This window comes from Cheilinus undulatus, linkage group 21 (genome assembly GCF_018320785.1).
Source record: "Cheilinus undulatus linkage group 21, ASM1832078v1, whole genome shotgun sequence".
In the NCBI taxonomy this organism is placed as follows: domain Eukaryota; kingdom Metazoa; phylum Chordata; class Actinopteri; order Labriformes; family Labridae; genus Cheilinus; species Cheilinus undulatus.
The window spans coordinates 30,751,930-30,812,877 of record NC_054885.1 but is presented as its reverse complement, the minus strand read 5'-3'; the positions used below and the strand labels follow the sequence as shown (position 1 = coordinate 30,812,877).

Below are 60,948 nucleotides of genomic sequence, written 5' to 3'. Positions count from 1 at the left end.
AACTTTGATATCCTCAAGGTGAGGTATATGAAAGTGGCCCCAACATCCTTTTATATCTCTGTACATGGCCCCGAATGAAGAAAATCTGGACACCCCTGCCCTAGACCAAAATGCATGAAAGCCTGCTTGGCTTTTATTTGGAGTAGAGGCTTTCATGTAGCCTTCCCTAGATCTGTGCCTTAGACCAATACTGTCTGAGCACTGGAGGCGGTTCTTCTGACCTCATGCTGAAGCCTTCAGTCTAGCACGACTCCAAGCCAGAACAGTCTGTCTGAAAGCACGAGGCTTGGTCTTTACTCTGATATGCACTGACAGCTTTGAGGCCTACTATAGAGACGCGTGTCTCTTTCCAAATTATGTCCAATCAATTTATCATAGGTGGACTCTAATCAAGATGTCGATATATCTTGGCAAAGGTTTCCTGTTTGTCATGATGCCTGATTTCATAATCTTCCAGGACTTTAGGTCCTGGTGGAAATGCAGACAGCAGTGGGGAGACGGAACCACTTAATTCCTTGAAGAGAAGCTCCAGGAACTAAAAGCTCCTGGTACTTTCAGTCAAAAAGCACCTTTTGACTCTTTTCTACAATTTGGACATTTTTACATCCACTCATCTTCCACCTCTGGATGGTGATTTCCCACTGATGCTTGGTCAAAACTAGGGCTGAATGATTTACAAAAATAATGCAAATTGGATTGTTTTTTTTTTTTGCCAAATATTGCAATCACGATTTAATATGCGATTATTCTTGGGTTAATCTTGTGTATTTTTCGACAAAGAGCAATTTATTTGAGCAATAAATAATTCCATAAATAAGACCATGTGTATTGAAAACAATGAAATTATTTCTGATGCAATTAATCCATAGTTGCATGAATCTGAATATGGGGATGCAACAAGCTTTAAGCTACAAAGGAGGCGGCTGGGGTGGAGGAGGTGAGGCTGGTTACCAGCTGATCGCAGCTGGGGTTTGACTTTCGTGAAGTAAGTTTTAGATAGAATGAGAGGACTATTTTTGCTCTTATTGCAAATGTGATGTCATCTGCTTTGTTAAAGGGCATTACCTTTTTTAAGTCTCTCATTTTGATTAAGAACAATATACATAAAACACAAAAAGAAGGATTTTTGTAAACCATAATCAAAAAATTGACATTTGAATGTTTGCATATTGTGCATAATATCTCTGCCGTTGCAAAAAATTGATTTATCAAACTGGTTTTTTGGCACATTTAAAGTTAAATATTGCAACTTCTGCAATTTGAAAATTGCAGTAGGTCATATTGCAATTTAATCTAATTTGCGATTAATTGCCCAGCCCTAGTCAAAACTTTGAAAAGGAAGATTCCCTTTATGACACAGCAGGATATACAGGTTATAAGTGCTCCATCTTCGTGAATACCGCTGAATATTCACAATGACTACAACATCACACTGATATGAAATTACATTCCCTACCTCACACATTCAAAGAAGAACAAAAAAACAACAATTTCACAAAAGTCACAACTTTATTGCACCTTGATAGTTACCTATAGTGTGGTAAGAGCCGCTTTCATTATGAAAGCTCTCTTCCCTGGTCAGAAAAGGTGGCGCCATATATAGAACCATCAATGCAAACATGTGAACCGTCCATTCACACACTGGGAAATGCTCCTGTGTCTGTTTCAGAGTCACAAACTACTTCAACTCCACAGCCGACAAGAACATCCTATGGAAATCAGACTGTGGTATCTTCTCATGTACTGTACACACTACAGTGACACTGGGAAGGTCTTGCGCAGAAACAGACAACTCTCTTGTACACAAATGAACTAACACATTTGCAGATTAATTCTCTGGTTAATATCCACCAACTGATCTGAGTATTAGTAGCACATTAAAGATCTGTCTTTTCTTCTTTAAATTATATATTTATAACATTAAATCCTACACTTTTTATAGCCAATTCAAGGCAACATCTCTAGAATGAAAAGAAATGCATGGGCAAGTCTTTACAGCATTGGAGGGAAACGGGTAGCACAAGATGGACTGTACAGTCTTCTACAGTGGCGAAGCATTTTGTTACATTAGTTTCTTTATGCATCTGTGCCTGGGTTGGTGCAACATGATCCCATGGTTTCCACACCTGAAAGAGTTTGTATAAAATCGTTTCTACAGGATGTACAGGATGCAAAATGTTCATCAAGGAGAGGCTGATGTGGCCCAGGGGGAGTTTGATCAGAGATGAAGATGGGATGTAGGACGTCAGGTTCCTGAGTCTTAGCCCAGTTTCAATGAGACCAGCATGACTGTCAGAAAATTGCATAGAGAGATAACGTACGAGGGAAAAATAAAGTGTCAGCATGTGGCGGTCCCATTCCAACACAGTGCCTAAAGTAGAAAATGTTACCGTTTTATTTCAGCAGAGTTTTTGAAAATGAAACAGTTAGGTCTGTAGATGGAGGGCGTCTGAACGCTGGACTGATGAGGAGTTACAGAGCTGATTAACTGCCCAGTAGGAAACAACTGCTAACATAAGAATTCATCCAACAACCCCAGGTTGGCCTCTGAAAAAAGCACCATGCACTTTGCACGTGAGTACTAGGGGTAGAGATCACAAGCTGGTTCCACATTTTGCAAACCCAAAAACTGATAATGGTTTAGCTTATCAGTACTGCTATTGAGCCTTCTGAGTCCATTAAATAAAAAAAGCCAATTCTTCACCTCCATCCAAAGCAGCCACTTAAGATCACCTAGACTTTGTAACATGTCCTGTTGGTTAAAATTGACATTCAAATGTTGAAATTTGTGTCGAATCCAGCAGGAGGAAAGCCAGTTAGCTAACTAACTGAGGCGACTTGTGTTACATTACAGTGTGGTAAAATGTCTGTTAGGAGAATGTTTTATTAAAAACATAATAAAAATATCATGATGTGCTCAAACGTAAAGACAAAATAAAATCTCAGCTGTAAATTTGGCTTCCCTGTCATTTTAAAATGGATTTACCAGTTCTGGTAAAAACACAACTGGCGTATCTGCGACCAATTAAACAACTTTTCTCCTATAAAAGAGGGATAGCAGTATTGATAAGGGTCATTATCACAAATTTCCAATTCCCTTTCCTAGTGGGTACATCTAACCCTCGTTTCAGACTGGGTGCATGTTTGCTGTGTGACAGCTGCAGCATGCTTCTGCTTTGGCTTGTGCCATCACTTCTGTCATACCAGGCACATGTGTGTTGCGTGTTGGCTGCCGCCCTTTGTGAACCCACCCCCCCCACCCCCCTTATGCTTCTGTTAGGTTTTGATCCCTGCCTTTGTTCGGGCTGAATGCATCTTACTGTGTAACAGTGGTGGTCTACTCTCAGCATTCACTGTGCAACTGAAATGTTTATGACACACGACCAGAACGATAGTCGCACATGGCCTGAGTTCTCACACTGATGCAGGAAATCAAGACAGACCAGGGAGAGGAAGGAAGTCGATGGGAAAAGAGCGGCGTGTGGCGTTGTTGGTCTGACCCTTGAAATAATTTGATTTTTGCTTTAAGACCATGGAAAAAAAAAAATCAGATCAGACAGTCACACTCTCAGCTCATCTGACGCAGTGCTCATGCAGGTGGTCTTAAATCCCTGACCTAACATGTCTGTGGAAATTAAAATCATACCACGATGCAGCGGAGACGCAGCCACCACGCACCCATTCTGAAATGGTTGTAAGATTAAGTGATACAAATGAGCTAACACTTTTTTGTGGACTCAAATGTTTCATCTTTAAACCAAAAAAATAAAAAACACAGAAATTTTTCCTTGAACCAGTTTGGACATGCATAAAAAAGGTGGCAATTTTAAACCCTCATTTCACCAACAATAAGCAGGCAAAATTTGGTCCTCAAAAACCAGCCACATGGCACAGACACAGCAGAAAAATTAAATAATGGTGGATAAATATATAACAAAGGGTAATTATAAAGAAATCTAAAAAACAGATTTTAAAGAATATATTTGGAACTCCATAATTTGGTGTAGACTAATTGCAGGGGAGCTGTAAAGACAAAAGGTCACTTCTTTGATATCCATCCTACTTAACCCATTCACTCCCATACAGGACAACTCTGAAGCCTTGAATACATTAATTTCATAGCAGCTCAAGATTTTTGAGGGCAATTACACAAATTAAAAGAAAGCCATCATGGAGCTGTGAGCATTTCTGTTAAATCCTAATTGCAAGGAAGGCTTGAGCCACTGGTTTATTAAAAGAGCTGTCAAATCATACTGGCCATTGTTACTAAAACCTGCAGACAACATCTCGTGTTTTTTAGAGCTGAGATTGAGGAAAGCTGCTTTGGGCTCATTTATAACTCAGAGATTTGTGTTAACACAAGAGAGATGTAGAAAAATAACAAGAGTTTGGTATACAGTATTGTCGTCTGGTTTCCAGTCAACATGACCGCAAAATCCAGCAAGACTTTCAGCGCCGGACTCCAAAAACCCTCTTCCCTCCGGGTGTTACGGACCACTTGTTCCGTCTGTCCTGGATCTTTTGAAAGATGCTGATGCCACCTCTCCACTTCTCTCTTTTATAGTTTTTGATTTTCTTCACCTAAAATTCATAACAATAGATTAAAAAGGGCACAATAAATGTGAGATAAAATGCAATTTATTGAAGTCACGTTACTTCTTGTTGACTTTTTACTTACCTTCCCCCTGTCGAAGTCTTCATCCCACTCATCGATCACAGTGTCACTCTGGGCATGGCGGACATCTTCAGCAGCATCGAGACTTATAGCAGAGACCTCTCCATCCCAACTGAGGACTAGATAAAAAAAGATTTCATCAATTTCATGTGTTTCTACTAGAAGTGATCGGAACTAAAGCTCTTCACATTGCTAATTTTAAAGGGATAGTTCAGAGTTTTTGAAGAGAGGTTATATGGCAGTAAGTGCTGTGAATTAGTCACAGAAGATGTTAGTCAGCCCAGCCTCTTTCCTGATTGAAGGCATGAAAGCTAAGCAATTTGCAGGGTGCATCAAAAGCCCTTTAAATAGCATCGATGTGTCTCTCACTTAAGTTGTTTCCTTTCATCTTAGTCCCTCCCATTAGAGACAACGAAACGAAGTGGAGGAGAGGGGAAAGAGGAAATGTCCCGTAAGACAGGAGATGTCTTTTCCTCCTCACTTGAAGAACCGTCCATTTGCGATGACAGTATTAACCTTCTTTAACAGCTGAGGGTGGGCAATGTGGAAGAAAATATATCACAGTTTATCATGGCCAGATCACAATCTGGAATTTATCCAGATTATGCTTCTTTAACAAATGAAACTGAAGTATTTGCCATTTCTTGTTTCAATCATCAGGTACGGGGGGTCTGGAGGTGTTCTCCAAGAATATTTTTAACACCAAACATTAACCTGCAGGCTGATCTATCTTTATAGAGTAAATTTGTGCATTTTCTGCACCTCTTTACCATTAGAGTTTGTGTCTTTTGGGTTTCAAAATATATTTCAGAGTTTATATCAAGCACATGTTTACATATGTGAATTTTAAAACATGTGGACTAAAAAAAGAATTCCTACAGCTGCAGCTTTACTAAAGTATCCAGTTAATATGTAATTTTAACATTTCGTTAGCTCTTTTAGTGGCAAAAGACTTTAGTGGCAATGGACTCGTAGAAAGACACAATGAGCAAATTCAAACAATTTTTAACTCATCTCAGTTACTGTACAGATTTTATTTTTTTACATTTAAAAATGCAAGCTTAAAAAAAAAAAGACGTGCAAAATAAGTCTGCATGCATTGCCAGTGTCAGAGAGGGAGGTGGAGAGAGATCTAACATGAATAAATATCACCAAATCTGATGATCTAAAAAAATCAAACAGTGTGTGCAAACAGCCTTTGTGATTTATGACTGAAGACAGTTTGAAAGGGGCAATGCAAAGTTACACTCAGTCCTGTTTCTCAGTCAGCAAGTTAACCCTTTACCTCCTGAGGCGAAAAATGGCGATTTGGACATATTTTGTTATTATGGCTGTAAAATAATCAGGAAATGCCCCAAGTCTGAGAGCTTTGGTCCATTTTCCCAGGAGAATTTGAACTTGACTTTTCAACATCTGGTTAATGATTATTGCACATTATATGGAATTGTCAGCAGTTTAAAAGAAGAAAAACAAGAAAAAATATTTTTTTCATGGCTTTTATGAGAAGAAATTTTGTTATTGCTCATGAAGTTTTGATTTGACATTTGAAATGTGAACCTATACATGTTTAGAACAATCAGCAGTCATTTTATGAGTCTAGGACTCTGGGTGTGCAAAAGAGAACTACATTTGCTCTTCACATACCTCAGTTTAGAAGATGCACCCTCCAAATCCATGTCCTCCTCTATGAACCGTAGTGGCTGTTTTACCATTCTTGATGGTCTTCCCGACATTATAAATGTGTGTAATAAAACACAGACACACACAAATGCCACTATCTAACGCTATTTTTTGAAAACAAAACACCACTCTCACTCGCTCTCCTTTTACTTTCTTCCTTCACTCTCCTTTCTCACTTGTCTTCTGCCAAAGCTGCCGTTTTCGTGGTGCTGTTCGACATTACTGTATTTATACCACACATCATGTATTGCCGGAAAGCACAGATTCTCAGCTCTCTGTCAGCATTGGAATGTTTTAAATTGAGCAAACTTTCGAGGACTTATGGTGTTGAGAATCCGTGTAGCTGTCTCTCCAAACTTCTGGTGTATTGTTATGAATGCCCACGTTATATGGTTGCGAGTACCGTAATGAACCATATATGTGCGCATGCCCACAATTCTCAGCTTTCCAACACCATTGGAATTTTTCAAATCGGACAAACTTTGACAGAGTTATGGTAATAATACTCCGGACATATAAAACACATCACCGGCACTGGCTCCATAGGTAAAGGGTTAAGAGCCCCAACAAGGACATCTACAGTACCCACAAGGATCACAGCATCATCAGCAAAGTCCAGATCAGTGATGTGGACATCACCAAATGACACTCCACAGTGCTCTGCCCCTGATACCCCTCCGCTTTTATGAAAGAGGGAAGCTAAAATTGTCATTTTAATTCAATCAACCAGAACTATGTTAAAGTATCAAGTAAAGCATTAGTAAAATCTTTAATCATCATTCTTAAAGCATTATTAACCAATTTATGGCATCTAAAAACCCAGACTTGAATGTTTTATTAATGCATTAGTGAAGGACCACAGTTAGGGTTGCTAATGCAGTAAAAAAACATTTACAGATGTGTTTATTAATGACACGTGATTAGTTATGCATTGTAGATGCCTCAAGCTTTACTGAGGTTTTCCTACTGCTTCACTTATGTACTAAAAAAAGCATTTATTGCTCAGTTCATTAAATTAAAATGTTTTGTAGATAATAAATTAGGTATTAAACTATGCTAAAAAGTTATTATAAAGTGTTACAATTTACTGAGAACTAGGGATCTCACCATTGGCTCCATAAGCTTTATCTGTAGCGTTCTTCAGCAGCTCCTCCACCACCCCGCTCGTCTTCTTTCCATCCCAGGCAGCAGGAGCAGCAGGGGCAGGTTTGTCCCCATCAGCCGCTGGTGCCTGGCTGCGTTTGTATCCATCCTTCACTTGGCTGTCCCACATTACTACAGCTGCTGGATAGAAAACAGACAGACAGACAGACAGAAGTTACATGTATATGTAAAAATAGCATTTATAGGTCTCTGCTGTTGTATGATTTCTTTTTATCCGTACAGATTAGTGTTTGTTTCTTTGGTTAGGAAGCACAGCATGATGTGCTCATTTCTCGGTGTATAGTATGAATGCAAATGCAACATACCTGCACTTTGTTGACTCTGTTTGCTGTTCTCCATGCTGATCTTCTTTGAAGGGGTCTCTGCTGCTGCTTCAGGCTCCTCGTTTTTTACATCTGAGCATCGCCTACTCTCCTCCCACAGCCCCACCTCTTCTTTTAGCCTCTTCTTCTTCTTTGTCTTTAATTTCTTTTTTGACACCGTCAAATTTCCTGTATTATTCAGTACAGCTGTGGCCTTTGTCTCTGAAGTGCTGTTGAGAAAGGTGAGTTCAAAGGGACTTTCATAGAAAGTTGTGATGTGTAGGAGTTTCTAGATGTGAGTGGCAGTTACACAAAAGTGTAGTTCAAAGAAAAACCATGCTGGTTGTTATGGAAACATAGTTACGTGACTCCATGCCGAACCATAAGTTAATTATCATAAATTTCAGCAGAGAAGAAGATTAATGGAAAACACCCACCTATCTGAAGCAGAGCATGCGGAAGCTGTGTCCTGCAGAGACTCCTCGAGCTGCATCTTCTTTTTCTTCTTCTTCTTCTTTTTTAACTTTACTGAGTTGCTTCCCTTTTCTGTCTGGTTTGACTCACGCTGCCTTTGGGGACTTGCTGCATCTATATGAGGCTTTTGCTGAGTCTGATCTGCATCCTGATTGGATGTCAGACTCCACATGCCACCCTGACACCAATCCTCGTCCTGGTTTGACGAGTCCAGGTGAGATGGCACACACTCCCTCTCCTTCACTTTCTCTCCATCCTCGTTCTCCCTCTTCCGCTTTTTCTTTTTCTTCTTCCTCTTCTTCTCGCTCGCTGATTCCAATAGGTTGATTTGTGTTTCTTTAACAGGTGGGGTTGTTATTGGCTCAGTTTCAGGCTCCACCTCAGAGTGGCGCCGCTTCTTTTTCTTCTTCCTCTTCTTCTGGCTGGCTGTTTGAGCTCCAGGGCTATCGAGGTCTGGGTCTTTCACCGGGGAGCTGGGGTTGTTCGAAGACTTGGGGCTCTTCAGGCTGAAACTGTGAAGCCCATTTGTTTTGAAAGAAAGGCTGGCAGTTTGTTTTTGCTGTGTGGACAAAGAAGACGGTTTCTTAGGGCTCTGCTGGGCAAACAGCTGTGATGAGGACTGGACTTTAGGGAAATGGAATGGACCAGCTCTGTGAAGAACAATGAGGAAACATCAGGATGGATCAGACAACTGAACAAATATGAAATAGATTTTCTCTCAGAAAACGGTGTCATACCTGTGATTGTGAGTAGGTGAGGCTAAGGTGAGAGGGTTAAGTTGATTTTGATGCGTAGGGTCACTGGATCGCTGGCGTGGCAAAGGGGGCGGAGCATCAATGCTGCTCGGATTCTGGCTGCGAGCCTGCAGTTATCGACATAAATAAAAACTTGGTGGTCTAAAAAAAATAGCCATGATGTGACAAAAATAAGGAAGAGATTCAAATAAGGAAGAGGAGGATTAAAAAGGGGTGGTTGGAAAAAATGGAGGGTGGAAAAAAAAGAGGAAGGGTATGGCAGAGAAGAATTAGAAATGGTTAGAAAAAAAGGACAAACTAAAGGAAAAGAAGACAAAGTCTAAACAAGTGCTTACATGTGGTTGATTAGACAAAAACGCTGGAGAAATAACATCATAAACAGCAGAAAATAAACTAAAAAGACAAGACTGCCTGCCTAATTATAAGTACTCAATGAACTCTAGAGTTAAATAGCTGTTTGGAGTGAGCGTCAGGAAACAAATGGTGATATTTCACTGAAACAGGAGGTTGTGCTCCTGCTGTGGACAGCTAACATGATTACCTTTTTGGCTGACAGTGCCAGCTTCTTGGCAGGTGGAGGTGACATGGTGCTGGTGGCTTCTGATGTGATGTTGTTGAGGACGGGGGCTTTAATTTTTGCCGTCTTCTGCTCCTCTGTGCTCTGAGAGCGCTCCACGCTCTTGGCTGGAGACGACACACCGTTAGGGCCTTTCCTTGGGGTGGAGGGAGTCTCTCCTACTGGAGCACTTTTTGGGCCCACAGAGTCCTGGGTGACAGAGGAAATCACAGACTGGGGTCATGCTTTTGTGCAGCCTCACTAACGTTGTTCTTTTGCAATAGTGTCTACATTAGGATTAGGGCTACAGTGATAAGAGACTTGTTTAAATTTAGATTATACTGCAATATGCCCCACTGCAATTTACAAATCGCAAAATATGCAATATTTCTTTAACCTGAAATGTTTAAAAGACACCACTTTATGAGTATGAATAACCACAGTTATATATTTCTCAAAATTTGCCAGCCATCAATTAATCCATCTATTAAAGCGTTGGTTATAATAAAGAAAGGATTAATTAATCAGATTAATATGTTTTATTCTAAATTTCAATGTTGCATGAATTTAAGGGTTTTTAAACAAACAAAAAGAAATATATAATTCAAGCCATTTTAAGCTTTGATTGACTTGCATGCCTTGTTTTCTTAAAAGTCCTTATGTTATTACGAAAATAATAACTTCTTATCTTCTCCCACTCTCTCTGACAGAATATGAACTTATTTCCCCCTAGCTGAAAGAAGTCAAGTTCTAGTATCGCAATACTTTAGGATCAGTTTGAATGAGTACCCAAGAAATGTAATCACATCAAATTTGGACTTGTATATCATCCCAGCTGTAAAATACAGTAGCTTATGTTTAGTACCACTGGATAAGGCTCTGTGTCCACAGCTGCCATTTTTCCCACTGTTAGCCCCCACAACCCCTATTTCAGAGCCCTGTCTACGAGGGTGCACCATATTATTGGTATATGCAGATGTAAAAATGTTTGCCAATATTCTGGCTGTACATATCAGCAGTAAAAATCATATACCTGCCTTAAAAATCAGCAAAATGTACAACTGTACCATCAGGTAGAGGTAGTTGCCCAGGGTGCCACACACTCAAAGAGGCCCACTGTGTGCCCTTAAATTTTTATATGAAGCCCAAAACATAAAACAACTACCCCACTGCCTACTCCTCTGCCTAGCTTGACTCAATAATTTATATTTAAGGCCCATTTTAATCTGTTTACAAGCACAAAACGCATAATTTGACATTCCTAAATCCTACCCAATATTAGTGGTGGATTATTATTTTCATATTTCCTCTTAACGAGGGAGGAGAGAGTGCATAGGAAGTATTACACAGAGAGAGAAAAAGAGAGAGAGCAAAAAAAAGGAGACAATGGAACTCAGTTTACCTGTGAAGTGTGAAAAAAATGCTTCAACTATAAATCACTTCCAGCACTCCTGTTATATATATACACTGTATACTTATTTAGACTCAAAGAATTTTTTGAAGGATTAAATTAAACGCCCATAAATGCTTAACTCTGCTTTTTGTGCTTGTGCGTACACCCTGATAAGTGCTTGTAAAATTTGAAATTTGGGGAAGGTTGTTGGTATTAAAAATGACTATCACCCAATCCTACTTCCTGATTTGAGGATACATGTATTTCCAAACTGGTAAGTTTGAAACATCTTTAAATTGCTTGGACAAAACAAGCTTTCCCAGACTGATCTTTTCAAAATAAATATTTTCTCACATTCTAGCTTCCCGAGAAAACACAATCATATAAATTATAAATACTCCCCATGCCGAAGAACAGCTGGTATGCATTCTGCTATGAAACCACATTGAGAAGCCATAGAGAGAACTTTGTGGTGACTCCTGTAATCACTTTTGTATGTTTGCTTCTACTTCAGAAAAAAATTGTGACCTAATGTGTGGGAGACCCACCACTTATGGGCTGTTGAAGCAATAATTAATATGGTTCTTAGTGCCAGTCTTGTCAATAAGGAGGAAGAGAATATTCAGTTATATCCATATGATAGATCGTGTCTTTAAGTTTTTAACCCTACCAGGTTTCAAAGTATAAGAAGGGCAGGACTCAGAAATATCTGCTACAGGAGAGAAACTGATTTGTGGTGTGACGAGTACTGATGAAGAATAGGGCAGGTGAGGTGAGGTGAGTGGCTGATGATAGCTAGTGATAGGTAATGCGGTGCTGTGTAAAGTGTTGTTATAAAGTGTCAAAGGCTTTAAAAATTGATAATTACACATAAGGAAGCTTTGATATTTATCCTTTACAAAAACTAATAAGCCAGTCTGAGCTCTTATTGTATTTCCTCACTCCATCTAAAATGTTTCTTCTTCTTAAACCCCCTTATTTGCACATTTCAGGCTCTATCTACATGACTGTAGCCATGCTGACTAAATATGCATTCATCCCACCACTTTCAAGTCAAAGTTGTGCTTTTCTTCTTCGTTGGTTATTACCTTTGAGTCGACGGTGTCAGCAGAGGAAGAGTCAGACAAAGACTTAAATGAGGTAGACGCTGCCATGCCTCTTCCCTCTCCGCCCTGCTTTTTATCTCCCTCCGTCCTGCTCACCCCGTTGTTGGAGGGGGTTGGAGTGCTGCTGCGGGACTGCGCTTGGCTCTGGGGAGCTGGCTTCTTTAGCTTCTTGAAAGGTTCCTCGATGACCGTGGGCCCACCTGGCAGCTTGGGCGGGCCGTTGGAGGATGACGTCCAGTTGGAAATTCTGGGCTGCGGTTGAGAGTTCACGCCGTTCCTGGAAACGGGTAAACCTAAACCGCCGTCCATGGACTGGATCTTGCGCAGCTGTGCAGGTTCAAGTTTCTGAAAAGAAAGGGACTGATTGTACAAATAAATCTCAACAAACATTGGGCGTGCTAATATTTTGTCTGTATGTCTAACAGTAAACCTGGCCAACAGATGTCTCCTACCTTTGTGACCTGGGGGGATGATAACGGGCCATTCAAGTTTGCCCTCTTTATCTGCTCGGACGACGCACTGTTCTTCCCAGGATGCAACACGCCCTGCTTGGTCGTCTGCCCATCAGCATTCTTCTTTGTTTCAGGGATCCTTTAATGTACAAATAAAATCTTCAGTTCTTTTCGTTCTGCGTCCAGGAAAAGCATCTTTGTGGATGTCTTGCATGGTTTCTTACCTCAGGTAGAAAAGCACATAGGCCTGCTGGTTCAACACCACTTTGATGTTGCTGGAGTGCACCATTGAATCATTCATTTGGTACCATTGACCATTGCTTGCCTGAGAGGAGAAAAAGGAGCAGATAGAAATTTTAAATTAGACAGATTAGATTAGAAAAAAATCAGAGTGCATATTTTATTGAAAATCTGTTAATCAATAGCATATTACAGTCTTTATCCATAACATACATCCCAACAATCTTCTTCAGAACTAAAACTAAAACTATAAATAAAACTAACTACAAAAATACCTAAAAAGTTCAGGCAAGAACAACCTGTAGCAGGTTTAATTGTTTCTATTTCAGCTTTGCATCATCAGTGTCACGTAGAGTATTCAGTTGTAATTCTGATAAAGAACAGTGGGTGGAGCCTTGATCTAAGAAATGATTAGAGAAAAGCACTATAGTTGATTGCAAACATTTATAAATTGTCAGAATACACAGAGCAATAATGGCATCTATTCCACTTTCAGTTTAATTTGGTTTTGATATATGAAATCTGTCTGTTAGGATTAACAGGAAAAATTAAAAATAAATGTGACAAAGAGCTTCATATAAGAAGATCCCATAACCCAGAGTAGAAGACTGCATAGAGCTCTAGTTCAACGCTCTGCTCACAATATCCACGCAAAGCTCCCTGCTCAGCTCCTCAGTGGCACAGTGAGAAGTATAAAGTATTCTTTAAGCTTCTAAATTTTGCAAATAACTCAGAACAGCTTGAAATCATGTAATTTTAGAAGGGATGCACAGTGTTATCCGCATGATATTGGTAGATATTAGCTTAAGAAGTGAATTATCAGTATCAGCAGAAACAGAAAAATCTATAAATATCTGCTCTAACAAATAAGGTAGTGGAGATTTACGCAGGACCAACAGAACTATGTCAGCATCAGTATTTTTCCTTATTTATCATCGCTCCTTGCACTTTTAAGTGCATTTCAAGAACTGAACGTTGTTGATTTCATCTTAAAACTTTAAATAGTGTGTTCAAGGACTGGAGTTTTAGGCCTGAGGTACATTTGAACATCAGTATATCGGTGTAGGCTATAATTAAATTTTGAAATATTGTCATTTTGGATATCAGCAAAAATCCAAAATCATGTATCAGTAAATTTAAGCCATACAGTAGAATATAATATAAATAAAATATTCAAACTATGGCTCAGTCCCACACTGGAATAAGGCAACCCTTTCAACACAGCATCAGTAGCTGGTGACTGCATTTCATTAAACACATATGACAACAATACCAGATATTTTTATAAGCAGCTTTTTAAAATTCTTGTTTAAAATCAGAAGGGCCATAATGCACTGAAATAACATAACAATTTGATGGTAAATAATCGTAATTTTCAAACACACTTAACAATCAAATGTAAGACTTTAAGACCTTTGAAAGACCTAAGCCGACTTAAATTTTACTTAAATTTGTGGAAAAGACATTTTCATGTTATCTAACTAAGATGGCCATTACCAATCTCATCCTACCTTGACATAGCAGTAGTAGTGGCCAGCGTGACAGCTGTAGCCAGAGTGCACAAGGACGGCATAGAGGCCATACATAACAGGATCTCCTGAGCTCTGAGACATGTACGGGCGGATGTTCAGGAATTCTGGATAGCCAACATCCTGATTAAAAAAAAACAAAAAACAAAAAAAAACAAAGAAAAATTAGATCACTGAAAACCAGAAACAGCTCTTTTACAAAGTCAGCAGAGCTAGACGTCTTTGTTTACCTTTGTTATCTTTCCTCCACTGAAGTTGGCAAACCTCTTCAGTGAAAGCGTCAGTACATTAGATGTTCGATGGACTGTGAAGCGCTTGGTGGCCGGCACTTTCTTTTTGCACCTGGAGCAGAAAAAAAACAAAGAGTCATGATAGGTCAGTGAGAAGATGCAGATAACGTGTCATGTAACTGGAGTGAAAGGAAAATTTAAAAAAGATCTATTGCAGTGCCCTGCCGAATCACTGAAAATTGCAGGATGTTGTCAGATTAAATGAATGGCACTCACTTGGCACACATGTAGGCATTCTCTCCACTCAGTACATCTGGTTTTACAAACAGTTCCAAGGCTCGGACGATGTTTGCTGCTTGCTGAAAGAAAAAGAGCAGAAGTACTTAGCAACACTGGAGCAGATTTAAAATATACAAATATATACATATTAAGATTTACGTTATCATTATTTCCATGGCAACAAAGGATAAATTGCAGCTATGCTTTACGTACCCTAATTTCCACAGCGATGTCCAGGTAAGGGTCATATGTATCTGACACACTTTTACAAATAGAGCATTTCACTGAAAGACAGAAGACATCAAATTTTACTTGAAGACAGTTCTGATAAAATACAATCTGTTCATGTCCTGTTTAATATTAAATTTGATAACTAATCAAAATTTATGTTTTTTGAATGTTTTTTTTAATTGAGTTTTTTTTGTTAATTTCTATAGAAGAAATATAACAGATTTGAAGTTATGCAAAGACATTTACCCCAGATAGTTGAACTATTAAAAAAGGTAGTTTTTAAGAGGTACAGGCACAAATAACTTCTAAAAGTAATTTAAAAAGCATAAGGTTTATAATTTGTAAATCATTATTGGATGAAAAGACATATACATGCACAGAATGCACATAGAGTGCTGTGAGAACATATTTGTCCCCTTCACATTTTTTTGTTTTTTTTCCCACAGATTTTCCACACTTAAATGTTACAGATCATCAAACACATTTTAATATTAGACAAAGATAACCCTAAATACAAAATGCAGTTTTCAAATTATGATTTCATTTATTAAAGGAAAGCCAAACGTACCTGATCCTATGTGGAAAAAGTAATTGCCCCCCCTTGTTAAATCATCAATCAACTGTGCTTAAACACACTTTTTGAGAAGCTGGGTTTAACTTCACTAGTCACACGCAGGCGGGATTACTGCCAGAGCCATTGAATCAAGAAATCCCTAAAATAGAACCTGTCTAACAAAGTGAAGTAGGCTAAAAGATCTCAAAAGCAACACATCGATCTAAAGGAATTCAAATACAGATGAGTAACAAAGTCATTGACATCTATCTGTCTGGAAGGGGTTACAAAACCATTTTTAAGGCTTTTGGACTCCAGGGACCCCAGTTGAGAGCCATTAACCACAAATGAAGAAAACTTGGAACACCCCTGAATCTTCCCAGGATTAGTCGGCCTACCAGAACTACTCCAAGAGCGCACAGACAACTCATCCAAGAGGTCACAAAAGAACACAGAACAACATCTAAAGACCTGCAGACCTCACTTGACTCAAGTTAGAATCAGTGCTCATGATTCAACAATGAGAAGGAGACTGGGCAAAAATGGCAGCCATGGGAGAAGATGTTTGGGAAAATATTCTCTGGACTGATGAGACAAAAGTTGAACTTTTTGGTAGGTATGCGTCCCCTTACATCCGACGTAAAACTACCATTCAAAAAGAAGAACCAACAGTGGTGTGATGGTCTAGGGCTGCTTTGCTGCTTCAGAACCAAGACGACTTGATGGAACGAAAAATTGATGGAACCATGAATTCTGCTCTTTACCAGAAAATCCTAAAGGAGAATGTTTGGCCATCAGTTTATGACCTCAAGCTAAAGCACACTTGGGTTATTGCATAACAGTGATCCAAAACGCACCAGCAAGTCTACCTCTGAATGACTTAAAACAAAGTTAAGGTTTTGGAGTGGCCTAGTCCAAGTCCAGACTTATTTAAGTTTGAGTTGCTGTGGCATGGCCTTACACAGGCTATTCATGCTCAAAAACCCTAAAATGTGGATGAATTAAAACTATTTTGCAAATAAGAGTGGGCCAAAATTCATCCACAGTGATATGAAAAACAGTGCAAGTTATCACAAAACTTGCAGTTGTTGCCACCAAGGGCAGCACAACCAGTCATTAGGTTATGAGGATGATTACTTATTAACATAGAGCCTTAATAGAGAAGATGATTATTTAAAAACTGCATTTTGTATTTACTAATGTCATCTTTCTCCAAATTTAAAGTTGTTTGATGATGACAAATGTGCACAAAATAAGAAATCAGGAAGGGTGCAAATATTTTTCACAACACTAGCACAGTGTATAGGGTTTTATTCTATGGCAAGCTTTTCAAACTTTTAATACTAGTATGTTTTGCTGACACTGACATCAATCTCCTCTGCTACATAATGGATTGATAAAGCAATAACAAGAGCCACAGATGAGGCAATAATTCCTAAGTGCACAGCCCTCAAAGACATCTTCTCCACATTTTTGCCTCTGAAAAAGTCAATACCTCTTGACCTGAGGTAACCTCCAAAGATCTGATGAACCAGCGTTGTCGCCTGGGTCTGTCTGTCCAGCCTTCAAACAAGAGAGGGAAAAAGATAATCAAATATAAACCATAAACAAGTATGATGCAAAGATATCACACCCAAAACAATAATAAACAACAATAGTGAAGCCTTACTTAGGGTAGCCATTTAGACAGGCTTTCTGCATGGCATCGATGGTGTACCGCAAGAATTCATGGGCGTCCTCCTGGCTTCCAAAGCGAAAGTGCCGGGCAATTTCTGCAAGAGACAAAAGATTATGTAAGCTGTGCGCTTATTAATACTGCCAACCCTCTGTTCTTTATTAAAATGTGCTCACTGACAAATTAAAATGGTTTATTTTAGCCATAAATTTACACACACAACCAGATATTTTCTGAAAATCCACAATTATGATGCTGAAGAAAAGACAAATATTTCAACTTCATGGCCTGCAAACTTATTATTAAAATCATCAGCCCAAAAAAATTCAAACAGTAATCCTTATTAGGAAATTACAACCAGCCCCACATCATATCAGAACATAGAAACATCTGGACATAAAACATATACATTAAATAAGGATTTATGCATAAAATCTGACATCAAATTTAATACTTTAAGGCCTGTTTTTTTTGTTTTGTTTTGTTTTTTTTTTACAAGGTCCTCTTCGAGTTTTTTAAGGCCCTATCGCATCTTCAATCTTAAATCCTTTTCATTAGCAACATGGTTAAATTATGCTTTCTTAGAAAATTTTGAGATTAGAATGTGAGGGGAAAAAAAAATGAGTTTGATACTGTAAGGTGGCTGTTTATTTTTATTTTTTTAATGAATGCCTCACCGCAGCCTTAAAGTAAATTTTTTAACAAATTGTGTACTTCAGCTAAAACTACAAAGTAAAACATATACATTTAGGTTTTGAGAAAAAATGTTCAGCTATTTTTGCCCCAGTCAAAATACTTAGAATATTCCTTAATTCAGATTTTGATGTACTAATTTGTCAATTATCACTTTACTGTTGCAGCTGATAAGAAATAGCTCACTGTAGTTGAGTTGCATTAATTTCCATCATTTATTTCCATTAGTCTGGGTGGGCTGTAACTTTGCAAAGCAGATGGATATGCCCGTTTCCGTGTTTCTCACTGGTGAATCCATCTTGAAACAAATCCAACTGGCGTGCCAGGTTAGGTGGGCTGTGAATTCTCCCAGCATTCAGGTTATATAGATAATATTAATTATAAGGAAGTTGTTTTTAAACTTTACAATAAAAACATATTTTTTTCAAGCTCTGTAGTTGCTGTATTCTATTGCGTCTATTGTGTCTGGTTTTAATACACTGATTTTTTTTCTCTAGCTGCAGAGATTAAACCTCTCTTGACAAACTCAGACACGTCACTGGTTATAACTCTACTGTATGTTTCTTAGCAGGCGTGATTCAAGTGGCTTTAACATACAAACATGATGACCTGACAGGAAAACATGCGCTAATGTTTGCTGCCAAAATGAAGCATTTTAAGGAAACATCATACACCGCTTTCCACATTACTAAGCAAATGACATTTTTCTCTTATTTTCCTACATATTAATGCAAATGACAGTCGGAATATTTTTCAAGTCATTAGGCGTTAGAGCATAATTCAAATGTTTTTGAACAAACTTCATAATGATAACCATTATTTTTGAAAAAATAAAAACCTCAAAATGCACTGTTCTACATTATTAAGCAGGTCACAGGTTTCAAGAAATAGGGGAGAGAAAAAAGATCTCTCTGCTGCCAAAAAAGCGTCAAATAATGCCTTGGAGAAGGAATGAAAACATTAGATATTTCATGAAAAATTAATCATGATCATCGTACTGTGAAGAAATTTGTGACTGATTCAGAGCACAGACGGGTTCATGCAGATAAAGGCATAATGAAGGTTTCTGACAGACAAATTCATCGGATTAAGAGAGCAGCTGCTAAAATGTCATGACAAAGCAGTGTATTACAGAGGACATAAAATTGTAGCAAACACATTGGAATGCCACAAAAGGCAATCCTATGAGATAAAAATAGCCTAATGTCACCCCTTCACCTATGTTTTTATCAGAGTGATGCAGGCCACAGTTAAAATACAAATAAAACTGATGGGACTCCATCATAGCCACAGAGAACTCTACTCCCTGCGCTGATGATCTTGAGCACTGTCTTCAGATTGTTTAATTAGACAGTATCTGAAGGCTGACGTCTTTAGGAGAGGCTGAAGTAGCACATACCTAGGGGAATTGTGAGAAGAATATCCAAGTCCTTTAGGCTTGAAAAAGGTCACTAATTGAGAGTTCTGATTTTTGAAATTGCTCCCAGACTTCCTCATCAATTAGCTTGATGCTGCCTTTTACTATACCATGCTAGAGGTGCTTTCATTCCTGCCTATCAAAAAGTCTGATTACAGGTTAGAGAAAGTATTTAAAAAACATAACATTGTAGAACAGCAGGGTGTAATGTTAGTGAAGACCTTTAATGAATGTTTATTACCCAGTTATAATCTATAAAGCTGGTTTATTGAAAGTTTTAATCATAACATACTGCAGATATACAATTGGACAATGACTTAATATAAAGCTTACAGTCACTCAGTGACTTCAGCATACTCATCCATCATGAAGCTCTTTGCCTCTACTGTTATTTTCCAAATGGAGAAAGTAAGAGCTGGTTAATTGCATTGTGGTAATCACCACCACATTCCCGGCACAGCATCCCTGTACAGCAATGAGTCACCACTGAGTGGGAAAATGGAATAAGACACCATGCTTTTACGACCTGTGCAGGGCATTTCTTCTCAGAGACGAGCAAGAAAACATATTGAAGATATGAAATCTGTGGGCACATGACGGGGCGGTTGTGTTTTTATTGGGATTGTGGGACCCGAGTGAGATCCTGGGGTCATTTCAGGATCAGTCTTAGCAAGCTTCTTAGATTTTAGCAGGATGATTTGTGCTGAGCAAAAAGCACAGATGGCTCATTTTTGCAGTTTGCATTTGCATTGTTCTAGCTGTGGTGGCTGATTTTTACCTGCTACCAGCTCAATAAACATAAGAAAAAAGTACATCTAAGTCCTGGGTTGGAAGAAAGTGGGGGAATGGACTGTACATTTTTGTACTAAAGCTTTTCCTCTCAGCCCGCAGTCACAAGGAGACAGAGAGGGCATCAGGGAAGGAGGGGGGAGGGAGAGGCAGAAAAAGAGGTGCAGGAGGTGGAGACATGATTGCAGCAGCACATAAGGAAGCAGCACTCAGGTAGGGGAGGGGACTAGAAAAAAAAAAGGGGGGGGGGGGGGGGTACTGTGAGCTTACAGCACAGTACCTCAGCTTGTCAAGGTGTAGCTCACACTTGGTATCTACTCCCTACATGGTTTTCATTCACACCCTGCAGTCTGTCCGCTCCACTTTCAGACTGCAGTTACTGCCTGTCCTCACGTGGGACTCATGTGGCCGGTGTTACGTCACCATGCCTGGGGCAGTATTCATCCAAACATCAGGTGTCTGTGGTTTCTGACACAGCCCACATTGAAGCCAGCCAGCACACACTACTTAGAGACAATAACACAGGACTAAAGGAAGCTGATGGTCTTACTTTTCAGGTCTCTGATGAAGGAGACGGGCTTGATGGCGTTGCCCGTGTTGGCAAAGGCTTGGATGATGTGATTCTGCATTACACAGATCATACAGAAGCCTGACTGGTGACCTGAAACAGACACAACAATAACACTTGATTGAATGGAACACAAGAAAATACACGTTTTTAAAATGACCATAAAATGTTAAATATCCAGATTGAACACAATGCAAAAACACAAGGGGCAGTCAGAACAAATATTCAGAAAGCTTTGCATCTTTGTGGTTTGACTGACAGAACAAATATTTTACTTCTTTTATTTTGAAGGGTTCTTGTTACTGAACCTTTTCTCATGAAACACTTCATACTCAAATATCTAAAGTATTTTGTGAGCTGTCCCTGTTTCAAGGACACTACATTGCCTTTAAACGTGCTTTTGGCAGAAGAAAAATCAAAAACACTGACAGCTGATTTAAAAATCCAGGTAATATATAGTGGAGTAGATTGCTACGTAGGTAGGTTGGTAGTTTTGTAGCATGTATGAAACTATCAAGGTGAGTTTCCACAAAGCAGTTCAGTTTGGTTTGTTACAGTATGATACGGTCTGGGATGGTAAACCCTGATCTTGTTCGTATTTCCATATTCTCCTTCCAAACACTTGATGTTTAACATTTTTAAATTTTTAATTATAGCCAATAATTGAAGTGTGCTTGTCATTGACTCTCACTGAAGGTGGCATACATCCTGTTCAGTGCTCAGAGAGAAAGAGACCCAATAAAATTTAAGTTGAGTTGACAGTAAAAACCTATATAGTCTACTTTTTCAAAAAAGAAAATTTACAGAAAGGAATCAATAAGAGAATCAATAAAGAATTGAATCGATAAGCAGAATTGATAATGATAGCAGAAAAATCTTTTTAATTTCCATCCCTATGTAGCTTTCATATGCAGACTGTGAATAAGGCTGGGTATCCTTTGGGCTTTTTCTGATGCCGGTAGTAAATAAATATTTTTTATACAGTGCTAAAAAGATGCCTTAATTCATTCTTCAAAGTCAGCAGAAGAATAAAAGCTGTCTTAGTATCGTAACTGATTTGCAGAAATATTTTTACAAGATGCCAGTCGAACATGGCATAAGAAAAGGAAACCAGTTTAACTTTAACACATAAATCGCACAAATTCCATGACATATTTCTTGCCCTTTGTTTGGGTGGCAGGGTATTGAAATGAGGTATCGATACCTGTGTTGTAATTTGGTCAAGTCAGTATCGGATGTGTTGGTACCAGTACCATGTAGGTACTGGATCTCGATACTCACCCCTGATTGTGGATATTTCAGCCAGCTTCTCTGATATGTTTGAACAATTCATTTTTTCTGGAAATTTGATATTATTTCCTTTGGGATACTCCAGATCACTTGGTAGAAACATACCATTAGGCTGTGTCAGATCACAGGATCTAAAGTTTCCCATACAAACAGTAGCTGGACAGGTTGCCCTGGCATATTTATGTCCATTTTTTAATAACAGTTATTCAAGAGAGAAAAAAACAGAGGGAGAGAGAGAAGTCCAAAGGTACATCCTGCTCATAAATGCACAAAATGAAGGAAAACATTTCATGACTCAACTGAAACTTCTAATGCCAGGAGCAAAAATATTTAACTTGAGGTAAATTACTGTCATTGCATCACTATAAGCCATCAGGAGTAGGACACTGTCAGTTACAGGTAGGGCTGGATTAGATTAAATCACAATATGGCCTGCTGCGATTTTAAAATCGCAGACAGTGAAAATTTTTTTTTTTAACCTTAAATGTGTCAAAACCGCAATTTGATACACTTTTTTGCAGAGATTTCATGCTCTACACATTATGCATACAAGTGTCTTTTTTTCAGAATAGTTAACTAAAATCCTTCTTTTCCTGTTTGTGCATATGATTTTCTTAATCAAAATGAGAATAACATAAAAAAAATCTATTATCTCTTCAGTATAGAAATCAATTTCAAATTTTCTATATGAGCCACATCCCAATTAGGTATTATTAAGTTACAATATAGAATGATTTATACGTATGTTTGTTGAAAAATACATAAGATGAGGAACCTAAAAATAATTGCATATTAAATTGCAATCTCAATATTGGGGGGGGGGGGATCGCACTTTGATTATTTTCCCAAATCGTTCAGCCCTAGTTACAGGTATTGGTTCAAAAAGCACATTAATCGTACATCCCTAACCACGTCCTGAATGAATGACAACCTACAGACACTGTTCACTGCTCACAAAACATACACCTACGAATGAGGCGGGAACGGAGGAGCGATTGTGTCTAAGAGAAGTGGGATACAAGCTTATGTGGGTGTGAATAAAGCACAATTCAAAACAGACACAGGGTACAACCCCCTCTTTCCCACTTCATATCCACTGCCCACATACAGCATCACTCTGAGGGAAACACCACATCTCAAAACCTTCATTATACCAGCATGACAAAAATTCTTAACACCAGCAGCTTTGCTTACAAAGCTTGGATTAAAGTACAGAGAAGCAGCAGTCTTTCAGTCAATTCTGTCTTTCTGAATTCGTAAGTGAAAGCTAAGTGGTCTACTGAAGGAGCGGTTTTCTTCGTCAGCTACTTCGATTTGCATTCTCCATGACAGTCAGCCTCATGTGTGTGAGTACAAAGGTCTTACAGTAGCAGGGTCTGAGCAATTTCCACTAACTTCAAACCATGTGGGTGTGCACTGTGTTAGGTAAAGTGAATGAGAGCGTAAATGCTGCAGGTCTGGCAGCATTTAAGAGCACTATTCAAATACTCACAGGCACGGCTGTGCTCCTTGGAGAGTAAGTAGTTGGCAAGTGGCGGTGTGTAGGTGAGACACTGGACTGTGGAGTTAAGGAAGCAGGTGTTCCCAAGGTTGTGGAGACCGGCTCCCACCCTGTACACGCGCTCCCATTTAAGGGTGAGCTTGTTCCCTGGAAACAGCATCTTCTGGGGGGCCGGGATCCCATCACTTTGGCTCCCGATCACATTCTCTGAGACTGGATGAAGAGTGCAGTCGGTTTGTGTCAGTAATTCACGTAGCACTTAAGAGTTTTAGGCAAGTGCTACTGATATCAAATATCGAACATTTGTTTGCGTTTGTTCTCAGTTCAGTTTCAGAGCTTACCTTGCCGCTTTATCTGGGCAGGCTCTGCTGCCTTCTGGCCTGTAGCGCCCTCATTTCTGGGGTTGAGGATCACATACTTGTTCTTCAGGCTGTCCAATTGATAGGAGAAACCTTTACTGGCAGGCTCAAACTCTATCTTCTGCAAAAGGACCTTCTTGGCAGAAGAAGCCAAGAGTTTGTTGAGGTCGCCTTCATCACCCGTGTCCTTTCGGCCAGGTTTTAGCGCCTCCTTGAGTTTATCGACTATCGGCATCGTTGGAACATCACTGTAGAGACAGTTGAACAGAGAGTTATTAAAATAATCATCCAGCCATTGTACCTTAATGTTGATACCAGTAATCATCAAAGCTTACCATTCAGATGATCAAATTCAGAAAAAATGTTAGGAGGAAAAAAAATGTGGACACATGGACGCTCACGCTGTCGTTGACGAGTAAAATGAGTATAATTCACTGTTCTCCAAAAATATTTAGCCATTGAGCACAACACAGCAGGTGCTTGCCATGCTTTTAAAGAGATGATGTATACGCTCTGTTTACCGCACATGACAAGATGGCTGCATTATGGCATGTGGCACAGTTATCGTTTGAACTCCATAATCCTGTTTAAAGATCATGAGATATTAAATCATAATTTGAACTGAAACTCACTCAACTTCCCAGCACTTAGTAATTCTGCAGGATATGGTAATAATGTGCAGTTGTGATTGTGATTATACAATATTGCAATTGTGATAGAATACATAAATGGTTTCATGAGTGTACTTGCTATGTTATTAAGAAAAAATGCAGAGAATATAAATAGTTCTGAAGTGTATATTTCTCAACTTAAAACACAAATATTAAGTAGCATTAAAAAGAGCAGTGCTTTCAAAATAACTTGATATTGTCCAAAAATGAAAGTTCATCCTCTTTTGAAAATAGGAATACTTCAACAAATTGCAATAGTGGCACTACAGCTGAATTAAAGGGCTCTCTACAGGCATTCTGCTAAACATTTCAAGTACTGCTAAACACAAAAATAACTCCAGCCTTTTATGTGTTTTTGTGATTGCACAGCCTGACATCAAGATTACTATTAGGATTAGATTATCGTGCAGCACTTGTTTCAAGTCATGTGACAAACATCGCACACCAAGGATGTGCAAGTGTGTATGTGCACATTGCAATCTGGACAAAGAAACTATGTAGGCTAAATTTCAGCCTATTGTGGAGCTTGCAGAATGCAATGGGAATCCTAATGCAGGATGACTGTTTAAGCCTTCTTCCATCTAAGACAGTGGTTCTTAACTGGGGGGTCAGAGCACAATCGTGGGCAGTGAGGCTCTTTCCAGCAGGTTGCGAAATGTGTGCCAAGAAAAGAAAATGTTGCAAAAGGTATTTGTATGGAAGCCCTCAGTGAGCATACAGCAAATTTTAACATATTTTTAGGTTTCCCATGATGACGAGTATGTAAGTATTAGTCTATATTCATATGGTCTTATCTTCATTTCCTTGGATAAAAAGCTGGTTTTAACAAAATATCAATGAAATTACTTGTGAAACTACCAAATTGCCATGCTATCTTGGATAAATGGGGTAAAAATTGAATGTATGCATGCATTTCCTTCTATAACGATGTGCTTTTAAAACTTCTTTTTTTTTTTTTTGAGAATCTTAATGTTTTGCTCTTTTTGGGGCCACAAAATTATTTCCGTAACTATTAGTGTTTGGACATTTTTGAAATATTGGTTGCAATTACTTTAAAGAAGGTGAGTGTGGGACCTGATACCCGACTAGTTAAGAACTACAATTGATATCACAATGTTAAGTCTGTTTCCATAAGCTTTGAGAAAGGATAAAAAACGGGCAAAATGAATGCACAGTATGCACAGAATGCTCCAACCGTATCTGTACGCATTTCAGATGTAGAGAATAAATGAGCCTTTAGTCTTCAGATTTAAATGCCTTTGAGATTTAGTCACATTATAGCCATTTTAAACCTGTATAGTTTTTTTTTATTTTCTCTGAACTAATTTGATTAGCTAAATTGTAAAATTAAATATCAGTGTTAAACACTCATTTTTAATGACATATCAGTGCCATAGTTGATCTAAAGTATACCGATGAAAATACTTCACTTGCACAGTGGAGAAATATCTCAGATTTTGAACATCCAACAGTCTAACAGTAACATTTTAGTTTCAAATAGTCTTAGTCCCATCTTCCTTAGGGAAAAAGACACCACTATATTGCATCAAAAAAAGGTTGTGATGGTAATAATAAGGTGTAAATATTTTTAAACATTACGGTAATGGAGGCATACTTAATATCTACCAATATTCAAGCACTGGCATTAGAACCAGTGCGATACGCAAAACACAATGTTGAACATCTATAGTGCATTTACATTTTCTTTAAAACTCGGTCACTGTGGCTTGGTTCTGAACCCAACCATGGCAGGCATTGTCCCCTGAGCTGCATGGGGCTAAACATTAATTTCCATTTGACCATATAAACGTCTAACTTCTCACAGAAATAATTACTTTAGTGCTCAATAAAAGCTGCTTGAGCTTCAGTAGGTACATCTCCGGGCTACATGTGTGGCTCTAGCAAAGATAGAAGTACTGAGTGCATCTCAGGAGCCAGCTGGGTCTTGGCAGCTGTCCTCGCAGTTATGCAAGACATTAGACGTTGGTAACAGGGTGGGGGTGGATGGTGGGCGGTGGGGGTGTATTAGACAGGAGAGGACGGGCATGTAGAGCGTATGAGGTGTTAACAGCTGCTGCTAACCATCGGGTCAAGTTCTTATTTATTTTGCCTACATCAATGCTTTTATTGTTTTCTTTCACAAGCACGTTTCTCTAGTACATCTGTGGTGCTTTCTTTTCCCAGATTGAACTATCATTTCTATGAAAGAAATTAAGAAAAAAATGACGGATAGACAATGTTTGAAAAGACAAACATCCCTTGCACAGTCTGTCTGCTGTCTCTTTAAGTACAGTGTTGCTGAGTGCACTAAAAGGACCATTTTAGTGTAGATAACATTTCCACATACTGACTGTCAGAGTAAGCAGAATGAATGATTTCTGGTGTGTTTCCTTCCCACAAAAGGCTCAAATGCAAACTGAGCAGTGAATAAACCAATCATTCATTCTCACATATCCTCTGTTCTCTCTGGATAAAGCCAAAGTGCCACACTTGTAAAAGTGAGAGCATTACATTATGTCGATGTCACAGCGCCAAACTAACACCACCAAAGGCATGTAGTGCCACGAGAGTCCTGCTCATCAGAGTGGGCAGTGACGTCATGAAGAGAGAAGGAGGGCTGAACATGCATTGTATGCACAAGGGCACACTGACCTTCACGTGCTGCTGATACTGATACAAGTAAGAGAGACACAGCAGCCTGCAGGGACACAACAAACTGCAGTGATGCAAGCAGAGGAGTAGGCAGTGATGTTCATACACTGACCACAACACATGGATGAGAGCTGATTATCATTCTGTACAAGGCACTCAGAAACTTTATTTTATGTCAAGGCCACTAAACACCAGTAAAATCTTGTCATTAAAGGAGTAGTTCCATTTTTTGTAACACAGTATGCATGCTTATCATAGGTCCTTTAAGCCCTATACTAATACTGTACGTAGCTTTCTGCTGCTAACCTTGATGCAATCCTTTGACAAACATGCAATAGATCACTAGATTTCTCAGTATTGTTCAATAATTCAAAGGGATAAATCTAAAAATGCAATCACATGCCAAACATCAGCCAATAACTGCACTATACTATGTTGCTAAAAGACATCAAGACAGTATTTGTCAGTAGGCGTTTAATATTATAGTGTTGAAGTAAGACCACTTCAAAACTGTCTACATTTTCTCAACTCCAGAGGTCTGGTGCATTTATAATCCAAACATAAGCCAAAAACTGCTTTCCTCTTCACTTCTGAAATGAGACAGTATTAAAAAAGGTTTGATAAAATACTTACAATTTGGCAAAGTTGACTATAGAGAATTTAAATGAGATTCTGGTCCTTTAAAGCCAACACTGTATGTGGATGTTCATGAATAATTTTCATTACAAAGTTTATATGTGCAAATCTGAATATGTGTCAGGTACATTTGCTGAAAAACAAAACATATTATTTTCCTTTTTATTTTCAATAGGGAAGCACATCACTGGATTTTTTTGTCGGTATCCTATATTTACAAATTTATCTTAGCTGATACTGGTAGTCAAATGTAGTTCAGATGTAAAACTTCAGTCCTCAAAATGCACAATTTAAAATCTGAAGGTGAAAAAAATTACCAAATTTTAGTCCTTAAAATACCCTGTAAGTGTAAGAAATGATGATGAATAAAGAAAAAGGTCTGTGGGTTCAGCCTAAAACTCTAGTTTGTTTGTATGGTGAATACAATTTGTATGATATTTTCATTGCCAAAATACTGACTGTAAAAATCTGCAAAAATGTAAATATCTGCCAATACCGATAATTCCCTTTTTAAGCAAATACCTCCCAATACCGATATCATGCACCCCTAATTTATAATCCTTGGGAAATACACTCAACACTGACAACCTTAAGTCAGACTGGGCTGATATGATGAAGGAATCAGGAAAAAATATTCTGTCAGCAAGATGTTGTGATTTGCAACAAAACGTTACTTGAGTGTTGAGAAGTAAAGTCTTAACATTTCACCACGCAGCTTGTTCTACAGACTAATCATCAATAAACTCAACATATTGGAGACATCCTGAGGGATGGGTATCATTTGGGTTTTTTCTTAAACCTGTGCTAAATCGATACTTCTTATACGGTGCCTGTATCATAACTGATTTGCAGAACAAGGTTTAAGAAAAGGGACCCAGTGTAACTTAACACATAAATCACACAAATTCCATAATGTTTTTCTTGCCTTTCAATTTGGGTGGCAGGGTATAGAAATGACATATTGATATCTGTGATGTAGTTCAGATCTCGCTATCAGATGTGTTGGTACCGGTTAAATGTTGGTACCAGATTCCTATGTTCATGCCAAGACATCTTAAAATGCATTTTGAACTAGTTGTCTTTAGAACCCAACTTGGATGGTTGCTAAATAGTCACACAAAGTGGACATTAAACAAGAGCTTAAACATATTGTTTTACATGAGATGATGCAAACTAAATGTTTTTTTGCAATCACATTAGTTCCAAGTACTTTCCCATGCAAAAGTGTCAAATATTCACTTGTTTCAGTTTATTTTAAACATGTGGAATTGTTCCGTTCTCCATTTCTAACAACTTAAATATATTGCATATCATTAGTCCTGCACAATTAATCTAATAATGACCATGCAATCATGATATCAGACTGTGCAACTGCATAATCACATAAAAGGCTGCGTTACTAAATTTCTGAAAGGTTTACAAAAATGCCTGCAGAAAGACCTTGAAGTTTACAATAATGGCACTATTGCACTTTGCAGAAGTACTTATATATATAAAAAAGAAATATTAAGTTATTTTGAAATCTGTACTTTAAAAACCTAATGTTTGTATAGTTATGTTATTTAATATCTGTATGTTCTGAGTTGAGAAACACACTTCAAAACTATCATTCTCTGCATTTTCCTTGATAACCAAGCAAAATGATTTCCTTACACCATTTATACACTATAACATAATTGCAATTGTAAAATGCAAATTGTCCAGTCTAATTGCAATTGCACATTTTTATCAAATACTGCAGCAAATCTTATCATGGCAAAATGAACAATTTCGTGTTTTAAACTGCAGGCAAAACATAACAGGCCTAACTTTGGAAAATACAGAAATCACTGTCCCCTCATGCAATTGTTTTTAGACACAACAAGGAAACGTAAACATATGATAATTGTCAGTACATTTATCGTTAAAAATGTTTAAGGTGTCAGTCTGTTACCAGTGTGATAAGTTTTATATGCCTTGATCTTTGGATATCATTCAGCTACAGCGAGGACACGGTGAGTGCCGTGGTGACTTCACACACTTTCTAAAAAAAACAGACAATTTTGATATCATGCATACGGAAATGTATCATCAACTACAAAGTCTACATGCAGAATTTGATTAAAATCTACTCAGATAGAGAAATTATTTTTGAATGATGATGAACCAAGTACTCGGCGGATTACTAAATACATGCACTCATTAGATCTTTTTCACTCATACGGCTATATTGATCGATAATCCCTTGAAATCACACGTTGCCACACATGGAATATTGCGAACGCCTGACTTTATGGGAAGCACCTGAAGGCGGCATGGGTAGTGCTTCGCTTTTAAAAGCCCTCAAATGAAAACTGTTGGATTATGTAGCTAGCTGTCCGGTTTATTATAGAGATTTTGTTTCAGATTATCGCTATCAAATATGGTAACAGTAAAATACCACCTGGAGTCAACACTTTGGGGCCAGTGATCATGGTTTAAATGCTAGGTCGCTAATAAACCAGAGCTACGTTCATGTCGAGATCAACAGTCAAAGCTTCTTTACAAAACATCAAAAATATTTCGACATGCTCTTTCCTTTAAAATCTTGAAATGTGGGATTCTTCCTGCTACTCGCAGTGTCAATTTCTGTCTTTAATCGCTTGACGGTGTCAGCTAAAAAATAGCCAGCGAGCTAGCTTAACGTGGCGAAGCCTCAAACCTCCCTCAGTGCTGCAATGTGGGTTAGCATCTCAGCGTCCAGGTGGCTAACAATCCCGAACCGCCATATACTAACCGCTTAGTTTATTACAAAACACTTCAAACATACAGTTACGAATATTGAGCATATAAAAAAACTGCATTCATTCACTCACCTTACGTTCAACCGTCAAAAACCGTTGACAGTACACGGGTCCGCTTCCTCAGCTGCAGCTTTCGACTCTGGTATTTTCGCCCATGCTGCATTATCAAAGGGCGGAGCAAACGCTGACTGACGGTAAAAAAGGACCAATCGGAGAACAGGTCACGCCGTAGCTGAAAGGTTCAGCCAATCAGCGTTCAAACTGACGTAGCGCTGTCGCAAGTGACTTCCAGCCAGCGCTGTTTACCATTGATGCAATTCTCGGCGAGATACTATAACAATTTTCAATGTAAAAACGCGACATGAAAAATTCTATCATGCTATGTTTGTACTTCATCATTGCCTTGCGCCGACACACAACGTCTTTTAGATGAATCTGTTTCTCCACATGTGCTGCTTTGACCATATATGTTAAAAAGAAAACCAGTAAATATCATTCATTTGATATCCATTGAACATGTCCCCCTTCAGTGCAGTTGGATTTAACTAAAAATCTATTAATGTATAGCTCTAACTGACTCATAATGTACTTTTATACGTGCATATTTACGTAATCACCATAATAATCAATATTTCTCTCAATTGCTCTGTTTTCTGATCTTATCTGAAATGTCATTCTGAGTTTTATTATCACACCTATGAGTAGTAACAGTTTTAAAATCTCAAATCTTAAGCGTGAAAACCTGAAGGTATCCCATCGATATTTTCATATCTGTTCACATGCAGAGGCTCGTGAGGGAATTTGTGTGTATTTCATTATTTCTCCACCAGGCGGCAGCAGATTGCTATGGCAGCAGCTGCAGCTGAAATGCCTCCATTATTTTTCATGTCTGAAACACGCTGAAAATTATGGATTTTGTTTGGTATTACGCATCGTTAGTCGGTTGCAAATGACTTGTCCCTTTTTAAACAAAAGCAACGTTTGTTTCTACCTGCAAAATATAGCCTTGTACATGCTCTACTGTGATCTACAAGCCCGGTTCCCAAAAAGTTTGGCTCTGTAAAATGTAAATAAAAACTGGATGCAGTGATTTCCACATTTCATAAATCCATATTTTATTTCCAATAGAATAAAACAAAATAACAGATGCTGAAACTTAGACATTTTACCATTCTGGTGAAACCAAATTTAAATGAGTTAATATTTTTCATGAAAGGCTAAATGTCTCAGTTGCAACATATGATATGCTTTTTATGCTCGATTGGGAACGGAATGTAAGTTTGAGATTTGCAAATCATTGCATTGTTTTTATTTACGCAGTGCCCCTTTGTTTAAACTGGGGTGTTATGCTTGAATTTGTAATTAAATATGAATTAAATAGTTGTGAAATTGATTAAAAGACATTGCAAAGGATTAAAACAGGGTTTGGCATTTAATATTATAGTAAAAAAAAAAAAAAAAAAAAAAACATGTACAGTATTGTTTCAAAAGGACATGCATGCAAAAATCACCTCAAAAGTCTCATGTGAAACCAGCACAAGACAGCATACTTGACTACAGTTTCAAATGAAGAATAATTTTACAGACTCATATCAATTATCAAAGTTACAAAACATCTGTTCAATACTTTTATGGTCACATCAGAGGCGGTGCAGTAAAATCCATGATTCGTTACAATTAGATCAACAATTTGACCTTTAATGCACATAAAAACTATGTTTTATTAATACTGTAAAAATGTGTGTTCTTTTTACAAAATACTGATGCTGTCATTTGTCAAAATAAACATTAAAATGTGGCTTTTCTTCAATTAAATATGATCAGTCATATAACCTCCTTAAATTAAATATGCTCTTACACCAAAGCAGAACAAAGAGAAGAAATGTAATTACCGAAAAGAAGGATTCAATCCTCTTTTTCAGACAGCTTCCAGTATAGAAAATATGGCAATTGTGTTAAAAGTGCTTTCTTTTCTAGTCAGGACTATCTAAAACAAGACATTTAATCAAAGCCAGTTAGCCACACTGTTTTAAAAAATGGGAATAATAATTATCGGAACTTGCGACGGTCAGCCCACGCTCTTTGGGATAGCTCTGCTGTCTCAAATCAGGGCACATTATTCCACCACAAGTCATTTCTGATAACAGACTCACTGAAAGGTTACTCTTTAACTGATGGGTATGTTTGTGTAGCACTATGTCAATATAATCACTGCCTTTGATTAAAATAAGTCATGGTAGCACAAAAACAAAAATGCCAAAAAACAGTAAAAGTTAAAAATGATTATGACTTTATTTCAGCAGAAGGAGGGGTGGTTTATGATGAAGTGCTTTGGCTTTATGAGTAGAAGTGTCTGAAAGTGCTGAATTCATAAGACTGTCAAAAAACATTCTAAGTCCTGCAAATTAAACAATTTCACCCTTTGGACTTCACCACAGAGCACACACCCCATGGCTTTTTAACCAGGAGAAAACATTTGCTTTGTGTATTTATTGATGTTTTTGGTATTTATATCGTAGTCTGTCTTAACAGACTACAAGTCAACAGTGGAGCTAAGGGTCTTCGATGTCCAGGAACTCCCTTTTGGGCGGCGCTGACCCTCTGTACCAAGCACAAGAGTCATCGCTCCTCTTAATACAAGCAAAGTATTTGGCCTGGTCTCCATTGACTGTCCTGCCAAGCACCCAGTCCAACCACAGGCACTCGGACGGGCTGCTGAGCGTGCAGGGGATGGAGGTGCAGCGAGTGATCTGAGGAACAGAAAGGAGAGCATGATCAGGGATTGTGCTTACAGCTTTTAAGATTATTTTAGCTCGCGGTTGCTCAGAAGTGGCTAATTCTGCTTTGCTGAAAATATATTTTGAACTTTTCTACCTTGCAATCACAGCCCATTTCATAGCGCTGAGTCAGGCTCTTCTTCTGGGTCATACTCAGATCCTCCCAAGGCATGATGAAGTTACACAGTGTGACATACATTGTCCCGTCGCTCTGCAGTCTGCCTGCAAGGGAAGAAGCCAGGAACAATACAATTGTTAGATTTCATAATGGGCAACATGGTTGCCAGGATATCACAATTTTAACTTGGATACAGTGCCTATTAAAAGTATTCATCCCCTTAGACATTTTACCCTTTTGTTGATCCTATCCTTTAGCCCTTTTTGAGTCCAGCCACAAATACTGTTTTGGATTGAAGTCTGAACTTTGACTCTGCCACTCCAGAACATTCACCTTGTTGTCTTTAAACCATTTCTGTGTAGCTTTTGCTGTATGCTTTGGGTTATTGTCTTACTGGAAAATAAATCTCCCACACTGTAGTTCTCTTGCAGAATAAGATTGTCCTCCAGGATTTTCTTATATTTTGCAACATTCATTTACCCTCTACCTTTACAAGCCTTCCACAGCCAGCTGCTGAGAAGCATCTCAACAGCATGATGCTGCTACCACCATGCATCACAGTAGGGGTGGTGTGTTTGTGGTGATGTGCTGTGTTTATAGCGTCTTGTCTGATGGCTAAAAAGCACCATTTTGGTCTCATCAGAACAAAGAACTTTCTTCCACTTGACCATGAGGTCTCCCACAGGCATTTTGGGGACCTGTAGTCCAGATTTAATGTGAGTTTTCTTCAACAGTGGCTTTATCTCTGACCATCCCAAAAAGATTTGACTGGTGAAGAACCTGAGCAACAGTTGTTGTATGCAGAGTTTCTTCCATCTCAGCTGCCGAAGCTTGGAACTGCTTCAGAGTAGTCATAGGTGTCTTGGTGGCCTTTCTCACTAGTCTCCTTCTTGCACGGTCACTCAGTTTGGGAGGACAGCCTGATCTAGACATATTTACACATGAGCTATTTTCCATCCATTTCATGATGATGGATTTAACTGAACTCCAGGGATATTCAGTGCCTTGAATTTTTTTTGTATCCATCCTCTGACTTAAACTTTTCAACAACCTTTTCTTGGAGTTGCTTGGAGTGTTCTTTTGTCTTCATGGTGACACGTGTCTTTATACTACAATTGCTTGAGACACATTCACTGCACTCAGGTGATCCCATTTCGCTAAATATGAGACTACTAGCACTACTGGGCTGAACCTTTTACTTTAGAGTAATCTGTTTTCACTTTGACATTAAAGAAGGTTTTTTTTTTTTTTGCAAAAAGTCAAATTATATTGACCATGATTGATTTATAAAATCAATAAAAGGGTAAAACATCCAAGAGGTAAATACTTTTTATAGGCACTGTATCACTTCAGACACCTGTTTTGATACCATAGCAACAAAAACAGAAGTCCCAGGTACCCAATGGGTAATTTCATTGTTTTGTTTAACCAAAATGGTAAGAAAAAGTCATTTCCATTGCCTAAATGGCATAAAAATGTTGGCAACTAATGTATTTGTGCAATTTAGCATTTCTGATGGGAGTCATCCCTCTCCAATACACTTTTTTGAAGAAAACAGTAGGATTTTTTTGGAACTTCTCGATACAATTAATCATTTCACAAACAGACTGAATGGTTTTAAAAACACACGGCATCAAAACAGTAGCAAATTATTATACAATATAAATGACTGTGTCAGACGCCTTACCTGTGATCAAATATTCTTTGTTGTTTCCCTCCAGAGTCACTCCACACAGCGAAGCGGTGGGGGCGGTGTAGATGGTTTCGATAGCCTGGTTGGGACCTTTGAACATCTGATAAAACAAACAGAGAGAAGAACATTCAGAGTCATGTTGGAATCAGATTTGTGTTGTTGCAAGAAAATAATATCTTAATCCGATGTACCTTGATCTGTTTGATGTCATACTTGATCCGTGTGATAGAGTTTCCATAGATGTCATCTCCAATGCCGACTTCTTCCTGTGCAGCAACCTTCGCCCTGATAACTGGAGACAAAACAAAGCATCTTTAAATTAATTTCACTTTAAAAAAAATAAAAGTTCAACCTATTGATGCGGGAAAACTGAGATGGATCTGGGTCTGAACGAAGCCCCGCCCTGGTTTGGCATGCTAGTGTTGGCTACGACCAATTGCTGCGGCTTGGATCTTAAGAGTTTGCATGTGCCAGGTGCTGGGAAGACAGAGGCACATGAGTGTTTCATCAGCTGCAATCAGAGGAAGGAATGTGCGCCGCCTGCTCCCAGGCTGCTGGGCCGACACAGGAGGAAGCTAGTCAGCAATCTTTTGAAAAAGCTGAACTAGAATGCTCCCCTCGCCCCCAGGCCTCTCTGCCGACCTGCTTCTCTGTCTGGAGAGAGGTGCTGACATGCAAATCAACCTCTCCCTCCTCTAACTCCTTTCCCTCTCTCTTCTCTGTGCTCTAAAGTCGTGCCTTCCAGATTCAGAAGGGGAAAAAATACACTGGATCAAGTGGAAAAATATTATCAGAGCCATAGAGATGAGCCTTTGAGCTAAAAAAAAAATATGACTCATAGACTTCACAAGCACTGCTCTTATCATGTGAATCTTAATGATCAAGTACAGTAAAGCATTGAGCGTGTGCCAGTCAGAGCTGGAGATGTATGGATTACGGGAAAAATGCAAGTTGTAGTGATTAATCTGCAGTCACATGACTGCTACAGAGAAAAAAAGGTTTATAAAGTCATACTGAAAATCTTTTAAGTGGAAGAAGCTTGCTAATCACAACCAGATGTTCTCACAGTCCTTTCTTTTCCAAGGTGGCTGCTACTGGGTGCTGCGCACCATCTCCAGCCTGCCTCCTCACCAAATAAGATCCAGTCGTTTTATTTGCTTTTTATTTGATGAAAGGTATGAGGCTGCAAGCCACATGTGCCCTAATTCAATGACAATACAAGCTTAGAGAACATCTCCTTTTAAGGATCTAAAGAACGGACTCTAAAGAAAAAAGGAAAACAGGGGGAAAATAAGAGTGTGCACAGATGGAGTGCTGCGTTCTCCATGCACATGATCAGAGGAAAACAGACAAGTTAAAAAGCAGAGGTAGCACTGGTGTAGCAATATCCTACGTGTGTAAAGGGAGGAGACAAACTTTTAATGCAATATAGTCACAATCATCAGGTTGACAAGAAAAAGAGGAGGCATGAAGCCCAAAGAGAGATAGAAAATGTGCAACATATAAAACTGTCAAATCTAAACTGCCACACAGCTGATTTAAAGTGGCAGAATTACGAGCTGTACACTAAAGGGACGTTATGAAACAACAAAGTGGACCAAGTAAAAGAGATTCTGCTTCACCAAATCCTTCAAAAACTCTGAGTGAGAAGTGCTGAGAGCAGAAAGTGTCCAACTTTTTGGGCTGCACAGTGGATTAGTGGTAATCCCCTTTGCCTGAGTGTGCAGAATCACACACACTGAACTTCTCCTCTTACTAGTCTAAAGTAGGGCAGGTGAAAATATGAGCAGTATGTAAATAACACTGAAAAATGGGGCTTAAGAAAATGATCTATACATTTAAACAAGGTTGGCTTATTAAACTGAATTAAACATTCAAATCTTAAAGACTACTGCTCTTAACTAATACAACGTCCATGTTAAAATTATTACATATGAAATAATTTACAAATAAAATACTCTGTTTTTTTCTTTATTCACTGAATCACTATCAATATTGTTTGTTTTCTGAGGGGGTCAAATGTTTTAAAAGCCTCCAATTAAAGCAACAGGTTGTCTGGATTTCAGCTGGTGCACACTTTGGTGCCCATCAATGTTCTCTCAGTGGAAAAAAAAAGTCAATTTTAATTGTTTTCATGACAAAATCCCAACAAAAGAAAGGCCTACCTTCTGTTTGAACTATCCATTATCATACATATCTTTTACTTTTCAAGAAAAACCCCAAAAACTTTAAAAAGCTTTAAATTCATGACAAAAAAGTTTTTACACTTTAAAAGTTGTAAATGCATGTGAAACAAAATGTAGAGTTTTTGAGATTAAAACGTAGTAAAGCTGAAAACAAAAATACTGTTCTAAGTTTGGTTTCTTGTAAATGTTTTCACTTTGCACTGTTGTAAATGTACGACTTTGAAAACTTGAAATTTGTACGTTTCTATTGTCAAAATTTAAGAAATTTCTATTTTTTTCCCCAGAAAATCTGAATTAATAACTTTGCAATACAAACTGTATAAATAATACTATAAAAAACTTGGATCTTTTTTTCTAAAAATTTTAACTTTTTTTGCACAAAAATGAACAGATTCTCTTTATTTTTCGTCTTCTATATTTGCTCTTACACATTATGTTTCTAATCCTGACATCTGAGACAAAACTTGGGTTAGAAGACTTTCTTAGTGATGGGAATTGTGTCTCTTTTCAGTGATCTGGAGAAGACTTTTTTGGCTCCCAAACAGCTCTTCATTTGGGTACCAGTTTGGCTTTATATCGAACGGGAATACTCGAACAGGATCCGGATCTTATTGTTCACGTAAAAGAGCCAGTTCTTTGAATCAGCTCATTCATGGACAGCCCATCACTGGGCCACAGCCATTGAATCATATAGCACAGACAGTCTACCTGGCTTCTTTTTAGCCGAAGACTGATGTGTGAACTAGCGCTGTAAAGCTGTATGCAGTTGTAGTGATAGAACAGCAGTGGCACTGGCAAAGTTACACAGTGCTGAAAGCAGGGAACCAGGATCCTCTGTAGATATAGATGCTTTTCTCCTGGTTAAAAGTTTTTTGTACTAGACTAACTCTAAAACTACTGTTTTAAAGTGGAAAAGTAACATATTGCTGCTTTAGATATGCTGATATACAGCACATCTCACAGTACATGTTGATGTTTACAAGCTGACAAAGCTCTTTAAAAAAGATGATGCAGAAAACTAGGAATTAAGAGAACCGTGTCATTTTCTAGTTTAAGAAACCATAAGCACATTATTTTGTACAGTGTTGTGGGCTTGAGAGTGCTTTAAAAAACAAAGGGAAAAAGAGAAGAAAGCAAATGTCATGTAATTGCAGAGCTTGTACATGCACTTTCCTCTCTGAGAAGCCGCAAAGTGGTCAGACTGTGAATGAGAAACTACAAGTTTAAACTGAATCCTGTTTTGAGTCTTTCTGAGGAGACTAGGATTTAATCCACTTGTATTCACTTGAGGAAAGAAATTTCATAGTTATGAGCCCATGGCATCACCTGATAAAATCTAAAGGCGACAGTCTACAGCCGCCATAACATTTTTATGGTTTCCTTCTTTTCTCCATTTGTGAGTTGAACATGAAGTTGGACATGCAAATGCTCATGAGTTGCAAGAAAGCTGAGCTATTCTGCACAGAATCATTAATGTGCTTAGTAAGTATAAAACTGCTGACCAGATTGATTTTATGCACTATCATCAGTAATACTTGCTCTCAAAGCAGCCTTTGACACAGCATGCACATGTTAAATCTGGTTTTAATGTCAGCTCTTGTTTACACAGCTGGAAGCACAGGTTGAGGTCATATCGGAAATCACGTTTGAGCCAGTGTCCTTTCGAGATCACTTATCATTTTTCCCTTCTCTGGAAAAAATATTTGTCAGAATTGTGAAATAAAAACAGCAAACAATATGAAAGTAGCATATGATGGTTCAGCAAATCTCAAGGGAGGGCTTGGAATTTATGTACCTAGGAGTATCTCTCTGCTGCTTTGAAATGATAAATGCAGATACATGTTAATTTTTGCCAGTTGATATTTTGTTTTTGTAACAAAAGGGAGAAAAGACACGGCAGTAAAATCCGATAACATGGCCAAGTCAACAAGGTTAAAAGCTAGATGTTCCAACTCGAGTTTGGATGATTTTCCTACTCAATCGAGCCTTTTTCATTTGTAAAGCATCAGATCCTTAAACTGTAAGAAAAAAACACAAGTGTAGTTTTACTTACATCACCCATTACTTTCTGAATCTCTCTTTTGAAGCCTATGAGAGTAGCACCTAATTAAAATGCTTTCATACTAGTAACAGACAATAGTCTGGAGCTAAGGCTGGGCCTTTAGCTTCCTGGCTAACAGAGACCAGCCGTCGGCCCATCAGTCAGGTCAGCCACGCCCTTGATAATGCATAACTTTTAAAGGCGTTGCACACCAAGGGTGGCGAGAAAAACTGCACGATACGAGAATAATTCAGATGAAAATTCTGACATGCCTTTCTATGCACATCAGTAGCAATGAGATTCTCTGAGAAACACTGGAGTGAAAGATAAAATTAGCGTGAGTTTATCTGCCTCGAAATCCCTCTACCACAGGCAACAATGACCATTCGTCAGGAGCGAAACTTTGGGAAAAAAAACAAACAGTAATGATTTGAAAAAATACTAGCTAAAATTTCACATGATTGGGAAAGCCTGTATTGACCTGTGCAGTGTTAGCACAGAAAAAATGTGTCTGGAGTACAATGAACTTTATCCTTAATAGAATCAAAATGGACAACTTATGCAAGAATTCCCCTGTCTTACAATAAATGCCAGTGAAATCAGAGCTATTCAGACCAAACATAATTATTTGAAGAAGCTTGTAAGCATGTTTATTTCTGCTGTAAAAGACAGCATTTTCGAATGGGTGTATGTACAATCTTGGGCTTTTGCAGCCAGCCTCTAGAGGACACTCATAGTACTGCAGTTTAACTGGCTTTAGTCTTCAACCATGAAAGTTATCGCTTTGTCAAATTATCACAAAAGCAATCTCAAGACACTTTACAGAGTTCAATCAGACTGCATTCTGTTACATTTTTTATAGAGACAAATTAAACCCATCATAAGCAGCAAATGCAGACTCACTCTAAATTAGGACGTCTACTTTGGAGGCTACCTAAAGGTTTAATTTAGACATTTTAATATATTACACTTTAACTTTATTCCGCCACGCCTCTTAATTTTTAGAACTTCAATCTCAATTTCAATTTGCTTTATTGGCATGAACAGATCAGTTACTGCCAAAACAGTGTACAAAATAAAAATGCATTAAATATTTACAATAATATAAATTTGCATATTAAATAATTCCACAAATAATCAATGTATATAGAAATAAATCGGCTTATTAGATAAAACAATAAGACTAAAAAAATTATAGAAATAAAAATAAAAAATAAAATAAAAAACTTCTAAAAAAAGAACAAAAGAAAAAAGGAACTTCTATATGACAAATCAAAGTTCGAATAAAGCAGATTATGCCTTTTTTTGACAGCTCCTCAGATTTCCAGTTAAAACACTAAAAACAAGTTTGCAATCTTCTCATACTCTTGAGTAATCTTCCGCCGGTTCCAGACACACACTGACTCCTCGTCTGTGCATCTTAAGTAATACTTTCAGTTCAGTAAACTGTCTGACAGTAAGTATGGGTTCCTGAAGGCTAAGTACTTGTGCAGCAACACCCTGGAGGTGCCATACAAATCATCATCTACAAACTACTCGTGTGTTTTATCCAATAAGTAAATAATCACAACAAAAATGCAAATTGCCAGTAGTTTAGTGGATCTTAGACAAGGATGGTAAAGTAAAAAAGACCTGACAAGACAAAGGGAAAGTCCTCAGCATGCCATAATTTTAAGTGCAGCATATCTCTGCCTTTTAAAGTCAGCCACCCAATCATTTTCTGTGCAGCAGCTGGCAAATTAACATGGCTATAACATCAAATTAACAGGGTTTCTCTCAGGACCTAATACAGCCTTTCAAATCTGCAATGGCACTTGAAGATTTTTTATGAAAAATGCAACTCTAAACATCCTTTAGGCCAAGAAAGGCTGATAGTGTAAAAATAGGTTTATGATAGTAGGCGGGTCTAACCACAGTAATGAGGTATGTGGGGTTGTGGGTGTTAAGAGTAGTAAAGGTAATGTTTGGATTTGGTCTCAGGCACTGAGAAAATAAATTCAATGTAGGAAGAAATATCATATTATATATGCAGTTTGAACAAAACCAAAATGCCAGCATAAAATAAACATGTTTAAAAGGACAGCATGACAGGAAATGCATGTATGCATTCCATTTTTACCTTATTTTCCAAAGACAGCATGGAAATGTGGTTATTTCACAAGGAATTTTTTTGATATCTTGTTAAATCTAGCTTGTTATCCAAAATAATTTACTTTTCATTTTAGGAAATCTAAAGAATGCATGTATGACTTTAAAATATGTCCACTTAAGGCTTCCATACATACACCTTTTGCACCATATTTTCCTTCCTTGCACACATTTTGCGACACACTGGAAAAAGAATTTAAAATACACTGCTTTAGAAATAAATAAAAAGATATAGAAAAAATGTTGTTTTAAGACAAAAAAAATGCACATTTATGCCAAAGATTACAAATGTATCACTTTTAATTAAGAATCATTATGAAAGTCTAGTGAGTGCATTTGCTTTATTGTGTGGATTTGTTCAGGATAATAAATAATGTTTATTTTAACTTATTTATGGTTGCAGTGGTAGTCTTACACATCTAAAGGCCTACACTTTACCTTTGATACTAAAGTGAGCTAGTCCTTGTGGTGCAAAAATTCAACTCTTAGCAAATGTTATTGTCTAACTTCTAATCAAATATATTTAATTATTCTATGCTACATTCACAGACCAAATCCAGAAAGTTCCCTTATTTTAAGGGATCTCAAGCAAAATGTCTGGCCGGAACAGTTTATAAAAAGTGAAAAAGAACATTGCCAATGGGAGAGCAAGTTTCTACTCTGAGTCTAAAAGGAAGGTAACCTGACACAACAGATGGACTGTTTTTATATACCTATTGCATGCATGTATGCAATGGATTTACATATCAGAGCAACGAGACAAAATAGGCTAGTAGACACGAGTGGCTCCATCCTGAGCTACTGTATATAGGCATGTTTTTGAATAGCAAAGTTTGTCGGTGGCTAAAATTCCTGCCAAAGCCCATTGGGAGACATGCAAAAACATCTCCTCTGCAAAGAGACGCTTTCAGTTATGGCTCTTGACTCCTGTTTACATAAAGAAATGTGGTTGAGGACTTATGAAAATGCCACTTTTCTACAGCTACTTCCAAGCTAAACACTACTGTGGCATTGTATTTACCCGTTTACAGTACAACTAAACCCCAACTGTTAATCACAATCTCAAGTCAAAGCAGATCAGCGAAAGGTTTCAGTCTGGTTCTTTGCTCTATATTCAACAAAGTAATGCTGTCCAGCTCTGATAAAAATGCCACTTTACTATAGCTACATCTGAGCTAACTGCTACACTAGCAGCAGCTCAGGCTATCAACTCACAGGACAACTTAACCCCGCCTGTAGCTACCGCCTCGTTCTCCTCAAATGACAGCGATTGGTTTAAAGTGTTTCAGTTCGGGACGACCTTTGTGGATTGGGGCTGAGCAAGATTAAGAGTAAGGTGCACTATTCAAGTGAAGTAGGAATTTCTTACTGAATACACATAATAAAAGCCTTACTTTTTGCCCTTTTCATGTTTAAATAAGATCTGAATTTGTTACTGTGCAATACAAATGAACATATACATTTACTAATTGAACAGAGCACAGTGATGTTACATTTTTTTAATTGATTTATAACACGGACGTTAACTTGAAAAATAACTAACAAATGTATCCTCTTATCATTCATCCAAGGTACATTACCTGAATTCACCTCCACCAACCGCAAATAAAACCCACCCACCTAAGTCAGCAGATTTCATTCATGCATGACTCTTCAAACAGATGACTCAGTCCGCAAACACTGTTGTCACACTGTTTTCTTGGTAAATTTACAAAGAAAACGGCCTCTGAGTCTGGCAATTCTATTGTTGAGGCAGCCAGTACAGCTGGACCTTCCCTGGCCAGGAGAACCACTTGGTCCCACCTGGACGAGCGCTACAAGTCGAGGGAAGGAGAAAAGATACAAATGCAAGCTGCACATGCCCAGAACTGTGCATATGAAGAGAAACTTGATAACATGAAATTTGTAAAGTTTATAGATTTGAAGTAATACGTGGATCTTTATGGATCTAGGTTAAAATGGATTAAATCTTTTACTTGATTTGAAGGCGGGGCCCTTTCTGATGCAGCAGGACAATTTCTGTTGGAACATTAGTAACCGAAATGACTCCTTAAATCACTTTGTCGATCTGTCAGCAGAGAGATAATGGCTGCTGTGTTGAAATGGTTAATGTGGTCAGAATCACAAGAATTGTAATTTTATAGTGATGCAAGAGCAAAACTTACACACAACAGTTGTGTAAATAATATTGATCATGAAAAAACACACAAAAAGCCCAGGGGCAGAACGTTGGACTTTAAACAGGTTGTTTAATATTTACTTATGATGTTACTCATGCTGTTCACCACAAATTAAGAGCAGTATTAACTGCTATCAAGGTTAACATTTTTGTTAATAGAATAAGAGTTAATGAGAAATTTGATTTGATTGTTCCCAGGTAGAGAATGAATGGACCACTCAGTGTCATTGGAGGAGGAACATGCTATAGCTCTGGGCGTAGTTTAGCCTTTCTGCAAGCTGGTTAACAATGGCGGCCCTCAAAGAGATCAGAAAGGTTGCAGCTATAGTCGCAAGAGTTTATGAATGGCCTTTTCAAAGCAAAAAACAAATACGGTAGTAGACATGCGCAGCTGTACAGGTCAGCACTGCTGTAGTGTTATCGAGTTTAAAATGCATGCTAGAGCTTATCAGGAGATGTGCAACATCATCTCTGCCAGATGCCAATGCCATGGATATGTGAAACAGTCTATCTGGCATGCCAGGTCAACGTGTGCCCACCTCTGTCTACCAAGATTTTGAGTTTTTGCAGTGAAGCACTCTGGCTCAGGGTGTCTACATCAGCCTCCTTGCACATTTGCACCTTTCTATGATCTCCAACAAACGGTCAAACACAAACTGCTGAAAACCCACTTTTCCTCTTACGGTAAACTCCCCAGCAGGATAATGTGGTTTCTTCAGCCTCAGTGGTAAAATCCAATGGTAAAGAGAAACCTTTGAATAAGTCAGCTACTGTGTACATACCACACACACAGAGCCAGCCTCAGCAAAGACGGATTTAAATAGCTGCACAGGCTGGTCACTGTTGAGACAACCGTCAGCGGAGGGTCTGATGGTGAAAGCAGCAACAGGCAGTGTTTTGTTCCAGGTACTTTGAAAAGGAACCAAATAAATAGCAGTTTAGAGATCATAATGGATGCAGGGTTATGATACCAAGGTTGTAAACTTCAATGTGATTCTCGTAAAAATCTATCTAAACCAATGCCTGATTTAATGCTATGGGAACAAAAGTAGAAGTCCTAGGTGCTCATTAATGGGAGCTGTCATAAGTTACTGGTGCTAAAACATCACAAACATTTGTGCAGTTTAGACCATGACAAGGAGTTTGCTTGCATTTTTTGCTGGATTCCTTTCTCTCTGAACCACCTGCCATATAAAATAGGTTATATTTTAAGCTTGAGTGCTTTTCAGCAATATTATTCATTAAAATACAAGAGAAAGGTGTCGAAAAAACTAAAGGAATCACAGGTTTTGACAACCCTACACATTATGCTCTCCACCACTGAGCAGAAAAAGGGAGGACTGATGACTTTTGCAGCTTCACATGGAGGATGATTCCAAATACCACAGCTATTCTGTTTTTATTCTTTCTGCCCTCCACAAATAATGGTAAAAGGGGGTTGGAAAATAATTCAGTAATAGGCTATTCTGTGGCTAAAAATGCTTACCAGAGAGAATGCCTGGCTATGGAAAGAAATCACTCTAAAAAGAGTGCACATATTCACATTTTGGGCTTCTATTTTACTATAAAACTCACCCGAAGAGTTAGTGACCAGTGCCATAAAATTAAGCAGCATTTTTGCACATACAGACAGAGGAAAATCAACAGATTATCACAGGAAAAAAGAGAGGGAGGGAAGTGGAAAGAAAGGAGTGAGAGACAGAAAATTCCATCCTCCTCCCCCTGTAATGGTAAACACAAGAGCAAGGGCAAGTTTGCACGGTTTCCCCCTCAAAGAGATGAAAGTTTTCCGCCTGAAATCAATGAAACGACCCTCAAATACAGAAAATCGAGGAAATTATAGGCAAATGTTGCTTTAAATTCATTATTTTCTCACTTACCGACATCTGAGTTGCAAAACGCCTGCTGAGGATGCACCGGGGCGCAGCTGCAGGCTTCTGCGATTTCTTCCACTCGCCACAGGAACAGAATGGCCAAAGTGACAAAGTTCGCTGTCCAGGTCATCTTGTAAAACTGTGTTAAATCTTAGGCAGGGAAATGTGAAGAAGCGAATTTGAGCAGTCCGGTAAAGCTACAAGAAATTAATCAGAAGTTTCCCTAGCTTCTAGTGAACGACTGCCGCTCCACTTGTCAAAGTCAGAGATGCAGAAGCATGAGAGTGAGCTCGTTCCTGTTGCGTTGAGCACTCAGGCTGTTTTCCACCGTCAGGCATCATGCGCTCTTTATTTAGTACAGGCCACGCCCCCTGCTGCGCTCTCAGCCAGTCAGGAAGCAGCAGCCCTGCAGAGGTCAGGGGCTCCCAGAGTTTTCACATACAACCCACATTTCCCGTCACTTTCTGCCACTCTTACGATGAATGAAGAGGTGGGTGACTACCGGTATGGTAAACACGGAGGTGACGTGACACATACAGTATGTGTCAGGTCACCTATTACAGCCCACACACGCACAATTTCTCTTTTGTTCCCTTAAGCAATGTCCCTGGCCTTTAGGTCAACTTTTACACTTACAGTTTGAACTCCTGCCCAGAATTATCCCCAGTCTCAGAAAGATAACAAGTCTAATGCAGAAACCTCACATTTGCATCACAAAAATGAAATACATATCATGGAAAAGTTCTGTTTTTTTATTTATTCAAAAAGAAAAAAAAACATATATTTTTATTTTAATTAAAAATTGACATTGTCATCTTTATTACTTACATAAAAATGTGCAATTTCTTCCTGTTTAAATACTTATAAACCTGGCTTACAGCTAATAAAATCAAATATAACCTTTCAAAATATTACATTACATTGTATAAGACCAATCAAAAATGATTAATAATGATATATTATTAATAAAACAAACAGTAATTGGTCAGGGCTCCTTTTGCATGATGAAGCCCCCCTAAGAGTGCACCCCGCAGTAGGCAGAATATGATAAAGTGCTCTCCAGGTGCTCTCTCAGAGGAGGAAACATGATAACGTGCCCTCTGGGGTCCCTCTCAAAGGAGAAAATATAAGGTAACATGATAGTAGCCTCTAGGGTGCTCCTCAGTAAGTAAAATGGCATAAAGTGCCATCTGAGGTACTCTCCCTATAAAAATGTGTGATAAAGTGCCCTCTAGGCTGTGTCTTTTCAGTGGATAAATGTGATAAAGTGCCCCCTAGCCTGTGTTTTTTCAGTGGATAAATGTGATAAAGTGCCCTCTTAGGTGCCCTCTTATTGGGAAAATATGGGCAAGTACCATCTGAGGTGCCCTCCCAGTGGAAAAAAATATGATAATGTGCCGTTTAGAGTGCTCTCCAGTGGATAAAATGTTATAAAGTGCCATCTGAGGTGCCCTACCAATGAACAAAAATGTGATCAAGTGTCCTGGCAGCCCACTCAATGGAGGAAATGTTACAAAGTGCCCTCTAGAATGCTATTTCGGGTAAAAATTTGATAAAGTTTCCTCCAGGCTGCTTTCCAGGGGAGAAATATGATAAAGTGCCCTCTAGGTTGCCTTTTAATGCCTACTTGGCAGCTCCCTTGTGGACAAAATATGATAAATGTCCTTATGTCTGTACCCTCAGTAGACGAAATGTGATAAGTGCCTTCTAGGGTGCTCCCTTAGTGACTTGAATGTCAGAAAATGCCATCTGAGGTGCCCGCCAAGCAGACTGATTATGATAAAGTGCCCTCGCTATGGAGATACTTTTACCAAGTGCTCTTTAGGATGCTTCCCAGTGGATAAAACGCCATAATGTGCCTTAGGGTGCCCTCTCACTGGAGAAAATGTTACAAAGTGCCCACTGGGGTGCTCCTCAATGGACATATATGATAAAGTGCTCTCCTGGGTGCCATCTGACTCGAAAAATGTGATGAAGTGTCATCTGAGCTGCCCTCCCAGTGGCCAAAATATGATGTAGTGCCCTCTAGGGTGTCCTCTCACTGGAAAAATGTGATAAAGTTTACCCTAAGGTGTTACTGAGCGGAAAAAATGTGATTAAATGCCCTCCCAGTTGAGAAAATGTCAAAAAGTGCCATCTGAGGTGCCCTCTCAGTGGAAAAAATATGCTAGGGTTACCTTTAGGATGCCTTTTCAAGAGAGACAATTTTATAAAGTGCTCTCTGGGTGCTCCCTGGTGAACAAAATTTCATAAAGTGCCATCTGATGTGCTCTCCCTTTGGAGTTGTAGTTGATTAGATTTCCTGCGCTTGAGCTAAAACCATTCCTTTTTCATTCAGGGTACATCTGAAACTGCTGCTCTTGGAAATTTTCATACATATCAGAGCACTTCATGCTTCCATTTGCTGACAGGCGTCATAGAGATGCTGATTTAATTCATCCTGCAGTACCTGACACCTGCCCACAGAGCCAAAGCTAATGGTAACTGGTTAGCTCCACAGTATTAGCGCTAATCTATGGGATACTGTTGAGATGAAGATACACAAGAGCAGAGCCAACAATACAGACAGAACAACCTGGGCTTCATGGCGCCCCAGGCCTTGTATAATATTCTAATACAGATGCTGATCATTTGTTTTAATAATTTCTAAGCTGTAATAATAAAAGAGGCTTGATATTTTTCTTTGTATATATGTAAGTTTCTCTTTTTCAATCAAATTACAGAGGGAAAAACAACATTTTCCTCATAATCTAACTTTTTAAGTCACACTGGTACAGTAAACCATCGACCTCAGCTATGACCCTGAATTCTGTTGCAAAGGCTTCCTGTTTTCCTTTGTTTGCAAGTAAGTGCGTACAACAGGGAACTTACAAAAGTCCGGCCTGATGATAGTCAAGAAGAGGTCACTAAAGACAATTTAAGTCATTCAGTGGAGGCCAGAGAAATCCTCCATGAATCAAAACTAAACTTTACACACTTCGGTGAATTTGGAGGACAAACACGCTGCCGAGACATGAGTTAGAGTCGTATTAATCTTCTGGGGTCAATGGGTCAACAAAAGTGCAAGTAATTGTATTTCTTAAAAGGTTTCACTATTACGTCAAATCAGAAGTTGTGAGGGGAAGTTGACTTGTGTTTAATCACCTCTACGTATCATCTGCTGTTATCTAACTACACCTTTGAAAGCTCTGTGTGTCACAACAAGTCACTTTTAGTTTGTGTTCCTCTTTTTGGCATGACCTCTGATATCAGGTAACCTCAAAGACACAGATTCAGATATTTAAGTCTCTTAAGTCTCTCATCCAACACAACTCTTTTTGAGATTCTGCACTTAATAAGCAGCACTGTACAGAGTTTGACTGTGTACTTTTAGTGAAAGGTTTTATTTGATCAGGCAAAAGCACCCAGATCCCCTCCTATGCAGGTCTAAATGTGCCAATCAGGACACTTTACCTTGAATGGACTGAGACCATGTCATGCCAAACTTCTGTGCATGATGCACACTGAATCAGCTACCTAGACTAGCATGCTGATGCTGAGTTACAGATTGCCTTGACTGGTAGTAGATCAACCAGATGTTGACTCTTAGAAACCTAATATGAAAGAAAGGATTCAAATGCAAATGAGTCAGAAGCACCAGGCTCTCAATCAATACAATATCAAAAGATGGCATGACCACCTCCACTCACCTCCAGGCCTGCCCACACAAAAAGCTGGACCCCTGGAAAGCCCAGTAAGGTTTCCTCTTTTCATTTGTTTGCAAGTAAGTGCATAAAACAGGGAACTTACAAAAGTCCGGCCTGATGATAGTCAAGAAGAGGTCACTAAAGACAGTTTAAGATATTCAGTGGAGGCCAGAGAAATCCTCCATGAATCAAAACTAAACTTTACACACTTCTGTGAATTTGGAGGACAAACACGCTGCTGAGACATGAGTTAAAGTCGTATTAGTTTTCTTGGGTCAATGGGTCAACAAAAGTGCAAGTAATTGTATTTCTTAAAAGGTTTCACTATTACGTCAAATCAGAAGTTGTGAGGGGAAGTTGACTTGTGTTTAATCACCTCTACGTATCGCCTGCTGTTATCTAACTACACTTTTGAAAGCTCTGTGTGTCACAACAAGTCACTTTTAGTTTGTGTTCCTCTTTTTGGCATGACCTTTGACATCAGATAACCTCAAAGCCATAGATTCAGATATTTAAGTCTCTTAAGTCTCTCATCCAACACAACTCTTTTTGACATTCTGCACTTAATAAGCAGCACTGTACAGAGTTTGACTGTGTACTTTTAGTGAAAGGTTTTATTTGATCAGGCAAACGCACCCAGATCCCCTCCTATGCAGGTCTAAATGTGCCAATCAGGACACTTTATCTTGAATGGACTGAGACCATGTCATGCCAAACTTCTGTGCATGATGCACAATGAATTAGCTACCTAGACTAGCATGCTGATGCTGAGTTACAGATTGTCTTGACTGGTTGTAGATAAACCAGAGGTTGACTCTTAGAAACCTAATATGAAAGAAAGGATTCAAGTGCAAATGAGTCAGAAGCACCAGGCTCTCAATCAATACAATATCAAAAGATGGCATGACCACCTCCACTCACCTCCAGGCCTGCCCACACAAAAAGCTGGACCCCTGGAAAGCCCAGTAAATGGGCCCTATCCAGTAGTGATTAACTGATACCAACATGTGTTGGATCTGTAGCTTTGGAGCTAACCTCCATGCTAACATTTGCCTCCTTCAGGGACTGAAAAGTAGGTTGAAACATACATGTTGGATTCAAAAGTAGCCTAGAAAGTTGCCTATTTTCTTCTGGCATTCTGACTTGTGTGTATGGCTGAGCTATGAAGTCTGCTATTACTAACCCAGTAGTTTAATCAGCTTTCACTTTGTTAATATACCAACAAAAAGATTGTCCTCTGTAAGAACAGGGCTTTTCTTATTCACACAGGCTATATTTCACTGAAGCAACAATGAATAAAACCTCTATATTGTGAATGTTAGGGTATATCTACAGCCTGAAGGGGCCTTGTGGTCTTTAATCTGTTGTGCAATATACAACCCCAATCACAAAAAGGTTAGGATGCTATGTAAAATATAAATAGAAACATAATACAATGATTGTCAAATCTTGCAAACCCATATTTTATTCACACAACAGGGACAGGGCCATGTTCACCATTGTGTAGCCTAAATGCTTCTTTTAATCATTTCCCAGATGTCTGTAAACATCTGGGAAGTGAGGAGACTAGTTGCCGGAGTTTTAGGGGAGGAATGCTGTCCTGTTCTTGTCTGATTTAGGATTCTAGCCACTCAGAAGTCAAATTTTCCATTTTATGATGTGCAATTTTTTCATCCCATTTCACAAAATTTTACACCCATTTTTGCCACTTTATACAGATTTTGCCATTTTTGCATATTTTTTACCTTTTTAATTCAATTTTTGCCACTTCAAACCATTCTGTTACTTTCAAAATCACATTTCACCACCTTTTCAACAAATTTTAGTCATTTTTAACCCATTTTAGCCATTTAACCCAATGTAATTCTGTTTTTAAGAAAAGAGATTTACATTTTAAGAAGGCTATTTACTACAGCACAAAGGAATAAAAACTTATATCTGAGGTATGCTTCAGGCCATTGTCCTGCTGGAACACCCATGACCTCTGACGCAGACCCAGCTTTCTGACACTAGGCCCTACGTTGTGGCCCAAAATCTTTTGATTGTCTCAGATTTCATGATTCACTGCACACAGTCAAGGCACCCAGTGCCAGAGGCAGCAAAACAACCCCAAAACATCTTTGAACCTCCACCATGTTTGACTGTAGGTACTGTGTTCTTTTCTCTGTAGGCCTCATTCTGTTTTCTGTGAACAGTAGAATGATGTGCTTTTCCAAAAAGCTCTACCTTAGTCTCATCTGTCCACAAAATGTTCTCCCAGAAGGATTTAGGCTTACTCAGGTACATTTTTACAAACTCCAGTCTGGCTTTTTTATGTCTCTTTGTCAGCAGTGGGGTCTGTTACTTTCAAAATCACATTTAACCATCTTTTCCAACAATCTTAGCCATTTTAACCCATTGTAATTCTGTTTTTAAGAAAAGAGATTTACATTTTAAGAAGGCTATTTTACCACGGCACAAAGGAATATTTATTTGATTAGAGTGGTGATCATTTCATGCAACCAGTGCAAAACCACAGACTGCTTTGGACCAGAATCTTCTCCTTGCAACATAATTAAACCACTTCATTTTGTTTTCTGTTTGCCAGCATGTTATTTTCCACTCTTTTGTAATATTGTCATTGCCTCTTAGCAAATTAAGCACTGATGTAATGGCAGTAAAGATCATTACATCATCGTTCACTTGAACACATATTCTGACGTCATATGAAACGTCATAAGTGGAAACAGCTACTGGAGTACAGCAGATTTAAACATTTATGGTAAGGATAAGTCACATATGGATGTGGAAATACTTTGGTGAGAGTTGCCTGGTAATCCTTATGTCATGACAATTTGAGGTTTTATTCCAGTGAAAGTTTTATGCTCGCACAGTCAGTTGAGGAAAAACACAGTTTGAATTAGCTGAAAATACCGAGGCAGACTGAAGGAGGAGAGGCGGAGTGAAGAGAAGTGACATCATCCTATTAAACTTAATGGATTCAATCTGGAGGCGATTCCCGCCAGAGTAAGCTACACAAACTTCTCTGCAATACCGTGAAAGAAACATTACAAATACTTTGATTGTTTCTCATCTTTTAGTCATGCTTAACACCGGCTCCAGAAGCAGAGGATTTGGAGGGTATTGGCTTTGTGGTCTTTGGTGTTGTTTCCAGCTCAGGATGGGAGATCACAGTGAGGCCAGGGTGTTTGATGATTAGCTGAGGAGGAATAATGAAGAGAGGGAAAGACAGAGAGAGGTCTGTATCTGCTGCTGTTGCTGCTGCCTCGCTCCCTGACATCATTTTTGGCCACTGACTGTCAGCCCTCTGGCTACACCGGCAAATATTTCCACTGTTTTTCATAGTTGAGCATTTTTTTGCTTGGTTGCTTTTCCACAGAGCTCTGTACTTGATGGGAGGATATAAGCTAGGAGAGGGAGTTGGGGCAGCAGTCGACAACAGGAAACTTACTTAATTTGTCTTTCTAGTGATCCCTTGCATGCTTATTTTCTTTTTCCTGAAAGAAAATTTGGGCACTCATACCCCCTTATATGAGCGATTAGCCAGGAGTTAGATAAGGAAAATTCCCAAATCTCTCGATATTTTGTAAGCCAGCATGACTCGTTTTGCAGGGTGTAAGTTGCCAGACACAAAGGACTCAATGTGGAAAACAACACAGATGTTTTCTGGGCGTGGGACCCAGATGAAGACACGTGAGAGGAAGTGACACATCTGAGTAGAACTATCCTTCTGTCTCGTCCACAGTTTACCAAAAGCATCAGAGAAACAGCAGACTCCTTCTTCTTCTGGGCAGATCCTGCCGCCCCCTGTCCAAACAGTTGGCTTCCTTTGCGCTGAGATGCTGACTGATGTGGTGGGCTCCGCTCAGATCCCAGCCGTGTCCCCGGCTCCTGCAAATGACCTCACAGCATGACCACTCGGAGCTATTTCCCACACAGATAATCTCCCTTTTGAACAGGGTTTTACCCTCCAGTTAAGGTCCAGATTATTCTATCAACATTTGGTTTTAATTTGTTGAGAGAGGGCGGATTTGTTGAAGAAGTGCAATGTAAGCAGCCCCCTGTGTACATTACCCACTACAGACGCCAAAAGGGGCTCAGGAGTTAAGGAGGGCCTGAACCTCCGTATCCTAAATTACAGACTTGCAAAGGCCAGGAATACGCTCTAAAAGAAGAAAGTGCCAGGCAAGACAGAAAAAGAGGGTCTCATTGCGGGAACTGGTGGGTGCTGTGGCACTGACCCACATCCTCTGACTCCCACCTCCTCTGCACATGACCTGACCATCACGTAGCTTTAAGAAAATCTGTTCCCAAGATGTACATCCACCACCCTCCTCTTCGCCCTGTCTGTTTTAAAGTGACCCAGGGGTAATTCCCACTGTTTTCCATTCGTCAGTGCGGCTATTCACATGTTATGGGTGACAGAGAGAGACAGTGATTCAGTGTTAGCAGGTTCACTCCAGGGACAGAGGGGAAACATCTGCTCAAAAGACAGAAAAACCACTATTATGTCTTCATTGGCTCTGGGGTTTAATGGTGACCAACCCCAGTGTGGTGTCACAATGATTCTGCTGTATTCTTCATGCATTGTAAACTCTCCACAGGTGCAGGTGATCAGAGACTGTGTGTAGCTGAGCAGTGCCACCAAGAAGTAAACATATGGAGGCTATGAAGTGCTGCAGAGGACTGTGTGGCAGCCACAGAATGCCTCAAAGAAAATAAATATTAGTATGGCACAGAACATCTCCTCTCATAACTAGGTTGCTCCATCTCATCAGATGATAGTTTGCATTTTTAATCCTGCCTATCGATACCAGAGGGATGTGATCCGTGTAGACCACTGGAGTTGACTGGAGGACACTCATACATCAAAATAGCAAAGAGCCAAAATAAGGGCCGAATACTCCTTCTCAATAGTTGAGTATCTTCTTTGATGGACATTAAACTTCTTAGAGAAATATCCCAATGGGTGCTCAACAGCAGAAGAGTCCTCTTGCAGAAGGACGGCCCCAACTACAGCATCACTAGCATCAACAGCTAACTTAAAAGGAAGGTCAATGTTAGAGGCTGCAAGAAAAAAAATGGTGAAAAGTGGTTAAAAAGTGGCAAAAATGGGTTTCACTAAGCAAAATGAGTCAAGACGGGCAAAGAAATGGGCAGGAAAAGGGTGAATAGCAGTTAAAAGCGGCAAAAATGGGTTAAATGAGACAAAAATGGGTCAAGGAAGGCAAAAGAGGGCGAAAATGGATGAGAAATGGGGAAAAGTGGTTAAAAAGTGGCAAAAATTGAATAAAAGGGGTTATAATAGGTCAAGAAAGGCAAGAAGGGGCAAAATGGGAGGGCACATGGTGAAAAGTGGTTAAAAGAGGCAAAAATGGGTCAATAATGGATAAAAGTGGAAAAATGTGGGCGGAAATGTATAAAAAAATACAGAAACAGTGATGAAAAGGGGTTAAAGAGTGGCATGAACATCAGAACCTAACAATAGTAACATTATTCAGCTCAAACATGAAGGATGCTGGCACCAATGCTAATTATCCAACACACATGCACTGATATCAATAAATTCTAAATGGGGTGGGCCCATTCACCGGGTTTTTCAAGGCCCAGCCATCTCTGTGGGCGGGCTAGCCTGCACCAGCCATGTTATAGATTGTTGGAAAGAGAAGACCCTGAGTAAGTGTAAAAAAAACACAAGAAAATAAACTCACAGTGTGTGTTCCCTACTTCATCTGTCTTGTTTTAGTCTGAAAATCAATACAAATCCCAGTAATCATAGTGCCTAGATCAAGGTGTGGGTCCCACAAACAAAACTAGCAACTCTTAAGCACATCAAGTCCCCAAAACATGCTAACTCGAAAAAATTGTTGATAAAAACATGCTAAAAAAACAGGTGATATTTCTATGCAAATTTTGCTAAACAGTCATTTTTGGTTTTGATCAAATTTAACTTGAATATGGTTAGGCATGTGGCAATGGCTCCATTAGATTTCTAAGATTAAATATCACAGCCATAACTAGATAATATTCAACATAATTCAAAACAACAATCATGATATGACTTAAAAAAGAGATATAAAATATGATATTAGACACCAGGAGATTTTAGAGCCCTTCATGCTTCCATCTGCTGAGACTTGGTCCCTGCCCACGCTGAAGCCAAAACCACCAGAAACTGGTTTACTGACCATAGTATTAACGTGTTTGATTGGCCAACCAACTGACCTGGCCTGAACCCAAGGACACTTTACAAGAACACTTAAGACGTGGACAAACTATGTGAGGGATAGAATGAGTGTAAGGGGTGGTTTAGTGAATTAATGGTGACCAATCCCAGTGTGGCGTCACAATGATTCTGCTGCATTCTTCAAGCATGCTTTGTTATTTCAGCGGAAGTGTTGCCACTCCAACGACATACTGTGCATCTTCACAGGAACACTTTTTTAAATCTATCAAACTCATTCTGATAAAGGCACATAAAAGGTTGTATAGTTATTTCCTGTACAGCACTAAAACACTGCTGGTTCACAACCAGATCCCTGATGGTAGCGATAAACAATTTAAACTGCATTTGATGTTGTGCAAGTGTCTAATCTTCAGATGCTGATGCTCAAACTTAAAAAAAAAAAAAAAAAAAATCAGAGTAATGTGGCAGAGCTGGTGATCAGTTTCTGTGCATGAGCCCAAGACTGGCTGACACGGCCTGCAGCCCAAAGCCTGGTTGAACCAGGATCCCCCCTCATCCCATTTCATGAACCTCTTGGTTACACAAATTTGTTCAGAAAAAAAAAAATCTGAGTATCATGAAAAAGTTCCTTTTTTCCTGGGACTTATTTCAAAAAGTCAATTTTTTTTCAATTCTGAATTCATCTCATACAAAGTCAAACATCTCACTCTTTTGTTTTAATCTTGATGATTAAAGCTCACAAAACTCTAAAATCCACTATCTCAGAATATTAGAATATTGTGGAAAAGTCCAATTTGCAAATGTTTCCTCAACCTTCATTTTCTCACAATGGTTCAGCACACACAAACACAATCATAGGGAAGACTGCTGACTTTACAAATATCCAGAAGACAATCATTTTCATCCTCCACAAGGAGGGTAAGCCACATGAGATCACTAATAAAAGCAAAGGTGGACTTCACCATTAGGCAATTGCCTTGGGCCTGGGACTACTAGGCGCCCCATGAAGACATAACCTTAACCCTTTCTCCTGCACCCAAGGCCGCCTATAAAGAGGGATAACTGGGGGAGCTTTCTGGGGCCCAGCTAAATGGGGGGCCCATGGAGGCCAGCAAAACAACAGTCCATTGTAAAGTTAATCTGTGATAGCAATGTTTCATATCTGACCTGAATAATAACCACTCTTATCAAAGACACAAAAATCAGGATGCCAAAGAACGATGAGTCAGAACAAAAGATGTGGATCTGTTGTTCTGACTCAGTCGAGTCTTTCAAAAAACACTTAAAAACATACATGTTCAGACAGACTTAATCCTGTCAGTTTACTTTGACTTTGTTGTACCAGTACTTTTATCAGGTCACGGTTTTCACTACTGCATATCTTAGGCTCTGTTCATTTCTGCTTTTTATGTTGTGCTTTGTTGATGTAAAGCCCTTTGTGACCTCTGTCTGTGAAAGTGCTCTATAAATAAAGTTTACTTACTAAAGTAGAGGGAAACAAAATAACATAAAGGGATAAATAATGAAATAATTGGAAAATAAAAGAAAGACAAAACTGGGCTAAAACAGGAAAAACTGGGTAAAGAAAGGGGAAAAATGGGCAGCAAAATGGTAAATACTGGTAAAAAAAAAAAAAAAGTGGCAAAATGGGATAAAAGAGGTTATAATGGGTCAAGAAAGGCAAGAAGGGTCAAAATGGGAGGGGGAATGGTAAAATGTGGTTAAAAATTGGCAAAAATGGGTCAAGAAAGCCAAAAAATTTGGTGGGAAATTGATGAAATGCAGTTAAAAATGGCAAACATGGGCTAAAAGAGGCAAAAATAGGTCAAGAACGGGGGAAATTGGGCAGGAAAATGGTGAAAAGGGGTTAAAAAGTGGCAAATATGGGAATAAAAAGGTTTTAATGGGTCAAGAAAGGCAAGAATGGGCAAAATGGGTGGGGAAATGGTTGAAAGTGGTTAAAAAGTAGCAAATATGAGTCAGGAAAGGCAGAAAAGTGGGCGGGAAATTGGTGAAAAGCAGTTGAAAGAGGCAAAAATTCAACATATGGAGTAAACATATGGAAGCCATGAAGTGCCGCAGAGGACCATAGGTGTATGGTAGCCACAGAACGCCTCAAAGAAAATAAATGTTAGTATGGCACAGGACATCTCCTCCCATAACTAGGTTGCTCCATCTCATCAGATGATAGTCCATTAGGTTTCTGCTATAACTAGATAATATTTAACATAATCAAAAACAACAATCATTATAAGACTTCAAAAAGAAACAAAATGTATGATATTAGACTGTCTACCAGGAGATTTTAGAGCCCTTCATGCTTCCATCTGCTGAGACTTGGCACCTGCCCACAGTGAAGCCAAAACTTCCAGAAACTGGTTTACCAACCACAGAATTAATGTGTTTGATTGGCCAACCAACTGGCCTGGCCTGAACCCCCTGGAGAATCTCTGGGGAAATGCCGAGAAGAAGATGAGACACACCAGACTCAACAATACCAACAAGCTAAAAGGCCTCTATCAGTAAGCCGTGATATTCAAGATTAAAACCAGAAAAAACTCTTGAAATATTTCACTTTGTATGAGATGAATGTAGAATTTATGGAAGTTTCACTTCTTGTATTAAATCACAGAGAAAAATTAACTGTTTCTTGATTTTTTTTCTTTTTTTTTTTTTTTTAGATTTGCTACCGATAGTATACCAACTCATAAAATGAGACCAAAGCCAACCCGGTCCTTGCTCTCTGCTCTCCGTGTGACATCACCACGAGAGCCTTCTGTATTTTTGATGTAAGCGTGATCATTTCAGTGGAATCGTTGTCACGTTCAGTTTTATCTAACAGGCCCGTGCTGGTAAATAGTGATTTAAATTTAACAATCATTTCCAGTACAGCACAAAAACACAGCTGGTTCCGGCACGTGTGTCAAATCTTCAGATGCTGAAGTTTATCAAGCTTGAAGAAAGTTTGTTTTTTCTCTTGTCAACAGACTGAACAAAGTTTGGCTTTTCAGTCAACTTAATTCCCCCTTATCACAGTAACATTTGTTTCATTTTAAGGGCTCAAAGTGCTGAAAAGCATGAGTAAAGCCACCATGTAACTTATATTCTTCTGTTGAACTCAGACCTCTCCAATAAGTGGGCACTATTCAAATACATTATGGACAAAAAATAACCGTTTTTCCATTGTAAATTATAACACTGCATGGGAAAGGAAGTCTAGTTTTGATATTCTGTAGCATTGACAGTTTTCATCACAGACATTTCTGAGAAATCGGCCTCTGTTGGGCAACACTGACTGTTTGAGCCCAAGGACAACTGCTGTCTGATGTGTCATAATGTCATAGAAGCATATTCAGCACTATCACCCAGGGTGGAATAATGCACAGGCTAGCCAAATCTCGTTATCAGGAAATGAAAGGAATGTAAATCTGCCTAGATCCGGCCGTCCTCACAAATGGCACCGATGACTACTCTGAAGGAGTTACAAGCTTCAGCAGCTGAGATGGAACTGTTGGTCAGGTTCTTCACCAGCCAAAAAGCCACTGTTGAAGAAAACTTATTAAATCTGGACTAGAGTTCACCAAAAGGCATGTAGGAGACTCCATGGTCAAGTGGAAGAGAGTTCTTTGGTCTGATGTGACCAGAACGGTGCTTTTTGCTCATCAGACAAGACACAAGGCGGACACCAAACACTGCACATCACCACAAACACACCATCCCCGCTGTGAGGCATGGTGATGGCGGCATCATGTTGTGGGGATGCTTCTCAGCAGCCTGCCCTTTGAAGACTTGCACAGGTGGAAGGTAAAATGAATCCAGCAAAACATAGGGAAATCCTGGAGGATAATTTCATTCAGTCTGCAAGAGTGCTAAGGCTTGAAAGAATTTTTATTTATTTATTTATTTATTTTCCAGCAAGACACAATCCGAAGCATACAGGAAGAGCTACACAGAAATGGCTTAAAGACAACAAGCAGAATGTTTTGGAGTGACCTAGTCAAAGCCCAGACCTCATTCCAATAGAGAATTTGTGGCTGGACTTGAAAAGGGCTAATCATTCCCAATCTCAACCTGACAGAGGTGAAGAGTTTTGCAGAGAAGAATAGAGTACAATTGCAGTGTCAAGATGTCTAAGCCTGATTGAGAGATATCCACACAGACTCCACACAGAAGATTTATGTAGCCCACTTAGTATACCTTACATACAATTGTTCTTTTACTGTCAGGAAATGAAATGACTAAAAAAGCCCTGTTCTTGTAAAAGTGATGAAACCCTTTTTAAATATTCCTTTCATGCACATGAGAAAACAGGGAATTTCCAAGAGGCCATTCAAGATGAAACACTTAATGTTTAATTCATTGTTCATAAAAGCAAAACGAATAAACAAGATACATCATGCGATACCAGGCATGGGGTGAATAGAATTACACAACAATGAAAAGAGAGACAAATCTTACTCACAAGCAGACACAAGTCTGCTGTGTAAAGAAAATCTGATTTTCTCTTTTTCCTGTGAGGGTCTCGAGATTACCTCCAGATGATTCATAGTTATAATCCAGCTCTGTCTGCAGAGTCCAAACAAACTGACATAAGTTTATGCAACACCTAAGCATGAGTGCATATAGAGGAGTGATGTTTGAATTTATAGAGGTCATGTGAGTGTACAACTGATCAATCATCTATTATGATGCCGTCATCTGCTGCATGAAGACGCAGACATGCTTTTCAGAAATGTATGAGTCACGGTGTGCTATGGCATATGGCAGGTTTACCCACCTGCCCAGGCATGTAGGCCTGCATGTTGTCAAAGTGTGACGGCATGTTGCGTAACAAAAATGCAGGAAGTCTTGAAGACAGTAGGGTGAAAACAAAATTGCTCTGGGAAACTTCCATGACTCATGAAGTGAAAACCGCTACCGCTGTTGATTAAACCACTGTTTTAACAAACAAACCCTTTTCTTTGGAATCCTATCTGATGGTGCTAAATAAAACCTACCGTGTGAAGGTTGTTGGAGTCCTTCATGCTGCAGATAAGTGGGATGATGAACCTTGGATTTTACCATAATAATCAACAAATGTTAGTAATTAAAAAATACTGCATTGAGAATAAACTGATGCTGGAATGAAGAGTGTGCGGGTGCACTAACAGGTAGTAAAGTCAATGGTACAAGTAGTTACCAAAGTAATCGTTATGATAATAAGTAATAATAAGTACAGTATTTACCCCTTCCTCATGTTCTTTATTTATACATTGTCACACTAACATGCTTAAAGTCATCAAACAAATTTTAATATTAGACAAAGATATCCTGAGTAATACAAAATGCAGTTTTTAATGATTATTCCATTTATTAAGGAAAAAAAGCCATCCCAATTTACTTGACCCTATGTGAAAAGTGATGCTCCCTCATCTTAATAACTGGTTG

The 60,948-nt window shown here is 38.8% G+C and overlaps 2 protein-coding genes across 4 annotated transcripts; both read right to left on the bottom strand.

Annotated features, from left to right (window-relative positions):
• Positions 1 to 1,490: 1,490 nt before the first annotated feature.
• Positions 1,491 to 30,807, bottom strand: usp36 (ubiquitin specific peptidase 36). Of its 3 annotated transcripts, none has more exons than XM_041817408.1 (20): positions 30,705 to 30,807; positions 23,894 to 24,159; positions 23,544 to 23,765; positions 20,744 to 20,854; positions 17,289 to 17,391; positions 17,115 to 17,182; positions 15,049 to 15,119; positions 14,833 to 14,915; positions 14,557 to 14,668; positions 14,309 to 14,449; positions 12,782 to 12,882; positions 12,558 to 12,696; positions 12,088 to 12,450; positions 9,592 to 9,816; positions 9,033 to 9,157; positions 8,259 to 8,945; positions 7,825 to 8,051; positions 7,463 to 7,639; positions 4,679 to 4,794; positions 1,491 to 4,581 (listed from the first exon to the last, which is right to left on the bottom strand). In XM_041817408.1, exons 2-20 carry the CDS (start codon positions 24,144 to 24,146, stop codon positions 4,450 to 4,452), a joined length of 3,456 nt encoding a protein of 1,151 aa, XP_041673342.1. In that variant the 5' UTR covers positions 24,147 to 24,159; positions 30,705 to 30,807; the 3' UTR covers positions 1,491 to 4,449. The 3 variants fall into 3 exon arrangements, with proteins under 3 accessions (XP_041673342.1, XP_041673344.1, XP_041673343.1); XM_041817410.1 differs by having other exon boundaries at positions 7,463 to 7,636; XM_041817409.1 differs by having other exon boundaries at positions 30,710 to 30,768.
• A 1,211-nt stretch (positions 30,808 to 32,018) lies between these two features.
• Positions 32,019 to 45,969, bottom strand: timp2b (TIMP metallopeptidase inhibitor 2b). Its single transcript, XM_041777651.1, has 5 exons — positions 45,655 to 45,969; positions 35,412 to 35,512; positions 35,215 to 35,320; positions 33,507 to 33,631; positions 32,019 to 33,382 (listed from the first exon to the last, which is right to left on the bottom strand). The coding sequence occupies exons 1-5, from the start codon at positions 45,776 to 45,778 to the stop codon at positions 33,185 to 33,187; spliced, it is 654 nt and encodes a 217-aa protein (XP_041633585.1). The 5' UTR covers positions 45,779 to 45,969; the 3' UTR covers positions 32,019 to 33,184.
• Positions 45,970 to 60,948: the final 14,979 nt, after the last annotated feature.

Bases quoted from the DNA above. Each gene is read 5' to 3' on its own strand.
- usp36 (XM_041817408.1), bottom strand. From the start codon at position 24,146: ATGCCGATAGTCGATAAACTCAAGGAGGCGCTAAAACCTGGCCGAAAG. The intron at 12,883-14,308 runs GTAGGATGAGAT...TTCTCCTCTCAG, and splicing joins ACTACTACTGCTATGTCAAG to GCAAGCAATGGTCAATGGTA. The intron at 7,640-7,824 runs GTATGTTGCATT...TTTTCTATCCAG, and splicing joins ACAGAGTCAACAAAGTGCAG to CAGCTGTAGTAATGTGGGAC.
- timp2b (XM_041777651.1), bottom strand. From the start codon at position 45,778: ATGACCTGGACAGCGAACTTTGTCACTTTGGCCATTCTGTTCCTGTGG. The intron at 35,513-45,654 runs GTAAGTGAGAAA...TTTTGTCTCCAG, and splicing joins GTTTTGCAACTCAGATGTCG to TTATCAGGGCGAAGGTTGCT. The intron at 33,383-33,506 runs GTAGAAAAGTTC...TCTGTTCCTCAG, and splicing joins AAATGGGCTGTGATTGCAAG to ATCACTCGCTGCACCTCCAT.